General features: G+C 36.5%; 1 protein-coding gene and 2 long non-coding RNA genes across 20 annotated transcripts in view; 2 read left to right on the top strand and 1 right to left on the bottom strand.

The window, feature by feature from the left end:
• The window catches only part of LOC100853517 (uncharacterized), a 5,346-nt gene extending 3,306 nt beyond the window's left edge, over nucleotides 1-2,040 (top strand). For all 15 annotated transcript variants that reach the window (XR_009465009.1, XR_009465024.1, XR_788352.3 and 12 more), the window contains 2 exons: nucleotides 1-20; nucleotides 1,769-2,040. The exon at nucleotides 1-20 is cut by the window's left edge and continues 156 nt beyond it. This is a non-coding gene — a long non-coding RNA (uncharacterized LOC100853517). The remainder of the gene's footprint in view (nucleotides 21-1,768) is intronic.
• Nucleotides 2,041-43,295: 41,255 nt separating this feature from the next.
• LOC109123945 (uncharacterized) lies at nucleotides 43,296-52,245 on the top strand. Its single transcript, XR_002031819.2, has 2 exons — nucleotides 43,296-43,476; nucleotides 43,569-52,245. It is a non-coding gene; the product is annotated as an uncharacterized LOC109123945 (long non-coding RNA).
• Nucleotides 52,246-53,356: 1,111 nt separating this feature from the next.
• LOC100246578 (disease resistance protein At4g27190) lies at nucleotides 53,357-61,953 on the bottom strand. Of its 4 annotated transcripts, none has more exons than XM_059734812.1 (4): nucleotides 61,705-61,952; nucleotides 55,504-56,903; nucleotides 54,046-54,681; nucleotides 53,357-53,745 (listed from the first exon to the last, which is right to left on the bottom strand). In XM_059734812.1, the coding sequence occupies exons 1-4, from the start codon at nucleotides 61,851-61,853 to the stop codon at nucleotides 53,612-53,614; spliced, it is 2,319 nt and encodes a 772-aa protein (XP_059590795.1). In that variant the 5' UTR covers nucleotides 61,854-61,952; the 3' UTR covers nucleotides 53,357-53,611. The 4 variants fall into 4 exon arrangements, with proteins under 4 accessions (XP_059590795.1, XP_019080751.1, XP_010664965.1 ...); XM_019225206.2 differs by lacking the exon at nucleotides 61,705-61,952 and having other exon boundaries at nucleotides 54,046-56,480; nucleotides 56,548-56,655; nucleotides 56,738-56,849; XM_010666663.3 differs by having other exon boundaries at nucleotides 54,046-56,903; nucleotides 61,705-61,953.
• Between the last annotated feature and the right edge of the window lie 10,136 nt (nucleotides 61,954-72,089).

Here is a 72,089-nt window from a genome sequence, read left to right as displayed (position 1 = left end):
CACTGGTGAGGGTGTTCATGGTATGTGTTCTGTCCTAACTTGTTTGAAATGTGGTTGTTGCTTTTATGTGTGCAAATGAATGAAACGATCATGCATAGTTTTTCTTCAATGGCATCGAAATGGTGCTAGTAGAATGATTCAAATGTAAGCAAGGCAATTGAATTGCTTGTATTGATTTGTGGAAAACATCCATGAGTACAAGAATCAGGATAGGCGTCTCAATAATTATATTTTCTGGGATCTCCTGCTGGGCTTCAGTTGGTTAGTTGGAATATGTCTCCTGACAGAAAGTTAATGTTAAAATTTGTCTTATTTAAAGAGTGATAGGACTAGGGGTGGCATTAAAGCTGGTTTTGGAGGCTTCTTTGTCACAAATGTGCAATGGGGAATCTCTCTTTGGAAAATAGGCACATGACAACTATGGATTCAAATGTTAGCAACTATAACAATAAACATACTTAACTTTACGAAAAATAAATGGATAGATGTTAGATTAGTGCCCATTGGTCCATCTGTGCACTAGGTAAGTGGCCCATCAATCCATTTTGTATGAACAAATTTCATAGCTTGCAAATCAAAAGGAAAGACAAAGAGCGAATAAAATAAATTTCTATTGATTCAAAATAAATGATTGTACAAGTCCAATGTATATTCTGTACAAAATGAGGCATGAACCTTGATGGTTCTATTAAACTCAGCTCTATGAAAGTGGGATTAGCATTGATAATCAACAACTTGGAATAAACATCTTGTTCTATCTGCCTGTCTGATCAAAAATGAATTTGTTTGTTTTAGAATTAGCTCTGATCATACTTCAACACTTTCTCCCTAACCTGTGTTCATGGAGTTATGCAAGACTGGCTATGCTCTTGACATTCAATGGGTTTGAAAACTAGGGAAAATAAATTACATTGAGAGTTGAGATTAATTGAATTTTTATTTTTGGATTCATTATATTTGCATATACCTGCAATCTCAAATTTAGGACAGCATAACCCAGCAGATTTGTTGGATGGAAAGAAATTGAAAGCAAATGTCATTTCCCATGTATGATATTAATATGAACAAGTTAGGGAAATGTTTTATGATGTGTGCACTGTCCTAGGATCTAGACCTGTGAGTAATGTAATATTTGCATGTTTGTGAGCTTACTCTACTGGACATTTGTATTATTTTAGCCTCGAATTTTATTTTCATGAGAGGATTACAAATAGAAACTAACAATGCATACCAACCCTTTGTTTGATGCACGATTGTTTTATAAATTAAATTATGGTATTCTTGTGTAAATGCTTAAACTGGTGTTGGGCAAGGTTGGAAATCAGTGTTGGTGGAACTGTTAGTAAGAGAAGGAAGTGTTTTGTAATACCGTATGAAGTTTGATAAATCAAACACTATGCGTAGACCTTTGTTGTATAAAGAATTGTGAATAGAAAGCTATGCACTGTGCATTGCATCTTGTGTAATTTTTCTTAATGGAAACCTATGCAAAGAACCACTGATTCTATGTATTTGTTCCCATATACAGTATGTGCCAAGTGGGTAGTGGGTGCTATGATAAACCATATTCCATTCCAGCTTGCATGCTTGTAATATGTTCTATGTGTTTGTCTCAAAGTGTCAAACAGAAATTGGTGATATGTATTTTTTGCAAAGTGTTAAACATAAATTGGTGTCGTTAATGACTATATTTATTTGAAATGTTTGAGTTTTCTTAGTTTATTTTCTTCTGCATGTACTTGAGTCAATTTCTGTTTTTCTTTTTCAGGATGATATGCCAAAGCCTGGTCAAGCCCCTCGTCCTGCTGGAGGAACTCCTGTTCGCACCTGATAAAAAGAAGTTGATTTCCTCTGTCATTCTGCTTTCAAACAGTTACCTGAAATTTTCAGAACTTTTGAGGCCATTTGTTTTTGTTTTTCTTGGTTTGGGAGATTTTGATTATGATGGAAGGTTTAACTTTTGCTGTTTAATGCTTGAGTATTAATGTAGTATCAGGAAAATGAAAATTGAGACACGAGAATGAATTTCATTTTTTTTAACTATCTTTGAATCAAATCCTATAATTTTGAGTTGAAATTTGCTCCCCTATGGGACCTCAGTCATTGGGTTCTGGCAGCTTAGGTGAAACCCTGAATTCAAATACGATGCCTGCATTTCTACTAAAAGGGTATTTATTACCTTAGAGCTGCATTGGATTAGCAGTGTAAACTCTATTATCATTTTCCCCTCATTTCTTTCAATATGGCGTTGATGCCCTTAGAACCTAAAGAGTGGTGATTAACTTCCTCAAAATTCATAGCTCTGTTGGGAAATTTTCTTCTTTTTGCTTAATAGGGTGTAGATTGGAAGATGGAGGATGATTATTTCCCTGGCAGCATTTCAAAGTTAGGTTCAGTGCTTTTTTGGTACTTGAATGCTCATACATTAGCTGTCATCTTCAAGGTCCATTTGGTTTTAATGCATCTGGATCACGCAGCTGAGCAGAGGAAAGAGGAAATGAATCTGTTACTGGTTTGATATTTTTGGGGCTTAGGTGCTTACGAGCTGTACGGTGTAAGCAAAATCCTCGTTAAAAGTCTAACTTAAGACAACTGGCTCCAGATAGCATATGGCCCGGCGTTGAAAGTGGATGTAGCCTACAATCTCAAATCAAGGGGTGAGTCCCGTACCATTTAAAAGAATTGTGACCTTCAGTGTCGGAAAATTTCAGTTAAATACAAATGAATTGCATCTTCTTCACTGAATTTTCAGCCTCCGGTTTCATCTTTGCGAGGTGAGATTCACATTCATTTTCCATTGATCGAATTCCCCCTCCTCTGCCACAGCCTGGCTAGGGACTCGGTTAAGTTAAGATGCTAACACTGAATGAAAATTGATTCCAACAATTTTCATCAATCAATTCCTCAAGTACAAAAGCAGATGGTGTATGGTGGATTGCAGTAATAGATGAAGTTGGTTTAGTTTATCCCTCCTTTGATGGGCACAAGGATAAAACCATCTATTGCTGGGCAAGGTAGCTAGATGCAGCTTTCCCCAGAAGGCTCGAGGTAGCAGAATGTCCATTTTGCTCTCAAATCGCTCAACATTGCTGAAGTTCCTTTGCAATCCTAATGCAGACTGCCATTGGGCAGTTTGTCTTAATTGCGTTGGAGGCAATGTGTGACCTGCTAACAGCATATCCCTCCTGCAACAACCAAATCCAACAGATGAACTGCATCGGTTTCTGTAAACCATTTGTTGGAGCTCCAGACCATAGCAAACCTCTCCAACTTCAATTGGGAGTGATCAGCTTCTATAGAACAATAAAATGCCATACCATATTATAATTTCCCCTTATATTTTTCCCATTCTCCTAAGCTGGGGCTTGATGAGTTTTTAGACAAAAAGACTTGTGCAAGTAAACATCATCTGGATCAGGCAACAAAAAAAAAAAATACCTGACTCTGTTTCTTGGCTAATGACAATTGAAAAGCCTCTAAAAGAGAACACTAGGAGGATACCTTGTTCAGGGCGCTCATCATGGTCCTGAGGGGAGGAGAGTTTATTTTTGCATGTCTTGCTACCTAGGAACATAAGAGGAAAATCAATAATGAAATTGCATTCAATTTCCAAGCCATGCAACAGAGCCTGAGAATTAATTCACAACCAAATCGAGAATCTAAAACACAAAATGATGTTATTTGCAAGTAAACCTCATCCAATTTGATGTATCCAAATGGTAATTTAGGGTCACTCTCATCAATCATCTGCTTCAGAAGTTTTCCCAGATGAGTTTCAGTGTCATTGCCAGTCCATCCCCATTGTTTAGCTAAATTTAGCATTTCTGTAAGGTAGGAAGCATTATGGCAGAGATTATCAAATACAGTGGTTTTGCTTTTAAGTTGCTTAGATTAGTTTTGCATCAAGATTGTCCAAATTAGATTGATTTGAAGTAAATAACAATTGACAGTTGAGACCTAAGTAGAAGTCAACCGATTGATAATGTCAAAATCATATCCAAACCTCCAAAGCAACAAGTTTAAACAGACCTGAGCTGCAAGAGTATGGACAAAAGTCCAAGTAGCCCTTCCAAGCTCTACTTTAGTCACAGGATTAGCTGATTTTCCCTGAACAAAGAATTAATGAAAAAATATAGCAAGAAAGCCAAGTCTTACATAATACCATATGATAGAATAAATTCACCAAGTAGATGCAAATATGAATAGATATCGGTATTACAACACAAATCAGCCACTAAGAATCCTATATCTGGTATGTGTAGATGGTTTCACTGAATCATCAATTTTTACATGGCAAGTTCAATGTAGCATGATAGAAGTACCAAACAGAGAGAGATGCCATAAAATGGGGAAAACCCACTTGAACCAACAAGCCAGTCACAAAAAACTAAACATTAGACAAGGTAGTAGCTAAGGACCCTTAAGGTAGTACCTAAGGAATACTAAGGTAATACCTAAGGGCTCTTAAGGTAGTACCTAAGCTACAGTCCCAAAAAACCAAAGGTAAACCACTTGAACACATATGAGAACCACATAATAGCATGGTATAAGGGTCACAAATGAAGACCCGAGGCTTGAGAGAGGTTGAGTTGAAGTTTTGGTAAGGTAGTACTTAGGGGCCCTTAAGGTAGTACCTGAAGGCCACTTAGGTAGTACCTAAAGGCCAGTAAGGTAGTATGTAAGGAACAGTAGCAAAAAACCATTGGTGGACCACTTGAGGACTCAAGAGAAGCATATAATGGCATGGTTTAAGGGTGACAAAGGAAGACCCGAGGCTTGGGAGAGGTTGAGTTGAAGTTTAACTAAGGTAGTACCTAGGGGCCCTTAAGGTAGTACCTGAAGGCCACTAAGGTAATACCTGAAGGCCACTAAGGTAATACCTGAAAACCACTAAGGTAGTACCGAAAGGCCATTAAGGTAGTACCTAAGCAACAGTAGCAAAAAACCATTGGTGGACCACTTGAGGACTAAAGAGAAGCATATAATGGCATGGTCTAAGGGTGACAAAGGAAGACCCGAGGCTTGGGAGAGGTTGAGTTGAAGTGTTGGTAAGGTAGTACCTAGGGGCCCTTAAGGTAGTACCTGAAGGCCACTAAGGTAGTACCTAAAGGCCATTAAGGTAGTACCTAAGGAACAGTAGCAAAAAAGCATTGGTGGACCACTTGAGGACTGAAGAGAAACATATAATGGCATGGTCTAAGGGTGACAAAGGAAGACCCGAGGCTTGGGAGAGGTTGAGTTGAAGTTTTGGTAAGGTAGTACCTAGGGGCCCTTAAGGTAGTACCTGAAGGCCACTAAGGTAGTACCTAAAGGCCATTAAGATAGTACCTAAGCAACAGTAGCAAAAAACCATTGGTGGACCACTTGAGGGCTGAAGAGAAGCATATAATGGCATGGTCTAAGGGTGACAAAGGAAGACCCGAGGCTTGGGAGAGGTTGAGTTGAAGTGTTGGTAAGGTAGTACCTAGGGGCCCTTAAGGTAGTACCTGAAGGCCACTAAGGTAGTACCTAAAGGCCATTAAGGTAGTACCTAAGCAACATTAGCAAAACCCATTGGTGGACCACTTGAGGACTGAAGAGAAGAATATAATGGCATGGTCTAAGGGTGACAAAGGAAGACCCGAGGCTTGGGAGAGGTTGAGTTGAAGTTTTGGTAAGGTAGTACCTAGGGGCCCTTAAGGTAGTACCTGAAGGCCACTAAGGTAGTACCTAAAGGCCATTAAGATAGTACCTAAGCAACAGTAGCAAAAAACCATTGGTGGACCACTTGAGGACTGAAGAGAAGCATAAAATGGCATGGTCTAAGGGTCACAAAGGAAGACCCGAGGCCTGGGAGAGGTTGAGTTGAAGTTTTGGTAAAGTAGTACCTAGGGGCCCTTAAAGTAGTACCTAGGGTCCCTTAAGGTAGTACCTGAAGGCCACTAAGGTAGTACCTAAAGGCCATTAAGGTGGTACCTAAGCAATAGTAGCAAAAAACCATTGGTGGACCACTTGAGGACTCAAAAGAAGCATATAATGGCATGGTCTAAGGGTGACAAAGGAAGACCCGAAGCTTGGGAAAGGTTGAGTTGAAGTTTAGCTACTGTAGTAGGGTCCCTTAAGGTAGTACCTGAAGGCCACTAAGGTAGTACCTAAAGGCCATTAAGGTAGTACCTAAGGAACAGTAGCAAAACACCATTGGTGGACCACTTGAGGACTCAAGAGATGCATATAATGGCATGGTCTAAGGGTGGCAAAGGAAGACCCGAGCATTAGGAGAGGTTGAGTTGAAGTTTAGCTAAGGTAGTACCTAGGGTCCCTTAAGGTAGTACCTGAAGGCCACTAAGGTAGTATGTAAAGGCCATTAAGGTAGTACCTAAGGAATAGTAGCAGAAAACTATTGGTGGACCACTTGAGGACTCAAGAGAAGCATATAATGGCATGATTTAAGGGTGACAAAGGAAGACCTAAGGCTTGGGAGAGGTTACCTAGGGGCCCTTAAGGTAGTACCTGATGGCCACTAAGGTAGTACCTAAAGGCCATTAAGGTAGTACCTAAACAACAGTAGCAAAAAACCATTGGTGGACCACTTGAGGACTCAAAAGAAGCATATAATGGCATGGTCTAAGGGTGACAAAGGAAGACCCGAGGCTTGGAAGAGGTTGAGTTGAAGTTTAGCTAAGGTAGTACCTAGGGTCTCTTAAGGTAGTACCTGAAGGCCATTAAGGTAGTACCTAAAGGCCATTAAAGTAGCAAAAAACCATTGGTGGACCACTTGATGACTCAAGAGAGGCATATAATGGCATGGTCTAAGGGTGACAAAGGAAGACCCGAGGCTTGGGAGAGGTTGAGTTGAAGTTTAGCTAAGGTAGTACCTAGGGGACCTTAAGGTAGTACCTGAAGGCCACTAAGGTAGTACCTAAAGGCCATTAAGATAGTACCTAAGCAACAGTAGAAAAAAACCATTGGTGGACCACTTGAGGACTGAAGAGAAGCATATAATGACATGGTCTAAGGGTGACAAAGGAAGACCCGAGGCTTGGGAGAGGTTGAGTTGAAGTTTTGGTAAGGTAGTACCTAGGGGCCCTTAAGGTAGTACCTAGGGTCCCTTAAGGTAGTACCTGAAGGCCACTAAGGTAGTACCTAAAGGCCATTAAGGTAGTACTTAAGCAACAGTAGCAAAAAACCATTGGTGGACCACTTGAGGAGTCAAAAGAAGCATATAATGGCATGGTCTAAGGGTGACAAAGGAAGACCCGAAGCTTGGGAGAGGTTGAGTTGAAGTTTAGCTACGGTAGTACCTAGGGTCCCTTAAGGTAGTACCTGAAGGCCACTAAGGTAGTAGCTAAAGGCCATTAAGGTAGTACCTAAGGAACAGCAGCAAAAAACCATTGGTGGACCACTTGAGGACTCAAGATATGCATATAATGGCATGGTCTAAGGGTGGCAAAGGAAGACCCGAGGATTGGGAGAGGTTGAGTTGAAGTTTAGCTAAGGTAGTACCTAGGGTCCCTTAAGGTAATACCTGAAGGCCACTAGGGTAGTACCTAAAGGCCATTAAGGTAGTACCTAAGGAATAGTAGCAAAAAACAATTGGTGGACCACTTGAGGACTCAAGAGAAGCATATAATGGCATGATCTAAGGGTGACAAAGGAAGACCCGAGGCTTGGGAGAGGTTGAGTTGAAGTTTAGCTAAGGTAGTACCTAGGGTCCCTTAAAGTAGTACCTGAAGGCCACTAAGGTAGTACCTAAAGGCCATTAAGGTAGTACCTAAGCAACAATAGCAAAAAATCATTGGTGGACCACTTGAGGAATCAAAAGAAGCATATAATGGCATGGTCTAAGGGTGACAAAGGAAGACCCGAGGCTTGGGAGAGGTTGAGTTGAAGTTTAGCTATGGTAGTACCTAGGGGCCCTTAAGGTAGTACCTGAAGGCCACTAAGGCAGTACCTAAAGGCCATTAAGGTAGTACCTAAGCAACAGTAGCAAAAAACCATTGGTGGACCACTTGAGGAGTCAAAAGAAGCATATAATGGCATGGTCTAAGGGTGACAAAGGAAGACCCGAGGCTTGGGAGAGGTTGAGTTGAAATTTAGCTAAGATAGTACCTAGGGGCCCTTAAGGTAGTACCTGAAGGCCACTAAGGTAGTACCTAAAGGCCATTAAGGTAGTACCTAAGCAACAGTAGCAAAAAACCATTGGTGGACCACTTGAGGACTCAAGAGAAGCATATAATGGCATGGTCTAAGGGTGACAAAGGAAGACCCGAGGCTTGGGAGAGGTTGAGTTGAAATTTAGCTAAGATAGTACCTAGGGGCCCTTAAGGTAGTACTTGAAGGCCACTAAGGTAGTACCTAAAGGCCATTAAGGTAGTACCTAAGGAACAGTAGCAAAAAACCATTGGTGGACCAATTGAGAACTCAAGAGAAACATATAATGGCATGGTCTAAGGATGACAAAGGAAGACCCGAGGCTTGGGAGAGGTTGAGTTGAAGTTTAGCTAAGGTAGTACCTAAGGTCCCTTAAGGTAGTACCTGAAGGCCACTAAGGTAGTACCTAAAGGCCATTAAGGTAGTACCTAAGGAATAGTAGCAAAAAACCATTGGTGGACCACTTGAGGACTCAAGAGAAGCATATAATGACATGGTATAAGGGTCACAAATGAAGACCCAAGCCTTGGGAGAGGTTGAGTTGAAGTTTAGCTAAGGTGGCACCTAGGGTCCCTGAAGGTAGTACCTAAAGGCCACTAAGGTAGTACCTTAAGGCCACTGAGGTAATACCTAAGGTACAGTCCATAAAAAGCACTCGTGGACCACTTGAGCACTGGAGAGAAGCACATAAAGGGATGGTGTAAGGATAGGAGAGGAAGGTCCGAGGCTTTTGAGAGGTTGAGTTGAGGTTTAGCTAAGGTAGTACCTAGGGGCCCTTAAGGTAGTACCTAAAGGCCACTAAGGTAGTACCTGAAGGCCACTAAGGTAGTACCTAAGGTACAGTCCCTAAAAAACGAGACTACTTCCCAAAATTACCTTCTAAAATATTATTATTGAGCCTTAACTTGAGGTGGGTCATTGGATGAATGGTTCTATAAGTGAGAAGTGATGACCAAAATCATCAAATCAATATCGACCCCATATGTAAAAGAGAGTTTTTTTTTTTATCTACTTTCCCAAAAATACACTGAAATGTGTAATTTAAATTGTTTTCTGTTGGTTTGATTTGGGGATGAAGTGTTGAATGTAAATGGTTTTCTGCTGGTACCATTATTATTAATTTTTCCTCAGAAAATGTGAAGAAGAAGACAAGATTACTCCTTGAAGGTGGAAATTTGTACCAGTAGAAATGGTCTTCTTCTTCACCTTTTCTGAGGAAAAATTACAGGATTACTCCTTGAAGGTGGAAACCCACTGAACGGAGACACACATAGCTCATGTTATGTTTCCTCTGATCGGCTTCTTCTCGGTTCAGATTTGAGTGCTTATTACATGGAATATTTTGGAGACCAGTGGCTGCTTACATGGAATCGTGGTGGCTGCTGACAAGGAAAACAAAAGGGCTATTTTGGAATAACTTTTTGAAACAGTATTTAGTGCATAAAACCCATATTCCACTTTCCATGGGTTTCATTCCCATATAACCTTCAAATGGGCCTCCCGAAACACAAGTTACCCTAAAAAATAACCAATTTCAGACAAAAAAAAAAAAAACCCTTTTAGCCCATTTTCCCTTCAACCCACCCCTTATTCTGCGCACCCATTTCTTATCCTTCAACCTGATTTATTACCCTTTAGGAAAGAAAACACACAGCATGTCTCTATCCATTCCAAGAAAATGGGAAGCCAACATGAGAGCGAGAAATCAACATGGGGGAAAATGTAGAGTAAGTTTCATTTTGTCCTTCCATTTCAATTTCTCCGAACTCTGAAAATGAACTTTCTTGCAGTTCAGGATATTAGAATGAAAAGAAACCCTAAGTGCCTTATATCAATTCCCTTTATTTTTCAAAAATCAAACCCTATTTTTTTATCTTATTAATATTATGAGTTGATTCAATTTATGAAAATGGAGGAAGAAGAAGATTCATTGATGAAGAATACCAAACTGAAGAAGTATAAAAGCCTAGCAAAAAAAGGAAGTGAGAGAAAATGATGTTATGAAAACCCTTCATTCTCAATAGAAAATGAGAATGAATTATCTGAATTGATAAACATTAATTTTCTACTTGAAATTTTTGATTTTTAATTTTTTTTATGAATTTATTTTTCATGAATTGATAATGTAATTGAATAAAACATTTATAGAATTAAAGTTGTAATTTTTCATTGTAAGTTCATACTCCAAGGTTTGAAGCAATATTTCAATGATAAGAAAAAATTGAACTTAACTACTATTAAGTTCATTATCAATAGGTTTTAAATTGCTTTGGTTTTGTTTGAAATTTTTTAATGAATTTATTTATTATGAATTAATAATGTAATCGAATAAAATTTATGGAATTATTTAATCTAAATATTTAAAATTTTAGTTTAAATATGTTAAATATTTGATGTTTTATAATTGGAGATGTTTTAAAAGTCACGTTTTAGTCACTTTTTACTCCTACCCAAACTCAAATTTTCAACCCAAATTATCCACAAATTGTTGTTACATCAATGCGAAACCAAAAAGGACAATGAAATGTGGATTTTATTAAAGTCAAAGAGCTTAAGATTTAGTAAAAATGAGTTTGTATTAATTATAGGCTTGAGTTTTGGTCTTATTCTAGAATGTGACAAAAAATCATTATGAATAAGGGATACATACTTTAAGGAAGAAAATGAGATGTGTAATGATAAGTTGGAGAAAGTTTTCCTTTTTTTAAGAGAGTTGAAAAAAAAATGAATGAATCTGAAGATGAAGATGCGGTAATGTGAACACTTTTGTACTTTCTAGACCATGTTTTATTCGGGCAAGAAAGGAAAAATTGGAGACTTCAACAAATAATCCATGAAGGGAGATCTATTATGAGAGGATGGTTTTTGGGTTGCAAAGGGCTGTGGAGAACTGGGTATCCAAATACCAAAATGAGAAGAAAGCAAAGGGAAAAGCTATAGAGAGGCATATAGTCTTGTTCAATTTGCATATGCCTTCTAGGTTTGGGCATATGAGGTTATTCTACTCATTTAATTGAAATGTACTACTCAAATCTCTGAGAGCTACCCTCAAATATTAAATTGGAGTGTAACTAGTTGATTCGTTCCCAATTGGTGTATCAGTTGATTCATGTCCAGTTGGTGCTCCTTGATTGAGGGAGTAATCAACAAAATTTATAACCTATTACACCATGAACTAAGGTAGCAAAGACAAAGCTACTATAGCATAGTGGCTCTAGGATCGTTCACTGGGATGGGTTTTCACTTCACAATTGATATTAATTCAAAGATGAATTGGTGCCTTTTCATTTCAAGGTTAGCTTTAAAAGAAAACATAATCTTTGGTGGAAAAGGTTGGTTTTAAGCTAATAAAAAATAATAACTGATTTTAATTACAAAGAAAAGTGTTTCTTGGAGTTTAGATCACTAGGCTCAGGTTCCTCATACAAAAAGGAGAGTTCCGGTCACTTGTTTCTTTTCCTCGCATTAGAGAATTAACATATAGTTAATTCTCTAACCGGTGTGGTACAGATGCTTCCCTTTAATGGGTTCAAACACTAAATCCCTCTCACTGATGCATCTTGCAATGGCTCATACCTCTCACTTAGCACTTGCCATTCAAGGTGATCCTTAACCTTGGATTTCCCTTCACAAGCTCACAAGAGATAACTAATGGATGTCTCCTTAGAGTCCAAAAGCTTACCAAGTGTTGGCTATTCTAGAAAATCCTACCTTCAAACCACCTCCCAAAGGCTCGCAAGAGATAAACTAGTGCATCTCAATGGATGGAGACCACTTGCCTTATCAAGTGTTGGCCCAGGTGATTTAAAGGCGTTTTAAGTTAACTAAAAAAATAAAAACCATTAACGGGTCACACTTTCTCTTCATTAAGAACCAAAACAACAAAACTTCCAATTTATGCATGTGGAAACTTACCTAGCTTTCTTCACTCCAAGAGACGAAGAGCCTAGCCTCTCATCCTCTGAGGAAAAATCCTCAGAGTTTGGTTGGCTAGAAAGAAAAAGAATGAGAAAACAAAAATATATATGAAAAGCAGAGCAAGTGCTCTGTATTTTACTTCCTTCCAAAACTGTACAAAGGATTGATCTCTGAGAACAAGCTCCCAAGATTCATTATCCAAAGAAAATTACAAACTATATATAAGAGGTTATTCACCCTTTTTCCTAACTTAATAACTAAGGAATCCTATAATTGGTGGGTTACAAGGAGAGTTTGGGGATTTATACATCAAATATCTAAAGCAAAATATCTCAAAATTTCGGTCGCAAATATCGGGAAGCTTCAGGAGAACACCGCGGCACTGTGTAGAAAATATCTCAAAATGTCGGTTGGACATATTGGGAAGCTTCAGGAGAACACCGTGGCACTATGCAAAATGGTTGCGAAACTCTCCGGGTAAGCGCTATCAGAGGATCCGGATACGTCTGACCGGGGAAGTTGAAACGCCCTCCTCTCCCATCCGGCGTCAAGCGCCGGATGCGAAATATCCGGATGGAATGTCGGCGGAGAAGAATTCCGAATGTGAGACATCCGGGTGGAATGTGCGATGCCACTCGTCCCGCCGCCCTCCGATGGTGTGTCCAGACGCCTTGTCCGGACATCTTTTGCTATGGATTCCAAAGAACTCTCCTCAATCTCGGATTGCTTTGGTGATAAAAAAGTTATCAAAACACCAAAATTTAACACAATTTGATTAGAATTGATTGCAAGGGTCCTTAATATGTTAATTGGGTTAAAAGGTGATAACTACTACTCAAAAGTGTTTAAAAGAGTTAATTACAAGCTATGAAATAACACTTTTTGAGTAGTAATCACTAGTGCTTCAAGGTTTACTGAGGTTGAAAAGATATTTTTAGGGTTTAATTTAAGTAATTCTTTACCTTTAAATTTTAGTAATGCAATTACATACATTGTTACTGATAATTAAAGTTTATTTGAATTTTGTATCTATCTTTTCATTCACTCTTAATACCCACTTTAGAGGAGCATCAACAAGGTTATTGTAAGCATTTGGATACATGAGCATTAATCGATAGGTTGTACTAATCAATTGTCTCATAATATGCCAAGAAGATGACTTAGGACATGAAAAAGACTCATATAAAACTACAACATATGTTGTCATTATTGCTAGTGTAATGGTAGTAGAAGCAACAAATAATGCATGTGCGCCATCAATGGGCGTAACTTAACCTAAACTTAGCTATCATAAATAATGCATGTTTGTTTTTTTATGGACTTTATTATAATACAAGATGTTCACTCCATAATTAACATGTGGAACTTGAACTTAAACAGTGTTAAGTTCATTATAAATAAACTTATAGGAAGTTAAGTCCACGGGTATCATAAAAAACCTAAATTTAACAAGTGTCTTATTTGAAAGTGAACAAATTTGTCATAGTATTTAGGTTTTTTTAATGTTGTAAGTGTTAAATTCTTATTTTATTTATGTGTATTATGTCTAGAAATTATGAATGAAGTTTGTGAAATTAACACAAAGCTGAAAGTTAAATTTTAGTTATCTAAAGAAGGAAATTGAGGGACTCAACTTGAAGATGAATGAATTGAAACAACATTTCTTAAATGTTAGTGACAGATTTATTATATTTGTATTTTCTAATACTTCAATGTTTTGATATTAATGTGTTTTCTCCTATTATTATTATTAGATGATGTATGCAACTTTAGTTAAGAGTTCAAATGAGATATATGTTATGCATGAATCTAGATTCACAAAATCTAGTACAAAGGAAAATGATAGTAATGTGGGCTTTGATTTTCAAAATGAAAAATTTGAGGATGTTACAACTGATGAAGTGGATAGGAACAACTTTCTAATGGGTGTGAACGTTGACATAGAAGATTGTGGACACCTTCAACTTACACAAAAACCCATGATGAAGAGTTGAAGGATGACTACTCCCATGATGATCCAATTATTGATATTGCCAAGCTATTTGGACCCCAACTATGCCAAGTGAGTTTTTAGTATATGTCATACCTTACGATCTATCTCCTACAATTTTTAAGTGGAGACATAGGATTAAAAAATCTTGTGTCTTAAGCAAATTTTTATAGATCCCATAAAAAGAAAGAAAGTACTAAAAGAGATTGCAGAACCATTATCTTTAGGGATAACCGATTAAAAGGGATAAAATTATCTCAATATTGCAAAACTAACCCCCCACTTATTAAGTCTCAAAAATGACCCAAGTTGGATAAAAATACCCCTCAGCTATCTTTTTAGCCCATTTTCCCTCCAACTCCAATTTTCTCCTGTGTTGTGTCCCTTTCTTACCCTGCAAACCCATTTGTTCCATTTGTTAACTTGCAAGAAAGAAATCATGAAGGATTTTTCCATTCATTGCAAGAGGACAAAAAGACAACACAACACAAGGAAAAAACAGAAAGTAAGTTTCATTGTTTCTTTATTTGATTTCAGTTTTTCGAACTGTACAATAAACCTTCATCCATGAAATGAGAAGAAACCCTAAGTGTCTTATTTTGGTTCCTTTTTATTTATTTTTAAATCAAACCCTATTTTTCATCTTTTTGATATTGTGTGTTGATTTAGTTTATGAAAATGGCGGAAGAAGAAAATTCGCTGATGAAAAATACGAAATGGAAGAGGTATAAAATTTTGGGAAAAAAGGGAAGTGAAATAAAGCAAGGTTTTGAAACCTCGTCATCATCATCAGAAAATGAAAAGAAATCAACTGATTTAGTAAGCATTAATTTTCTACTTGAAATTTTGGGTTTTTTTTTTTTTATAAATTTTATCCCTTGTAATCGATTATTTTTTTTTTATTTTTTTATTTTATGAATTTATACTTCATGAATTGATAATCTAATTGAATAAAACTTTTATGGAATTGAAGTTGAAAATTTTCTCAGTGAGGTTATAGTCCAAGGTTTAAAGCAATATTTGAATGATTAGAAAAAACTAAACTTTAACTACTATCAAATTCACCATTAAAAGATTTTGAAAATTTGTGGAGTGAAGTTATTTGTTATGAATTTATAACGTATTTGAATATAATTTTTATGAAATCATTTTATCAAAATATTTAGAATTTTGATTTAAATATATATGTTAAGAAAAAACTGAACTTAACTGCTATCAAGTTCATTATCAACAGGTTCCATTTCAAAATGGTTTGGTTTTGTTTCAAATTTCAATAAACATTAGAATAATGTTTGCTTTTTTTTTTTTGCTGCAACTTAGTAAAATATAACTGCTTCAAATGCATTAATAAAATAATATCTTTAGAATATTAGCATTTGACATGACATCCTTAAATAATATGAAAATAAAGTCTATGTTAAGAAGTAATACGAAATGATGGATTTAACATAGTTGGATAAGTTTTATACTATAATTTTACTCAATTTATATTGATATTTTTACAATTTGTTATTATCTTGCAGATTAACATTCCTCTTCTTTTCCTATCTTTTATATCTAAAATACCTAAAGATGAGTACTTTCTTGGAAAAATTGCATGTTTGTCTCACTTGGTAGCCATTGAAAATATTAAGAAGAAATTGACTAAACCACAATTGGAGATGTTTAGAAAATCATGTTTTGGTCATTTTTTACTCTTTCCCAAACTTAGATTTTCAACCTAAATTGTTCATCAATTGTTGTTACGTCATTGTGAAACCAAAAAAGACAATGAAATATGAATTTTATTAAAGTCAAACGACTTAAGATTTAGTAAAGAAGAGTTTGCATTAATTACAGGCTTGAGTTTTTGTCCTATTTCAAAATGTGACCAAAAATCATTACGAATAAGGGACACACACTTTAAACGAGAAAACAAGGTGCGCAATGATGCATTGGAGAAAGTTTTTCTTTCTTTAGGAGAGGTAAAAACAAAAGAAAAAGAATAAGAAAAATAAAAAAAAAGGAATATGAAGATGAAGAGGTGATAAAGTTGGCACTTTTGTATTTTTTAGAGCATGTTTTATTTGGAAAAGAAAGGAAAAATTTAATGGATATGAAATGGGTTGCTTTAGTTGATAATTTGGAGGCTTTTAACAAGTATCCATGTGGGGGGAGGGGTGGGGGGATTTGTTATGAGAGGACACTATTTGGTTTTCAAAGAGCTATGGAGAACCGGGTATCCCAATACCAAGATAAGAATAAAGCAAAGAGAGAAGCTATAGTTGAAGCATATAGTCTTGTTGGATTTCCATATGCCTTCCAAGTTTGGGCATATGAAGCTATTCCACTTATTGGATTGAAATATGTCACTCGTGTATACGAGAGCTATCCTCCAATATTAAATTGGAGTGGAACTAGTGTTCCAAAGTCTATTGAGGTTGAAAAGGTCTTTCTAAAGCCTAATTGTGGACCCTCACCCGATCCACCGGACCGGCGCGACTCGCTTTTAAAAGAAAAGAAAGAATGAAAAAGTTGAGTTTTCTAGTTTTGAAAAACCCGCCCCCGGTGAGGAACAGTGTTGTATGGAGTCGCCACTTACTTTTTATTTTTTATTTTTAAAATGGGAAAAATTAAGTAAGAACAAAAACCCCTAATGACCCTAGTAAAAGCGGTTTGCGAAAACTAGATTCTGGGTCCGGGGATCAGGTTACCCATTGGGAAGGTACCTCATGCGAGGTAGCACCCCTCTAGGCCCGGAACTCGGTCTCTACTAATGAATTGGGTATGTGGGAGCATATGGGTCAAAAATGAAACCCTAGCCTAAATAGATGTCATGAATCACACAATCCTAATTGGTATTTGGCATGCATATGAATTCAACCAACCAAAACAATGGGTGCGTACCTGTGGTCCCTAGCCATGCGCTGTATAAAAGGTCAGCCAAACATAGATAAACACATAACAAACATTCAGGATTAAGCACCATGCATGCATATGATTCAACAATCAAAACCAACGATGCATACCTGTGGTCCCTAGCCATGTGCTACAACAGAGGGTGAGTCAGCCACGCAACATGTTGATTACTACTCAAAAAGTGCTATTTGATAGCCTTTAATTAATCCTTTTTAACACTTTTGAGTAGGAGTTTAGGCCTTTTAACTCAATTGGCATGTTAAGGATCCTTTAAAGCAATTTTGATCACTTTGTGTAAGTTTTGGTGTTTTTGTTAGTATTTTGATCACCAAAGCAAGTCAAGACTGAGGAGAGCTATGAGGAATCTTGGGCAAAGCTTAGAATTCAATTGCCAAGAGTGAATCCGGATTGCAAGGAGAAAAGTAAAGAGAATCTGCCATGAAGCCTATTCTTGATGACAGTCGTAGCAGCCACTTTTGGAGCACTTTCTGAAGTCCAAATGATGCATGCTATATACCATTTCAAAGCTCAGGAAGTCAACAATCCAATGCTTCAAACGGTGCACGATTCGGAGTTGAAACGAAGAAGTTGCAGCCATTACAAGTCAATCACTCTAAGGTGTTACGGAATCAACCATTTGTTGCGAGAATTTCGCAGCACTTTTGTACAGTAAGGTGTTTCTCCTTCTGACGATGCACGAACCATGCCGCGAGAAGGGAGCTGGAAACCTCAAGATGGAAGCCAACTTTGCAGCCTGGTGAAGATAGCTTGGTGTTGTGAAAATATTTCGCAGCCCTCTCGGGTGTCTGCGAAATTTCGCAGACACCATTTTACTCCTGCGAAATGGTTCCTGAAGCCTCCCGAAGCTTGCTACCGACATTGGGAGATATTTTCCATTAGATTTTTGTTGTCTAAATCCCAAAATACTCCTTGTAAACCACCAATTACATGATTCCTTAGTTTTTAAGTTAGTAAAAAGACCAAATATCTTTGTAACAATTAGTTTTATATTGGTTTGATATATATACCTCTCGGGAGCCTGTTCTCAGAGAGGAGTTCCTTCTGTAAACGTTTGGTAAGCAAGTAAAGGTCTTTTCTTTCTACTGCCTTACCTTCTCACTTTGTATTTTCATTTTATTTTTAAGTTATGAATTCTCTGAGGAGTTTTCCCCAGAGAATGAGTAACTAAACCTCCAATTCCTTGGAGCTAAGGTTGCCGGGGAAGGTTCCAAGTGCAAAAAATGCAAAGCTCTGTGGTTTTAGCTAGTAATGAAGAGGAAGTGAAATCCTTTAGTGATTTCAATGTTTTTAGTTAACTTAAAACACCTTGGAGTCACCTGGGCCAACACTTGGTAAGGCAAGTGATTTCCAACCGTGGAAATGCACTAGTTTACCCCTTGCGAGCCTCTGGTAGGTGACTTCAAGGTAGGATTTTCTGGAATTACCAACACTTGGTAAGCTTTTGGACTCCTAGGAGACATCCATTAGTTATCTCTTGCGAGTTTGTGAAGGGAAGTCCAAGGTTAAAGATCACCTTGAATGGTAAGTGCTCGTGAGAGGCATGAACCATTGCAAGTTGTATCAGTGAGAGAATTAAAGTGAAATCTAATTGAAGGAGTCTCTGTACATCACCGGTTAGAGAATTGACTATAAGTTGAATCTCTAATGCGAGGAAATGAACCATCTGACCAGAGCCGTGTCTTTTGCATGAGGAACCACCCCAGTGAACCTAGATCTCCAAGGAATGTTTTTCTTCCTAAATTATTCCAAACTTCTGTTAAGTTAGTTAGTTTAAGTCTCAACCTTTACAAATCAAAGTTTGTGTTTTATTTCTTAAGCTAACCGTGAAATGAAACAAGACCAATTCACTTGGAATTGGTATCCTTGATTGCTTGTTAGTCATTCCCAGTGAACGACCCTAGAGCCACTATACTATAATAGCTTTGTATTTGCTACCCTAGTGTATGGTGTTATAGGTATAAATTTTGTTGATCACTTCCTCAATCAAGGAGCACCAGCTGAACACAAATCAGCTGAGACACCAATTGGGCATGAGTCAAATGGCGCCGTTGCCGGGGAATGAGTGTCAAGTTCATTGTGATACCATTTTTGAGCACTTGTGATTTTCATCACAAGTTGGTAAAGTTTCTTTCACTTTACTAATTTTCATTTTTCTTTGTTTATTTACAATCTAAGTTTATCTTTTTAAATTTAGCCTAGTTTAATTTTGTTGTTGTAGCTCTGTTTTTTTTTTTTTTTTCTTGTTGTCCTCTGTTTTTATTTAATTTGCAGATAGATACTAGTTGTGTATGCCCAAGTGGATACGAGACATTGGAGGTAGGCTTGTTAAGTGTGATACACCTCAGAAAGGAGAATTTGAAGTAATCTTGAACATCATGGAGGCTGCACCTGAAGATCAGCATAGTCACCAAGGTCGTCAAGACAATCTCAATGAATTCAGATCAATGAGGGACCGTATGCATCCACCTCGTATGAGTGCACCATCATGTATAGTGCCCCCTACAGAGCAGCTAGTGATCAGACCGTATCTTGTTCCACTTCTACCAACTTTCCATGGGATGGAAAGTGAAAATCCGTATGCACACATCAAGGAATTTGAAGATGTTTGTAATACATTCCAAGAGGGAGGAGCTTCAATTGACTTGATGAGGCTTAAGTTATTTCCTTTTACTTTAAAGGATAAGGCCAAAATTTGGCTTAATTCTTTAAGGCCAAGGAGTATCCGCTCTTGGACTGATCTACAAGCTGAATTCCTAAAGAAATTTTTTCCTACTCATAGAACAAATGGCTTGAAAAGGCAAATTTCAAACTTCTCAGCTAAAGAGAATGAGAAATTCTATGAGTGTTGGGAGAGATACATGGAAGCTATAAATGCTTGTCCTCACCATGGCTTTGATACTTGGCTATTGGTGAGTTATTTTTATGATGGTATGTCCTCCTCAATGAAGCAACTCCTCGAGACAATGTGTGGAGGAGATTTCATGAGCAAAAATCCAGAGGAAGCTATGGATTTCTTGAACTATGTAGCTGATGTTTCAAGGGGATGGGATGAACCAACCAAAGGAGAAGTGGGAAAGATGAAGTCTCAGTTGAATGCTTACAATGCAAAGGCTGGGATGTATAATTTGAAAGAAGATGATGACATGAAGGCAAAGTTGGCAGCTATGATAAGAAGATTGGAGGAGCTGGAGTTGAAAAGAATGCATGAAGTGCAAGCTGTTGTTGAAGCACCAGTGCAAGTGAAGTTGTGTCCCAATTGTCAGTCATATGAACATTTGGTGGAGGAGTGCCCTGCAATTTCAGTTGAAAGGGAAATGTATAGAGATCAAGCAAATGTTGTTGGACAATTCAGGCCCAATAACAATGCTCCTTATGGAAATACCTACAATTCAAGTTGGAGGAATCATCCAAATTTCTCATGGAAGGCCAGAGCAACTCAATACCAATAGCCGGATCCACCATCTCAGCAATCTTCAAGTATTGAACAAATAATAGCCAATCTCAGCAAGGTAGTGGGAGATTTTGTGGGAAAGCAAGAAGCCACCAATGCTCGAGTTGATCAAAGAATGGATAGAATGGAGAGTGTGTTGAACAAAAGAATGGATGGAATGCAAAATGATATGAACCAAAAGTTTGATAACATCCAATATTCAATTTCAAGGCTTACAAATTTGAATACACTGCAAGAAAAAGGAAGATTTCCTTCTCAACCTCACCAAAATCCCAAAGGTGTCCATGAAGTGGAAAGCCATGAGGGAGAATCATCACAGGTGAAAGATGTGAAGGCTTTAATCACTCTAAGGAGTGGTAAGAAAATTGAGCAGCCAACACCCAAGCCACATGTTGAAAAAGAAGAAGAGATGAAGAAAGGGAAGGAAATGGAAGATAAAGAGAGTGAGATCAGTGAAGAAAAGAAGGACTCTGATGCAACAAGGAAAACAATTCCAGAGAAGGAGCTTCTGAAGGAAGAAATGCTGAAGAAACCAACTTCTCCACCTTTTCCTCAAGCATTACAGGGGAAAAAGGGGGTTAGAAATGCAGCTGAAATCCTAGAAGTCTTGAGGCAAATGAAAGTTAATATTCCACTGCTGGATATGATCAAACAAGTTCCAACGTATGCAAAATTCTTAAAGGACTTGTGTACTATCAAAAGAGGGTTGACTGTAAACAAGAAAGCCTTCTTGACTGAGCAAGTAAGTGCAATCTTACAATGTAAGTCTCCTTTGAAGTACAAAGACCCTGGAAGTCCTACCATTTCAGTCATGATTGGAGGAAAGGTAGTAGAGAAAGCCTTGTTAGATTTGGGAGCAAGTGTGAATTTTCTTCCATACTCTGTCTACAAGCAATTGGGACTTGGAGAGTTAAAGCCAACAACAATCACTTTATCTTTGGCAGATAGATCAGTGAAAATTCCAAGAGGGGTAATTGAGGATGTATTGGTTCAAGTAGATAATTTCTACTATCCAGTAGATTTTATTGTTCTTGATACAGATCCTACTGTAAAGGAAGCTAATTTAGTTCCTATCATCCTTGGAAGGCCATTTCTTGCTACTTCAAATGCAATCATCAACTGTAGAAATGGGCTTATGCAACTCACTTTTGGTAATATGACACTGGATCTAAATATTTTCTACATGTCTAAAAAGCAAATGACTCCGGAAGAAGAAGAAGGTCCAGAAGAGCTATGTATAATTGATACTTTGGTGGAGGAGCACTGCAATCAACATATGCAAGACAAGTTGAATGAAAGTCTTGTGGATATTGAGGAAGGTTTTTCTGAATCTCCTATTGGGCTTGCTACTCTACAAAGTTGGAGAAAGATAGAAGGAATTCTACCTTTGTTCAATGAAGAAGAGGAGGCAGCTGTTGAAGAAGAAATTCCAAAACTAAATCTGAAGCCTTTACCTGTGGAGCTGAAATATACATATCTTGAAGAAAATAATCAATGTCCTGTTGTGATATCTTCATCTTTGACCCATCATCAAGAGAATTGTTTAATGGAAGTTCTCAGGAGGTGTAAGAAGGCAATAGGATGACAAATATCTGACTTGAAAGGCATTAGTCCTTTAGTTTGTACTCATCATATATATATGGAGGAGGAAGCAAAGCCAATTCGTCAATTTCAAAGAAGGTTGAATCCTCATCTACAAGAGGTGGTGCGAGCTGAGGTGCTGAAGCTACTTCAAGCAGGAATCATTTACCCTATTTCTGATAGCCCTTGGGTGAGTCCTACTCAAGTGGTACCAAAGAAGTCAGGGATCACAGTGATTCAAAATGAAAAAGGGGAAGAAATTACTACACGCCTCACTTCAGGTTGGAGGGTGTGTATTGATTATAGAAAGCTGAATGCTGTCACTAGGAAAGATCATTTTCCATTGCCATTTATTGATCAAGTGCTGGAGAGAGTCTCTGGACATCCATTCTATTGTTTCTTGGATGGGTATTCAGGGTATTTTCAAATTGAAATTGATTTGGCAGATCAGGAAAAGACCACTTTTACATGTCCATTTGGAACATTTGCTTATAGAAGAATGCCTTTTGGTTTATGCAATGCACCTGCTACATTTCAAAGATGTATGTTGAGTATTTTCAGTGATATGGTGGAAAGAATTATGGAGGTTTTCATGGATGACATCACCGTATATGGAGGTACATTTGAGGAGTGCTTGGTTAATTTGGAAGCAGTTCTTCATAGATGCATTGAAAAAGATCTTGTGCTGAATTGGGAAAAATGCCATTTTATGGTACGTCAAGGAATTGTCCTTGGCCATATCATCTCTGAAAAAGGCATTGAAGTTGATAAAGCAAAGGTGGAGCTTATTGCCAAATTACCATCTCCAACAACTGTAAAAGGAGTAAGGCAGTTCCTTGGCCATGCAGGGTTCTATAGGAGGTTTATAAAAGGTTTTTCAAGTCTTTCAAAACCTCTTTGTGAGCTGTTAGCTAAGGATACTAAGTTTATATGGGATGAAAGGTGTCAAAATAGCTTTGATCAACTGAAGAAATTTTTAACAACAACTCCAATAGTGAGAGCCCCTAACTGGCAATTACCTTTTGAATTGATGTGTGATGCCAGTGACTTTGCTATAGGAGCTGTGCTTGGCCAAAGAGAAGATGGGAAGCCCTATGTGATTTACTATGCAAGTAAAACACTAAACGAAGCTCAGAGGAACTACACAACTACAGAGAAAGAATTGTTAGTTGTGGTATTTGCTTTGGACAAATTTCGAGCTTATTTAGTGGGGTCTTTCATCATTGTCTTTACTGACCATTCAGCCTTGAAGTATTTATTGACAAAGCAAGATGCAAAAGCAAGGTTGATTAGATGGATTCTTTTGTTATAAGAGTTCGATCTTCAAATCAAAGATAAGAAAGGAGTGGAGAATGTAGTAGCTGACCACTTGTCAAGGTTAGTTATAGCACATAATTCCCATCCCTTGCCTATCAATGATGATTTTCCTGAAGAATCACTCATGTTCCTAGTGAAAACTCCTTGGTATGCTCATATTGCTAATTATTTAGTAACTGGTGAAATTCCAAGTGAGTGGAATGCACAGGACAGGAAGCACTTCTTTGCCAAAATTCATTCTTATTATTGGGAAGAGCCCTTTCTCTTTAAGTATTGTGCAGATCAGATTATTAGGAAATGTGTCCCTGAAGATGAGCAGCAAGGGATTCTATCTCATTGTCATGAGAATGCATGTGGAGGCCACTTTGCCTCTCAGAAAACAGCCATGAAGGTATTGCAATCAGGGTTTACTTGGCCATCTCTTTTTAAAGATGCCCACATCATGTGTAGGAGTTGTGATAGATGCCAAAGGCTTGGAAAGCTAACAAAAAGAAATCAAATGCCTATGAACCCCATTCTAATAGTAGAGTTATTTGATGTTTGGGGCATTGACTTCATGGGACCTTTCCCAATGTCTTTTGGTAATTCTTACATCTTGGTGGGGGTGGATTATGTTTCTAAATGGGTTGAGGCAATCCCCTATAAACAAAATGATCACAGGGTGGTTCTCAAGTTTCTTAAGGAGAACATATTCTCAAGATTTGGGGTGCCCAAAGCTATAATCAGTGATGGAGGAGCTCATTTTTGCAACAAACCTTTTGAAGCTTTGTTATCCAAGTATGGAGTGAAGCATAAGGTGGCTACACCTTATCATCCTCAGACTTCCGAGCAAGTTGAGCTAGCTAATAGGGAAATAAAGAACATCTTGATGAAAGTGGTGAATTCCAACAGAAAGGATTGGTCTATTAGGCTTCATGATTCATTGTGGGCATATAGAACAGCTTATAAGACTATTCTTGGGATGTCTCCCTATCGTCTTGTCTATGGCAAAGCATGCCATCTCCCTGTGGAAGTTGAATACAAGGGTTGGTGGGCAATAAAGAAGCTGAATATGGATTTGATCAAGGCCGGAGAAAAGAGATTTCTAGACCTTAATGAGATGGAGGAATTAAGAAATAATGCTTATATCAATTCCAAAGTTGCAAAGCAGAGGATGAAGAAGTGGCATGATCAACTCATCTCCAACAAGGAATTTCAGGAAGGGCAAAAAGTTTTGATGTATGACACAAGACTCCATATCTTTCCTGGGAAGCTCAAATCAAGGTGGATTGGTCCATTTATTATTCACCGAGTATATTCCAATGGAGTGGTGGACTTATTGAATTCCAATGGCAAGGACAGCTTTAGAGTCAATGGATATCGTCTTAAGCCGTTCATGGAGCCATTCAAACCAGAAAAGAAGGCAATCAACCTCCTTGAACCTCAAAAAGCTTAAGTGAAAAGGGTTTGCTGGACGTGGTTTTACCACAGTCCAAAATTTTTGTAAATTTTGTAAATTTTCAAGTTGTTTCTATGCTTTTGATCTTAGTTTTTGATCTTAAATCATGTTTTTAGGTGTGTTTTAATCGTTTTATATGATCCCAGGTGGAAGAAATTTCAAGGGGATTGAAAAGAAAAAAATCGGGTCGAAATTGGAGCCGAAACAGAGCAAAAACAGGGGAAAAACAGAGCTCTGCGAAATTTCGCAGGGTGAAGGAAACCTCTGCGAAATGAGCATTTTACTGCCAAACCATTCCGCAGCACTGTAAAAGTCTCTGCGAGTGTATTTCGCAGTTGCGAAAGTGGTTTTGGCACACGAGTGCCACTTCGCAGTACAGTAGCACCCATTTCGCAGCTGCGAAACTCATTGCGAAATGGAAAAGCGTGATTTCACACCAAAAGTCCCATTCCGCAGGGCATTTCGCAATTGGGAAAGTGGATTTGGCACACGAGTGCCACTTCGCAGCACAGTGACATCAATTTCGCAGCTGCGAAACTCACTGCGAAGTTGCTGCGAAAATGGCAAGTTGCTGCGAAATTGGCGTTTTGTTGCGAAACTTAAACTGATCCTTGGGCTTCTGTTTTTCCTATTTATACCGGTCAAAAGTGCTGCGAAAAGGGTTTCAAAAATCAGAGCACCATTCTCGTAGCCCCTTCGTCTTCTTCACCAAGCCACGCCGTCCGAACCTCCGGTCACCTTCTCCGTTCAGCAGCACCAGCCAAAGTTTCGGTATTCCAAAATGGCATGAACGCGAGGGGCAAAGTCTTCATCCCCTTCGAACCGCAAAAGGAGTCTGCGAAAGGAGCCAAGTCCAGGTTCTGTTCCAGAACCTGCTCTAAAGCCTTCGCCGTCGAGACCAAATCCTCCTCCAGTGAAGCCGGCGCCACCAAAACCGCCGGCAAGGCGATATTTAACAAGGTCAAGCGGTCGGCCATTGAAGAAGAAACCCAGGGTTGAGAGCTCAGAACCAATTGATTTGACTGAGCAATCCCCTGAGCAATCCCCAAATCCATCACCGGTTCAATCTCCGGTATCTTCACCAAATCCTTCACCGGTTCAAACTCCAGTGTCGTCGCCGGTTCCCTCGCTGAGTCCCCTGCCAATTCCATCGCCGGTACCATCTCCGGCACCCCAAGAAAAAGCTCAGGAGCCTCAAGCGCCAATTCCAGAGCCCCAAATTGCAGCTGAAGCACCTCTAGAAGAAGTGATTAGGAGGCCAATGCTGCCTCAGCCCCCAATCGAAGGGAACTTGGATTGTCGAACTCGGGCATTCCATTCTGAGCTTTGCTTCGACTTAGCAGCATTTAGAGAGAGGCCAGAGCTTGCCCAATCATTCCAGCTGCTGAGGAGGTACCATATGGAGCATCTTCTAGCTCCAAGGGATTTTTTCTATCCTCGGATAGCCACAGATTTCTACCAGTCCATGACAACCAAAGAGGTAAGAAATCCAACTCTAATCCATTTCACAATTGATGGGAGACATGGTATTTTGGGAGCAAGACATATTGTTGAAGCCTTGCAAATTCCTTTTGAGCCAACCCAATTCGACAATATTAAAGCTTGGGCAAATCCTACTGAGCTAGAGATGGTTCGCACCCTAACCAGAGGAGCTGCAAATCGATCGCATCTGCTGAGGGGGGAGCTACCTCCAGTTATGTTTTTGATTGATGCCTTTTTGAGGCATAATATATATCCCCTGCAGCATTGGACCCAAAGAAGGGGAATTCTCTTGGAAGCCCTGTACAAGATGTCAGAAGGATTCTTCTTTGGGCCTCATCATCTTATCATGGCAGCCCTTCTCTACTTTGAGGAGAAGGTTCACAAGAAGAAACTTCAAAGAGCAGATTGCATTCCACTCCTCTTCCCACGGCTGCTATGCCAAATTTTGGAACATCTAGGATACCCGGCTGAGCCTCAGCAGGAGAAAAAGAGAATATGCCGTGAGCCATTTACTCTTGATAAATGGAATAATATGACGACCTACAAAGTTGATCAGCCTGGGCAGCCTCAGCCAGCAGCAAGGAGAGCCTCCCCAAGACATGCACCTGAAGGTATAACACTTGCTACTCCTGCCATCCCTCGAGCTCCACCAGCTGCACCTGCTCCATCACAGCCATCCACATCAGCTGAGCCGAGGATGGCCATCCCTATATCTGAATATCGAGAGCTGTACCGTGCATTGGAGACTCTTACAGCTTCTCAGAGCAATTTTGCTCAGGAATTGGCAGCCATTAAAGCATGCCAGGAGCAGATGTTAGCCTCTCAGGCTCAACAAGCTGCCATCCTAAGGCAGCTTCAAGTCCATTTCGATCTGCCACAAGCTGTAGAGCCCTCCATTTCTACTCCTCCAGAGCCATACTCTCAGCCTTCAGAGTCTCATCCTCCAGAGCCCGAAGCCCCAGCTGATCCACCTACAGAGGAGGCAGATCCTTCTGCCTAGCACCATCACCCCACTCATCAGACATTATATATATTTGCTATTTATGTTTTTATGCATGTTTGTTTTGTTTTAGTTGAAATGAAGTCCCAGTATTTTGGTATTATATATGGGATTCCTTGTGATTACTTGTCTTTTGCATTGTAATCAAATGAACTCAAAGTAATACAAGTTGAATATTTCTTGTTAAAAGTTAGCATTAAGTTATTCTTATTTCCTTTTCTCACATATTCTATTCTTTTTGAAACATGTGGTTTTCCCCAATCAATATTCGAATTTGATATCAGCATGGAGGTACCACTTCCTCCCTTTTATTGCAGTCACTCAAATCACATTGAGGACAATGCTCAGTTCGGTTGGGGGGTATGAGGAAGGAAGTATTCTAAGTCTTTTTGGTATTGCAATTATATTGGTTAATTAGTTGTAGATTTTACGTTTTACTAGTGTTACATACTCCATGAATTTTGAGGAAAAATTTTCAAATTAAACCAAGAGAAATTGAACTGTTGTTTTTCACTTGACTTAGAGTATGGATTATGCTTACTAAAGTGGTTTAATTGTTGAAACTTCTACTGAAATTGAATTTAGTTATTCCACTTTAAGCTATCCACACACTGTGCACATTAGTTTCCGATTATAAGATGAAAAGCTATTTCCCTCTTGACTTAGGATAATTTTGAGACTTGGTATATTTGACCTCATTTGATAAAAATTGAAACACCCTGCAAAAGGCCAATGAGCCTTTGAAATAAAGAAAGTTGTTTGCTTGCCTTGAAACCCGAGCAAGGTTTGAGGGGCATATGGTGAAAGCCTTTAAAGCCTGGTGCCCTAAGCCTTAATTGGTTGGGAGTCACCGACCTCAATGCTCGTTACAAGGGTGAATAGGTAGAGTTAGCATATGGTAGATGTTTGGGTATTAGAATCTCATTCTTAAAAGTCCGGGGAAAAATCCGAGGAGTTAGTGGTTGAAAGATCCTTAAAACTTGGTGCCCTAAACCTTAATTGGTTGGGAGTCATCGATGAACCCCCATTACATGGACAAGTCAGAAAGAGTACCCCATAAAGCTACCTTGAAAAAAAAAAAAAAAAAAATGATGAAAGTGTGTTCTTTTCTTATTGATTTTGGTCAGTTTGCTAAAGTGTTGAAAAGAGATAGGTTGGGGGGTGAGATTAGTAGCATATTATTCTCGGAACCTAAGGAACCAATACAAATAGATTTTTGTGGAAGATTGAAGTTTAGTTCTTAGAAAGTGAAATGATTTTAAAACTTCAGTTTGCATAATGCATTCCCTTGATTGACAGTGTTTAGCATAGTTGTTATGACTCTTGTTGAGATTTGGGTTCGTATTTCTTCAATGCTTCATGTGAGAATTAGATCATCATGCCACTTGAGAATTATTTCCTTTCAGCATGATGTTGTAAATTTTAGATTAGTTTGTTATTTATTTTTAATTTTCTCTCCTATATTGCTAAGGGACTAGCAATATGTCGGTTGGGGGGAGTGATTACTACTCAAAAAGTGCTATTTGATAGCCTTTAATTAATCCTTTTTAACACTTTTGAGTAGTAGTTTAGGCCTTTTAACTCAATTGGCATGTTAAGGATCCTTTAAAGCAATTTTGATCACTTTGTGTAAGTTTTGGTGTTTTTGTTAGTATTTTGATCACCAAAGCAAGTCAAGACTGAGGAGAGCTATGAGGAATCTTGGGCAAAGCTTAGAATTCAATTGCCAAGAGTGAATCCGGATTGCAAGGAGAAAAAGCAAAGAGAATCTGCCATGAAGCCTATTCTTGATGACAGTCGTAGCAGCCACTTTTGGAGCACTTTCTGAAGTCCAAATGATGCATGCTATATACCATTTCAAAGCTCAGGAAGTCAACAATCCAATGCTTCAAACGGTGCGCGATTCGGAGTTGAAACGAAGAAGTTGCAGCCATTACAAGTCAATCACTCTAAGGTGTTGCGGAATCAACCATTTGTTGCGAGAATTTCGCAGCACTTTTGTACAGTAAGGTGTTTCTCCTTCTGACGATGCACGAACCATGCCGCGAGAAGGGAGCTGGAAAACTCAAGATGGAAGCCAACTTTGCAGCCTGGTGAAGATAGCTTGGTGTTGCGAAAATATTTCGCAGCCCTCTCGGGTGTCTGCGAAATTTCGCAGACACCATTTTACTCCTGCGAAATGGTTCCTGAAGCCTCCCGAAGCTTGCTACCGACATTGGGAGATATTTTCCATTAGATTTTTGTTGTCTAAATCCCAAAATACTCCTTGTAAACCACCAATTACATGATTCCTTAGTTTTTAAGTTAGTAAAAAGACCAAATATCTTTGTAACAATTAGTTTTATATTGGTTTGATATATATACCTCTCGGGAGCCTGTTCTCAGAGAGGAGTTCCTTCTGTAAACGTTTGGTAAGCAAGTAAAGGTCTTTTCTTTCTACTGCCTTACCTTCTCACTTTTTATTTTCATTTTATTTTTAAGTTATGAATTCTCTGAGGAGTTTTCCCCAGAGAATGAGTAACTAAACCTCCAATTCCTTGGAGCTAGGGTTGCCGGGGAAGGTTCCAAGTGCAAAAAATGCAAAGCTCTGTGGTTTTAGCTAGTAATGAAGAGGAAGTGAAATCCTTTAGTGATTTCAATGTTTTTAGTTAACTTAAAACACCTTGGAGTCACCTGGGCCAACACTTGGTAAGGCAAGTGATTTCCAACCGTGGAAATGCACTAGTTTACCCCTTGCGAGCCTCTGGTAGGTGACTTCAAGGTAGGATTTTCTGGAATTACCAACACTTGGTAAGCTTTTGGACTCCTAGGAGACATCCATTAGTTATCTCTTGCGAGTTTGTGAAGGGAAGTCCAAGGTTAAAGATCACCTTGAATGGTAAGTGCTCGTGAGAGGCATGAACCATTGCAAGTTGTATCAGTGAGAGAATTAAAGTGAAATCTAATTGAAGGAGTCTCTGTACATCACCGGTTAGAGAATTGACTATAAGTTGAATCTCTAATGCGAGGAAATGAACCATCTGACCAGAGCCGTGTCTTTTGCATGAGGAACCACCCCAGTGAACCTAGATCTCCAAGGAATGTTTTTCTTCCTAAATTATTCCAAACTTCTGTTAAGTTAGTTAGTTTAAGTCTCAACCTTTACAAATCAAAGTTTGTGTTTTATTTCTTAAGCTAACCGTGAAATGAAACAAGACCAATTCACTTGGAATTGGTATCCTTGATTGCTTGTTAGTCATTCCCAGTGAACGACCCTAGAGCCACTATACTATAGTAGCTTTGTATTTGCTACCCTAGTGTATGGTGTTATAGGTATAAATTTTGTTGATCACTTCCTCAATCAAGGAGCACCAGCTGAACACAAATCAGCTGAGACACCAATTGGGCATGAGTCACATGTATTCAAAATCAAGCATCAAAGCTTGTGCCAAAAAGGAAGATAGCTGGTTGAAATGAGGTAAGGGACTCCCCAAATGTCATACAAATAGAACTAGACTCATCTAAACCACACCACCCATAACTTCAAAATTGCCCATACTAACTGAAATCAAACACTGACTTAAACCTTCAAGATGGCTTACAAGTGCCCTATAGCAAATGGGTTTGAGCCTCAATGGATAAGGGCTCGAAAAATGCCAAAATCGAGGGCTACCTAAAGTCCTCCCGTATAATAGGTTGAACTAGTTCTCAACTGGTACAACCTATTGATAAGAATTCCCAAATTTTTTTAGAAAACTCCTAAATGAGTGATGATTCAAACAGAAGAAACGGTTCTCAATTCCAAGCCCGGATGAGTGAGAACCAGACAAAGAAAGGTCAGGGGTTCCTCATGGCTAACAGAGGCAGCCAACTATGGTGTTGAACCGGTTGAACCGGTTCCCAACTGGTTTAGACGGTTGATAAAAAATCCCAAATTTGGCCAAGAAGTTTCTAACTGAATAAGGAAATAAACAAAAGAAATGGTTCTCAATTCTGAGCCCGGATGAGTGAGAACCGGACAAAGAAAGGTCAGGGGTTCCTCATGGCTGACAGAGGCAGCCAGCTATGGTGCTGAACCGGTTGAACCGGTTCCCAACCGATTCAGACGGTTGATAAAAAATCCCAAATTTGGCCAAGAAGTTTCTAACTGAATAAGGAAATAAAAAAAAAGAAACGGTTCTCAATTCTGAGCCCGGATGAGTGAGAACCGGACAAAGAAAGGTCAGGGGTTCCTCATGGCTGACAGAGGCAGCCAGCTATGGTGCTGAACCGGTTGAACCGGTTCCTAACTGGTTCAGACGGTTGATAAAAAATCCCAAATTTATCCAGGAAGTTTCTAGCTGAATAAGGAAATAAACAAAAGAAACGGTTCTCAATTCCGAGCCCGGATGAGTGAGAACCGGACAAAGAAAGGTTAGGGGTTCCTCATGGCTGACAGAGGTAGCCAGCTATGGCGCTGAACCGGTTGAACCGGTTTAGCCGGTTGATGAAAAATCTTAAATTTGGTCAAAAAGTTTCTAAACCATTCATAACCAATCAACAACAATCATGTGTGGCCTTTATTACCCACACCCAAGCAATACAATCTTCATATCAAAGGAAATAAAAGATGATGCGGAAGGAGAAAATGCATATGAAGAAGATGAAGATATACTGCAGGTAAAAAAAAAAAATTCAGCCCACTTACCTCAGAATCTCCACCAGATATGATCTGTGTATGCCGATGATGACCTCCAAAAAATGAGATGTTGTAGCCCTCCTCTTCGAAATAACCACAGTGCTGAATCTTTCCCCCACGCTCTTAACTCAAAAGGTGCCCTGACCTTCTATTTTTCTCACCAGCAAAATATCCCCTCTCCCTAGTGCCCTCCTTCTCCTTGCCCTCCTATCTTCTCGCCTTTTATACTCATACCCCTCTCAGCATTTGAGCCTCTTGGGTTCCTTCCCCTTCAACACCGAAATCCCCTCCATCAGCATGGAAAACACTCCCCCCATTATTTCTCTTGCACTTACGAGGCCGACTCACTCCCTTCAGTTTTCAGCTTGCTTCACCACCAAGAATCCATATGGATTCGTGGTGGGCTGCAAGGAACCCAAACCAAGGCCCAAAATGGGCCCACAACATTGCCCAAAACCGATCTGGAGTTTATGGGCCTGAGCCATGTAGAATTTGGGTCCCAAAATTACCCAAAATCAGTGTTTTACACCAACTGACTTGATGAACCGGCTGAACTGGCTGAACCGGCTGAACCGGCTGAACTGGCTGAACCAGCTGAACTGGATGCCAACCGGTCGAACAGGTTGCAAAAAAAATTTGAAAATTTGACAGAATGTTCCTGGAAGAGTGAGGAATCCATGAAAAAAAATGGTACGCAATTCCGAGTTCGGAAAAGGGAGATATGATCAAAATAATTACCAAAAATCAGTGTTCTACACCGGCTAACTCGATGAACCGGCTGAACCGGATGCCAACCGGTCGAACCGGTTGCAAAAAATCTTGAAAATTTGACAGAATGTTCCTGGAAGAGTGAGGAATCCATGAAAAAAAAAACGGTATGCAATTCCGAGTTTGAATGAGAGAGCTATGATCAAAACAAGCCCGAGTGCTCCGAACCTCAACATGCCCCTATAAACTCCAACTAAGCTAAAACATCGGGATGACCCCACTTCCTTCCTATAGGGTGATGTGAACGACTAGGAAAATGGCCACGATGACCCTCCAAAATGAACCACATACGCACCACAATGGACCACAGACAAACCCACACGAGGCTCGGACACCGACTAAGCCCAAAAGGGGCCCTAGTGGTGCCATATGAGAACGATGGGTGCAAGTGACACCCAAAGGATAAATGTCAGTGTCGAGGGACAAAATTGAGGGTCTACACTAATGTAAGTAATTCTTTACCTTTAAATTTTAAAAATGCAATTATAAATATTATTGTATTATTGTTTGTTAATAATTATATTTGATTTGGATTTTGTAGTTAACTTTTGATTCGCTCCTAACACCCACTTTAGAGGAGCAACAACAAGACTATTGTAAGCATGTAGATAAATAAGGAGCTTCAGCATAAATGTTGCACCAATCAAATGCCTCACAAGAAGCCAAGAAGGATGACTTAAGGCATGAAAAAAACTCATTTGACATTGCTACATATGTTGTTGCTGCTACTGCTGCAATGACAGAAGAAACAACAAATGATGCAGTTGCTTCATCAATAGAAATAACTTAACCTAAACTTAGTCATCATAAATAATGCATGCATGTTCCTTTTTTTTTTGTACTTTATTTAATACAAGATGTTCACTCCATAATTAACATGTGGAACCTGACCTTAACTAGTGTTAAGTTCATTATAAATAAACTTATAGGAAGTCAAGTCTGCAGGGTTCATGAAAAAACCTAAATTTAACAAGTGTGTTATTTCAAAGTGAACAAACTTGTCATTATATATATATATATAAGTTGTAAGTGTTAAGTTTTTATTTCATTTATGTGCAATATGTGCAGAAATTATGGATGGAGTTTGTGAAATTCAGACAAAGCTCAAAGTTAAATTTCAGTCATCTAAAGAAAGAAATTGAAGGACTCAACTTGAAGATAGATGAATTGAAACAAATTTTATTAGAAGTTAGTGACATATTTACTATGTTTATATTTTCTAATACTTCAATGTTTTGACATTTGTCTTTTCTCATATTTATTATTATTGGGTGATGTATGCAATTTCAGGTTAAGAGTTCAAATGAGGAACATGTTATGCATAGCACTAGATTTACAAAATCTAGTACAAAGAAGAAGGACAACAATATGGGCTTTGATTTCCAGACTGAAATTTTTGAGGATGTTATAAATGATGAAGTGGAGAGGAATGACATTCCCATGAATGTGACCATTGGCATGGAAGCTTCTAGAAACCTTCAGCTTGTAGAAAAACATATGACTAAAAAGTTGAAAGATGATTACTTTAATGATGATCCAATTATTGATATTGCCAAGTTGTTTGGTACCCCAACCATGTCGGGTGAGTTTTCAGTATATGTCATACCTCACCATCTATCTTAAACTATTTTTAAGCGAAGATGTGAGATTAAAAAATCTCGTATCTTGTAGCACTCTTTTATAGATCCCACTAAGAGAAAGAAACTAAGAAAAGAGATTGAGGAACCATTAACTTTATTTGATCCTTTGCGTCCAACCTCTAAAGAACTTTCAAAAGTGGATGAGTGATGACCAAGGGTGAGTTGTATACATTCATACTTGTAAATTTGTGTTCTTCACAAGTTATAAAATTACTAATGTTTTTTTCTACTTTGATGTCAAAGGTCCACAATTGACATTGACTACATGCATATAGATAAAAAATGGTTTCAATCATTGTCTAATCATGGTTCATGGCTTGTTGACACGGTTTGTAAATGATGCATTTTGTTTTTGTTTTTATTTATTATTATGTTCAATTTACAACCAAATAATATAACTAATTTACTTTATTGTAATTGTTAGCACATTGATGTTGCCTTCTTCTTTTTCTGGAAGCGGTGAATAGAAAATCCTCATATTTTTTCCCAAAAGTTTACCACAATGGATACTATGTTTTGCGTATGTGTAGTTTGAATTTTAGCTATTATTTTTAATTTTTTGTAATAATGAATCTTATGATCTTGGTTATTTATTTATGCATGTTAAATTTATTCTATGTAGCAAAATGCTCAAGCAAGATGGATTAAGCATGACAAGAAATGAAACCAATTCAAATTAGCAGAGAATGACATTCTTATTGATTATGCCAATGGTTTGCAACCTCTTTATTCTGTCAAATGGCTTGATGTTGACATTGTGTTTGTATATGACTCATTGATGGGCATCAATAATAATACAAGACTACAAGTTGCCATTAAACCATTAGCCAAATTGTTGCCATAACATATTATGGGTTTCATGGTGACACCAAAGTTAACTATCAGAAATGGGAAATTGAACGACTACAAGATATTCTTCAACAGGAACATGAGTAAGTGATCTAAAATTTACTTTCGTATCTTATACACTTAATCCTTAATAATAGATCTAACATTGATTATTTGTGTACCATGTAGTGGTGACTGTGGCATGTTTGTTATCAAATATGTTGAATACTTAATACACAACCATCCATTGAAGCCATTAACAAGTGCTCGAATGGACTGGTTACAGGAAAATATGGCAACAAAGTTATTTTATGTGAAATACCTGCTTATGTACTGAATTCATGTTGATATTTCACATTTTGATAATGTAGTTGGATGGTTTGTTATATGTAATTAGATAGCTTGATATATGTAGTTAAACAATTTGATAAATGTAGTTGGACAACTTGATATATATACTTGGATATTTTGATGAATGTAGTTTGATAGTTATGTATACAATTGACCTTTTAAACTAAACTTGACCATTGTCAAGTTATTTTGTGTACAAACTTGAAGGTAGTTAAGTCCATAGTTTTAAAGAACACCTGAACTTAACTACTATAAAGTTAAATGTGAACAAACTTGAAATATATTAAGTTGAAGTCTATTCCAAAATAACATATTTAATTTGGACTTAATAGGTATTAAGTTGATCTTGTATAGACTCATAGGAAGTTGTGTCTACAGTTGCCATTTTAACCTGAACTTAACTATTGTCAAGTTATTTTATGAACAAACTTGAAGGTAGTTAAGTCCACAGTCTTTAGACAAAACTTGAACTTAACTATTGTCAAGTTGTTTTATATACAAACTTGAAGGTAGTTAAGTCCATAGTCTTCAGACAAAACCTGAACTTAACTATTGTCAAATTCCTTATCAATAAACGTGAAGACAGTTGAGTCTATAGTTTGAGAATAAACATGCAATTTTCATTCATACTTTATACATAACTCATCATAATATATATGTACAAAAGTAAAAAATATATCAATTTCTATGGGTATGCAAAAAAGGGGGATTGTTATTACAATATTCATCTATGTGCTTATCCTATCACCTTATACAAAAAAAGTAACTAACATTTCCATTCACATGGGTACCAAAAAAACAAAAAAGCTCACTATTACAATTTTCATTCCATGTAAGTTCATAGAGTGCCAAAGCTATCATGATATCAAGGGATTGGTCGTTTGCATGTTTTTCGATTATGCCCATATTGACCACATTGACTACAATGAGATGTGCGCTTACCCTCTCCACCAGAAGGAATTCTTACTTTCCTTGGTCTTCCTATTGGACGTCTTGTTTTAGGTGGTAACATAACTTTGTTATGAATGTGATCAGGTATTACCCAATCTATTTCATTTCCAGTTGGATAAATACACTCTGAATATGAAGATAACAATGCTTTAGTAGTAAAATACTAGTATCCTATGCAATCTCACAATCTCTTGTATATACAACTTAGCCAAAGAGTTCATGGAATCAGTAGTCTTCATGGCTAGAAAATGAGTTGACTTAGTAAGACGATCCACAATCATCCAAACTCCATTTTTCTTGCTTCTAGTTCTTGGAAACCCTATCACAAAGTCCATAGTGATATGATCCCACTTCCACTCAGGTATAGGTAAAGGTTGCAACAACCCTGCAGGCCTCTGGTGTTCAACCTTCACTTGTTGACAAATTGGAAAGTTGGCTACAAACTGAGCAATATCTCTTTTCATCCCACTCCACCAGAACTCTCTCTTTAAGTCTTGATACATCTTAGTATTCCCAAGATGGATGGTATACTTTGCCCTATGAGCATCTGCTAGAAGTTCATTCCTCAACTCCACATCTCTTGGCACACACAATCTCCCTTTAAACCTCACACTCCCATTTACATGCATAAACCAATTTTCATCTACTTCACCTTCTACCAATTGGGCTTTAACCTTTTCTAAAAACTCATCATGAACTTGGGCCCTCCACTATTCTTTGGATAAACATTGGTCTAGTCGATATACTATACAAGCATGGACCCTGTCCTTCCCAACTAAGACATAGCTCAAAATCCTCAATAACTGCATGCATCTCAAACCCTCTCAACTCTAAGCTAGACAACTGACCATAACTCTTCCTACTCAAGGCATCTGCTACAACATTCGCCTTTCCAGGATGGTAATGAAGAGCAAAATCATAATCTTCTAATGTCTCCATCCATCTCCTTTTCCTAGAGTTCAGATCATTTTGAGTGAAAATGTATTTCAAACTCTTATGATCAGAGTACACTTCAAACTTCTCTCCATACAAATAGTACCTCCAAGTCTTAAGGGCAAACACCACTACTGCAAGCTCCAAATCATGTGCTGGATAATTCCGCTCATGCTGCTTTAATTGTCTTAAGGCATAAGCTACCACCTTGCCTTGCTGCATTAGCACACACCCTAGCCCCACTATAGAAGCATCACAATAAACCTTAAACAACTCTCCATTAATAGGAGCAGTTAACACTAGGGCAGTGGTCAATTTCCTCTTCAACTCTTGGAAAGCATTCTCACACTCCTCCTTCCATTCAAACTTCACTCATTTTCTAGTCAACCGAGTCATTGGTGCTGCAATCCCAAAGAAGTCTTCCACAAACCTCCTATAATATCTAGCCAACCCCAAGAAACTTTTAACCTCAAATACATTAGTAGGCCTTTGCCACTCTTGCACAACTTCCACCTTGGAATGGTCCACTGCTATTTCTGTCTCAAAAACCACATGGCCTAAGAAATTCACTTCAGTAAGCCAAAACTCACTTTTGTCCAACTTCCCATATAATGATGCCTTCTTAAAGTTCTAAGGGTGGTCACCAAATGCTGTTTATGCTCCTCCAAATTCCTTGAGTGAATCAAGATGTCATCCACAAAGACAATCACAAACTAATCCAAGTAAGCACGAAATATTTTGTTCATCAAATCCATGAAAGCAGCGGGGACATTAGTTAACCCAAAAGGCATGACTAAGAATTCATAATGCCCATATCTCATTTTAAAAGCAGTTTTAGGAACATCTTCTTCTATAACCCTTAATTGATGATACCCAATTCTCAAGTCAATCTTACTAAAATACTTCACACCCTTCAACTGATCAAACAAGTCATCTATCCTTGGAAAATGATACTTATTCTTCACAGTAACTCTATTCAACTTCCTATAGTCAATACACAACCTTAAGGTGACATCCTTCTTCTTCACAAACAACACTGGGGCTCCCCATGGCGATGTATTCGGACGAATAAAACCCTTACTAACAATTCCTCCAACCGAGATTTCAATTCCTTCAACTCAAGAGGGGCCATTCTATAGGGGGATACTGAAATAGAATCAGTTCCTGGGTATACTTCAATAGAGAAATCAAACTCTCTATCTGGTGGTAAACCTGGTATCTCATTTGGGAATAAATCCTGAAACTTTTTCACCATGGGAATTTTTGTAATGTTTTTTTGAGTTTTCTCCTTACTACGAAGGCAAGCTAGGAAATTTATTGATCCCTTCCTTAACACAAACTGATAACACGGATCGGACTGTGAAAAAGGAAAACTAACACGCTTCCCTCCAACAAAGCAAACCTCAAATCCATTTGGCAGACAAAATATTATCTTACGGCAATGACAATCAATAAGCACTCTATATATCGTCAACCAATCCATTCCCAATATAACATCATACCCAGTCATATCCAAAATCCTCAAATCCACATTAAGTGCTCTATCCGCCAAGGTAATAACGCATCCCTTGCATATTCTATCAACTCTAGAATTCGTACCCATAGGGGACTCGATAAGTAACAGATTTTCTACTCTTTTCGTTTTCAACCCCAATGCATTAGCACAAGATGCAGAAATGAAAGAATGAGTTGCACCAGTATCAAACAAAACACACATCCAAGTACTATATACCTAAATCATACCTTCCATCAAAAGGGCGTTCTCCTCTAGCTCTATTGGGGTTAAAGCAAAAACTCTTCCTGCTGCTTGCCTCCCCCTACCTCTAGCATTTGACCCTTGAGAAGAACGAATCTGACTACTCATGGTAGTTGTCATGGCTCCCTATGCTACTGGGGGTAAATGTGACATTTGATAGTAAGACAATTGAAACTGAGGGGGCTGGAAAGGCACTACCGGCTGCTATTAGGAACCTCCCTGAGACTGAGGTCGAGTCTACTATGCACCTCGCAATGGGCAAGCCCTCCATAAGTGGTCTCCTGCTTCATACCATAACATACTCTAGTAGTAGTCATCCTCTGAGCACTCTGCTCACCTCTTGCATAGAACGAAGAATGCCCATCAAACTACTGACTCCTTTGCCTCTACTGCGGGCCCTGGGATCTCATTTGGGAACTTTCTCCTATTCTTTGTTTCCCTTTTCTATCACTCCTTTACTCCCAAATTTGGTTGGTTTCCTCAATGTCCTGCTCTACCAACAAAGCCCTCTTGACCAACTCAGAATAGTCCTTTATTGTCACTAGGACTAATCTATTCTTAATAGCAGGCCTCAACCCCTGCTGGAACCTCCTAACCTTTTCTCCTTCCTCATTGATCATCCCCAAGGCGAATCTAGACAACTCTGAAAATCGTGACTCATACTCCAATATTGACATGGTTCATTGGATGAGGTGCTCAAACTCCATCCTATTGGCATGCTTAGCCACCTCTCCAAAATACTTGCCTAGGAAGATTCTCTCAAATTCCTCCCAGGTCATAACCTCAGTATCATACACTCTTTTCATTGATTTCCACCAGAAGTCAGCTTTGTCAACAAGCATGTATGCCACTAGACTTACCCTTTTTTCCTCAGGTATGTTCAGTCCCACCAGAATTCTTTTCATCCTTCTCAACCAATGCTCAGCTGCTTCCGCATTGGGCTCTCCATTAAAAGATGGAGGTTGCATCACCATGAATCTCTTCATCGCCTCCATTTGGCTCGTTACTAACCTCTCAGAGCAACTCCTCCTGTGGGAGATATCAGAATCCTCTTGGCCCTGGGTACTTCCTGATCTCTTGGAACCCTGGCCTCTCATCAACTAGGTAGTCTCTCTCAACTCCTTTCTTACTTCTCGGAGTTCTTCTCTTATTGACTCCAACTCCTCATCTCTCTCAGATCTTCCTTTTCTGGTCCTTCCTGCCATTTCAAATTGAACAAGCCCTAATTGAACCACACTTCCAAGATGAGCAAAACAAATTCACATGTAACCATTTAGCAACTTCAACAACTATCAAAACTTTCACTTTCACACAATCTCAAACAAGGTTTTTCAAACATCAAGAATCAATAATTAAGTAATTCAATTAATAATCAGCTCGTTAGCTAACACATACAAAAAATCATAACATAACAAAATATAACAATACACACAAACACCGACCCTGAGGTATTATTGCAACCATGGCTCTGATACCACGCTATCACAACCTAAATTCTGAGCGACCCAAAATTTGGCTCATGACCCTAGGTCAAAGGTTTGACCCTAAGGGTTCCTCCTAATCCACACTGGCAGTCAACCAAAACGCACTAATTTTTTTTTTCTACACATACATCACACTAGAGTTATCCCTAACCAACAATATCCCAAACACTACTCAAAAGCAACAAGATATAATAATTATCATTACAATCCAAAAATAAAAGTTCACAGTTAAACAACTTAATCAAAATAGGGTCTTATTACAAGTCAATAGTTCACTGTTTACTAAAATAAGTTCCAAAAACCACAAACACAATAAATACAACACGCTCCCCTAGGCCGCTCCAGGGGCATCCTGAAGTCCTCCCTACCCCACCTGTGAATCCTCAAGAGTGATATCTGCATCTAAAAAAGATGTAAAAAGGAAGGGGTGAATATTCAACATTGCTTAGTAGGGTGCCTAACACCCGAGGGGTTAATGGGGATTACTAAGTTCCAAATAACACAAAAGAAGCATCTCAACAGTATTGATCAAGCCACATAATTTAATCTATAATATTATACACAATTCCACAATATGTAACAATTAAATGAAATGCATATGAACGTGTGACACACAGTCATGCACTATCGTTCTTGGGCTTTCACCGAAGGATACACGTCCACACCCAAATACACTCCCCATTCGGAGTCTTCCCGGAGTAAACTTTTGGGTCTTTCACCCTAGGGATTTCTCTTTTTTCTTAATTCGTCTCACACGGGCCTTTACTTTTTCATCACTTTTTTTTTTTTTTCCATTTCATACACTTTTCAGAAAGTTGTTTTTAGGAAAATCTAAAAAAAAAAAAGTGTTTTTAATAAAATTTAAAAAAATGTTTTTAATTATAATTGTTTGAAAAATTATATTGTAAATAAAATTGTCCCAAAAATTATTTTTAATAAATTTGTCCAAAAAATGTTTTTTAAAATAAATTATTTTTTCTTAATTATAATGAGATTAAAAGTAATTTTTAGAAATAGAGGATTTCAAGAATGTTTTTTTTTTGTTTAATGAAAATAGGATGAGAGTTATTTTTGCAAATTAAAGTTGTAGAAATCATTTTCTTAATAAAATTGGATTGAATTTTAACATTTTTATAAATATAGTTACAAAAGTCTTTTTTTTTTAAATTAATAATTCTTTTGCAAATAAAATTATATTTTTTTTAAAAATAATTTGTACAAATAATTTTTCTTAAATGAAAATAAATCGAAATACTTTTGTAAATAAAATTATAAAATTCATTCATTTCTAGTAAAAGTAAGCAAAATAATTTTTGTTGTCAAATTAAAATTTTGTAATAAATAAGTGTAAATAACTTTCTTGAAAATTGAATGCAATTAAAATTGAATCAAGTCATTTATTGAAAATAAATTGAAACATTTTTGTAAATAAATAAATTGAAATCATTAATTTGAAATTGTTTTTAATAAAATCCTTTAAAATTTCTTGAAAACAATTTTATAAATGTCTTTTTTATTTTATTTAGTTTAATAAATTATTTTGCATAACTCTCATATCATTTATCTTGTATATTATTGTAATTTGATTTCATCATTATTTTCGTATGTATTTATTTGTATCATTCAGTTTTTGGTATTCATAATTAATTAATTAATTGTCATAATTTCCTTAATTCGTTTAGTAAAGATCGTATGTATATGAGCTTAGAGGGGTGTTATGACTCATAATCATACCTTCCCAATATGTAACTTGAACCCCGAATTTAGATTCGACTTTTGTATATATGCATTTTCTAAATAAGGAGTCATACACGATTTTATTTTCCCTTAAAAAAATTAAAATAAGTGATAACTTTAAGTCTTTTTAAAATAATTAAATTTTCACTAAATAAAAATCGAATCTCGTGATGGAGTGGAGAAACGTGTGAAAAACACGACTCCACAATAAGCCATTAATTACTTTTCCTTTTTAAAAAATTACTCTTTTTCCGTCATTTTGAGAACCAATCAATGAAGTATTGAGGATTGTATCAATTATTTCAGGAGAAAACAAAAGAAAAAAACTTAAATTTGAATTAATTGCGTCACGGTTCTAAGTGGGTAGAGAACTTATGATAAAAAATCATCTTCTGAACAGAAATCCAAGTCAATCTCATGATGTTCATCAGAGCTGTGGCTGTACTTCGGCTCCATCACCCACCCACTACTTGGAAGGATTACAGGAGGTTATGGATTCAAAGAAAGAAGTGGAAATTTAGAGATATTTGAAATAGGTCTAGCAGTGTTCAAACCTTATGTATTCTCATATTCTAATCACTTATGTTTTCTTAAAGAATTTATTTTTAATGTAAAGTTTGACAATATTTTTGAAATAGGTCTCAAACATTTCAAGTAAAATTCTATTTAAAAACATAAAAAATAATTTTATTCTTATGAAATTAATGTGTACAAAGGAAAAGTTTTGAAAATGTTTCTATATGTTTAATTATTCTCAAGAACAATTTATAAAAGGCAAAACAAAACAGTACAAATCCATTCTGAAAAGTAACCTAGCGTTTGAATAAATTTTACAGGGAGCTGTTTTTACTAGACAAATTAATCTGAAAATTGATTTTTAATTTCAAAAGGAGTTTCTGAAAGGAAAAGGGTGTGAATGGAAAAAGGGAGGGTATATATAAAACCCACTTTCCCAAAATTTCATTGGGTCTCCGGGCTGAGATGGTCCAATTCCCCTGTCCACTCTTCAGAGAGTGAAAAACAAAAAGGGAAGAGAGAGAGGTGTGGGTAGACTTCTGCACGTTGGGTTTTACCGTCCTACCATCAGCAGGAACACTATATTTGGATTTCTCATCACCATCTCTCTGCTCCATTTCTTCAATCAGGTTCACTTTGTTCTTTCACTATGAATATTCCTTTTTTTTTTTTTTTTTTCCCAAATGCAATATGAAGTAATAATACTTTGCTCTGATTTTAGTGAAGTTTGGTTGATTTCATGGACTCTTGTTTAAGTAGCTGCTTTGGAAATAGCTGATCCAAGAGCCACTCATCTCTTATCAACTGAAAATTGAACCCATTATTGGAGAAAGCTGAGTGTTGGCTTTGGGTGGGTTCTTGCCCCTTTTTTGGTCTTTAATCTGAAATGCTTATTAGAGCTCCTTATCTAAGCAAAATTTGGTTTTAGGAACTAAATTTGTTGATATCATTGTTGATAAAATAGAGTTATTTATCTATTTGGGTGGTTAATTTCTCAATTCAAGTAGTATTTGGTTTGCATACTACTATTCCTTATTTAATTTTTTGTTGTTTTATATTTAGCATGAGAAGAATTGAGTTTCAAAATAGGCTTATATATGATTAATCAAAATGCATGACTATTATTGCTGTTGTTGTTGTGGTGATGGTGGTGGAGGAGGATATATTTAATGGGTTTTTCTATGGTATAAAAAAAAACTACTACCTAATCAAAAGTAGACACATGGTTTTCTTTCTACTTTGTAATGATCTCATTTCTTCACACACGTCATATTTCTTCATCTTAAATTACATTTCTTATATTTGTTTGGCCATAGGTTTCATTTCTTTATATCTTTGTTAACAATCTAGATTTAGCCATCATCAGGGACTCAAATTTCAAGTTCAATATGATACCCTATTGATACTCTAGAAATTTCAAAACCTAGTATATGATTAGGAAGAAATGCGAGTCTCATTATGTACATGAGAAAGTGTGTTAAAATTTTGATTTATTTCAAGTTCCATGAGATCCCTTATCGGTAGGGGTTATTTTGTAGATTTTGATGTTGATGTTTTCTTGGTTCCTTTGTTGAATAGAAAATGCTTTAGGGATGTCTTTGAATATTTTTATGTCTCTGAAATAGAGGTGGGAAACATGCAGTAGATCAAGGAAATATGAGACTATTTCAAAACTCATGTTTCCCAAGCAAAAGTTTTTTTTTTTTTTTGTGCTCTCTCTTTCTCTCTATTTTTTTGTTATTCCTTATAATAGTGGATTGATTTATCTCATATAAGAATGTAGGCATTACTTATTTATTTATTTTTTGATAAGCAAGCAAAAAACATGTTAGTAGCACCCATCAAAAAGAGCACACTGGAATACATAGGCAATTTCATAAATATGGGACAACCAGAGACAAAAGTACATAAAGGAAACCAATATACAAAAAGTAATAACCCTTGCCTTAGATAACACCTAATCAATCAATTAAGTCTATGGTAGACATACATGCATCCTTTAAGCCCATCCTTACCCACTCCAAAAACAATCATAAAAAGGAGTTTTGTTATTTGACCCATTTATTCCATATCCTTGAAACACTTATTATTATTATTTTTAAACAGTCCAAAAATACCTAAGGGAATGACCTCCTAAGCTTTCTTTCTTTTCTTCCTCACAAAGGATCCCTGCTAACTTTTAGAAGACCATTTTAATTGAAGTTGACATCACCTAATCTAATAGGATCAAGGAGAAAACTAGTTGCCACACAATTTTTGTTTTTATATAATGAAGCAAAATGTGGTTTGTCAATTCTTTTTCATCTTTGTAGGAAAAAAAAAAAACATCCATTCACCATGGTCCAACTTTTCTTGTTTCATCTGATCTATGATGACGATCCTAGCATAGAGAATCTCACTTTTGTTGAAGCCCACAAATTCAAAATAGCATTTTTTGGAATGGAATCTTATCTCCCCGACATAAAAAATGAGTACAAAGATTTTACTGAGGGAACTAAGAACATTTCCCTCCACATTTCTAACCAATTTATCCTATCCTCACCATTCTTGCTTATAGCTTCATTTGCAACCTTGAAAGAAAATTGTCCATTCTTTGAAGCTTCCAGTTATGCAGCTATCTTACAAACTAGGGGCTCCAACATCCCCTCTCCCCTAATTGCTCTCACATATGCATTACCTATGAGTCCTTTGAAGTGGCTATAGTAAAAAGAGAGGAAAAAGAATCACTTAGAGTTGATTCACCATACCATATATGCTTTCAAAACTTTATCCTATTTTAGCCTCCCACTTTGAAACTAGTTCTTCTTTTAATGATATCCCATCCTTTCTTGATTGCCTTCCATAAGCCTACTTCATAACCTTCCTTGCTCTTCTACCCTAAATTTCTTTACTATTACCCTTTTCCACAAAGCTGCCCTTTCTATTGTGAACTTCGAACTCCATTTGCCGAGTAGGACCTTATTGAACATAGACTCCTTATACCAAGACCCTCACTTTTCTTCTCCATGTAGATAATTGACCTATTTACTAGATGAGGTTTACTCTCTAATGATCCCCCTCATTGAAAATCTTTTTGAATCTTCATGAGCTTCGAGTTCACTCTTCTTGGAATTAATGAACAAGGATATTTTATAAATTTGTAGACTTGACAAAGCACACTCAATTGTAGTGAGTCTCCTCCCTTTAGAAAGATATTGTCTCTTCCCAATCACAAGTTGTCTTAGGAGTCTCTCTTCCACCACATCCCACATCAAAGTTGATTTATAAGAAACACTTAAGGGGAGTCCAAAATATGTGGCGGGAACATTACTCCCTCTAGGCCAACACCAAACTAGTTATTCCCCATTCCTTACCCCTCCTATTAGCATGTTTTTTTTTTTCTAAATTAGTTTTTCTCCCTCCCACCTTGAAACCTAAGATGAAATCCCTTTAACCAAAAACCTCCATGACCAAGATGAACAAATTAGGGGAAAAAGGATCTCTCTACCAACACATTTAACTTCAAAAGAAGCCAAAGAGAATCCAATTTACAAGGACTAAGAATCTATTAAGACAATTATTTGGAAAGAATTATAACTAGTTGGATATGATTCTAGCATTTATCATAATGACACAAGAAATTAGCCTGGAAGTCACTAATTTAGATTACATATATAACAAAATTTACTATCTTTTTTTTGGGTTTCTACTTTTTGAGCATACAAATGTTTTTGCTTTAACAACTCATTTATGGAGTTCACCAAGTTGAGTCTTTTACCACTTGTAAGAATCCTCATTGTTCATTTAAATTTTTTTCCTTTTTAATTATTGTTAATATTCTAATCATACGTTGTTGGTGATAGAGGAATGATTGATGTAGTATCAACTACAGTAGGCGCAACAACAGTTGAGGTTTACAAAAATGGAAGAAGCTTATTAACTTCTGCCAATTCAAAAAATGCCTATGTAAAAGATTTGAAAAAAAACTATAAAAAGTTAATACAAGAAGCAAGAAAGCTCTGGGAACTAAGGGATGCTATAGAGAATGAAATAAGTAGACATAAGATAAGCCCAGTCACAAGAGAATGGATTGTTAAGGTTGAGATGATCAAAAGTGAAGTGGGAGAACTAGAAACTAAATACAATGATGAAAGGAAGCATCTGTGGAGGTTGGTTTGCATTAGGACACATTTAAATCTTAGCAAAGACATGGCAGAGAAGTGTAAGCATAACATGGGTGCTTTGTGAAAAGCCTCAATACAACGTTTCTAGTGTTGGTTCCAAAGAGAGGATGAGCTAAAGAATTGAAAGATTTTAGGCTGATAAGTTTGGTGGGCAACCTATATAAGTTTTGGCTAAGGTGTTAGCTAATAGGCTGAAGAAAATGATGGAAAAAGTGGTCTCAAAATATCAGAATGCGTTTGTGGAAGGGAAAAAAATTCTTAATGCGGTACTTATAGCTAATGAGGTAATTGACTCGATGTTAAGAAGTAATAGAGTAGGGGTGCTTTGTAAACTTGATATTGAAAAAGCTTATGATCATGTAAGCTGGAATTTTTGCTTGAGATGTTAGGAGAAATAGGTTTTGGACAAAGGAGGATCAATTGGATTAGTTAATGCATCTCAACTCCAAGGTTCTTAGTGTTAGTGAACGGTACTCCCTTAAGGTTTTTTCAGAGCTCTAGGGGCTTAAGGCAAGGGGATCTGGTATCCCCATACTTGTTTGTTCTAGCTATAGAGATGCTCAGTTGTCTTCTTGGAAGGGCAAGAGAGGGTGGCTTCTTGTCTGACTTCAAAGTGTTAGGGAGAAATGGGGAGGGCTTGGAGATTTCCTATTTGTTGTTCAGAGAGGATACTTTAGTTTTTTGTGAGGCCACGTCTTCCCAAGTGACTTATTTGAGTTGGTTACTCATGTGGTTTAAGACTATTTCAGGTTTGAAAATCAATTTAGATAAAAGTGAGCTTATTCCGATTGGGAGGGTGTCGAATGTAATGGAGTTGACTTCTATATTTGGTTGTAAAGTGGGTGTGCTCCCAACCACTTATTTTGGGCTCCCTCTAGGAGCTGCCCATAACTCGGTAGTGGTTTGGGATGGGGTTGAAGAAAGGTTCAGAAAGAGATTAGCAATATGGAAAAAGCAATATATTTCTAAAGGGAGAAGACTAACACTAATCAAGAGCACACTAGCTAGCCTTCCAATCTATTTTATGTCTCTTTTTTGGATGCCGAGGAGGGTTCGCTTAAGGTTGGAGAAGATTCAAAGGGACTTTTGGTGGGGAGGTGGGGCTCTAGAGAAAAAGCCTCATTTAGTGAAATGGGATATTGTTTGTTTAAACAAAAGAAAATGAGGCCTTGGAGTTAGACGTCTTAACTCTCTTAATAAGGCTCTCTGCAAATGGATTTGGCGCTTTGCTAAGGAAAGGGATGCCTTTTGGAGAGAAGTTATTTGTGGTAAATTTGGGGAATTGGAAGGAAGTTGGTGCTCTAAGGAAGTGAGGGGCAGCTATGGTGTTGGTCTATGGAAGGCTATAAGGCTTTATGGGAGTTAGTCTCTTCCATAACTCTCTTTGTAATGGGCAATGGAAGAAGGGTCAAGTTTTGGAGAGACAGATGGTACGGGGATGAACCTTTATATGTGTCGTTTCCCTCCTTGTTCACTTTAACTAGTTCAAAAAAGGCTTGGGTGGTGGATTTGTGGGTGCACTCTTCTGAAGGGGGTGGATGGAACCCAAGCTTCTCTAGACTTCTCAATGATTGGGAGATTGAGACGGTGGAATGCTTCTTGTCAAGGATTCAAGACAATGTGGTGGTTGAGGAGAGGGAGGATGAGGTGTTTTGAGCGGTTACAAAGAGTGGATCCTTTTCTGTTAAGTCCCTTATTTCTATCCTTGAGGAAGTAAGGGTAAGCCCTTTCCCTACTAGTATTGTGTGGAATGATTGGGTCCCTCCTAAGGTTAGTTTTTTTTGCTTGGGAGGCAACATGGGGGAAAGTTTTGACTTTAGACCAATTGCAAAGGAGAGGATGGTCTTTAGCCAATAAATGCTCCCTTTGTTATGCTCATGAGGAGTCAATTGACCATATGCTCTTGCATTGTGGGAAAGCAAGGCTGTGGGAGGTCTTGTTCTCTTTGTTCAGGGTGTGTTGGGTGATTCAAGCTTCCGTTAGAGAGACCCTTTTAGGGTGGCAAGGCTCGTTCATTGGAAGAAAGAGAAAGAAAGTGTGGAGTGCAACGCCTTTATGCCTCTTTTAGACAATTTGGAAGGAGAGAAATAGAAGATCTTTTGAGAATATGGAGCTTTATGTTCAAAGGCTGAAGTTCTTGTTTTTGTGCAGTTTATTATCTTGGACAAACATGTTTATAGAACATACTTCTATGTCCTTTGTTGATTTTATTGATTGGTTGGGGACAGATTGAGGAAGGGAGTATTTTTGTTTTTCCTTTCCTTTTTAGCGCTTTTAGGCAGCCGTTGTATACACCGTGTGTACTTTGGTGCACCCCTTTTGACGTTCTTATACAAATTGCTCTTATAATAATAAAAAAAAATAAAAAAATAAAAAGGTCTATTGGAAGAGGGGAATCTTAAAGGAGGAGTCCTGATCGCGGAATTTCCAGAACCTATTAGGAAAAATACATGTGCTGAAACTAGAACGCAACTCATCTCTACACTAAGTTGTAGAAGATGTAGTGAGTTTTCTAGACGATAAGCAAATAAGAATAATAGGAATCTGGGGAACAGTGGGAACAGGAAAAACCACCATAATGCAAAACTTGAACAATCACAAAGATGTTGCTACAATGTTTGATATTGTCATCTGGGTAACTGTCTCAAAGGAGTGGAGCTTAAAAGAGTTGCAAGGTGCAATCATGCAGCAACTAAAATTGAATATGGAGAGCACTATTGGCATTGAGGAATATGCTTGGAGAATTTCTGAAGAGTTGAAGGGAAAGAAGTGTTTGACTCTTATGGATGAAGTCTGTGACTTTATAGATCTACATAAAGTAATGGGTATGACCACCAAGAAAGCAAGGTAGTGTTGGCGAGTAGGCTTCGTGATATCTGCAAGGACATGGATGCTGATGAGCTAATCAATGTGAAACCATTGTCAGATTATGAAGCTTTCAACATGTTCAAGCAAAAAGTGGGCCAGTTCATTCATTGCCCAGGGATTAAACCAGTAGCTGAGTTGGTGGTTAGAGTGTGGGGGATTGCCGCTGCTGATAGACAGAGTAGCAAGGACCTTTAGAAAGAAGGAGAAAAATGTTTCCCTTTGGAGGGATGGATTGAATAATTTGCAAAGATGGGAGAATACCCAGGGCATGGATGAAGTGCTTGAATTTTTGAGGTTTTGTTATGATAACTTAGATAGTGACACAAAGAAAGTTTGGTTTTTTGTATGGTGCGTTATATCCTGAAGAGTATGAGATTTATATAGATTACTTGTTGGAATGTTGGAGAGCTGAAGGTTTTATTCTAGATGCAGATGAGTTTGTTCATGATAAAAATGTGTTTAGAGATGCACGTGACAAAGGGCATGCGATGTTGGATGATCTTATCAACGTATCATTGTTAGAGAGTAGTGAGAAGAGGAAATGCGTTAAGATGAACAAAGTTCTTCGTGACATGGCCCTTAAAATATCATCACTAATTGGAGATTCCAAATTTCTGGCAAAGCCATGTGAGGGATTATAAGAGCCTCCAAATCATGAAGAATGGAAACAGGCAAGGCGCATCTCTTTGATGGACAATGAATTGTGCTGCTTACCAGAAACTCTAGATTGTTGTGATCTGATCTTTTAACATTGTTGCTTCAAATGAATAAGAACTTGAGTACTATTCCTGAGTTCTTTAAATCTATGAGCAGTTTTCAAGTTTTAGATTTGCATGGTACTGGTATTGAATCATTGCCTTCATCTTTATCCAACTTGATTTGTCTATGAGGGCTCTATCTGAATTCTTGCATCCATTTGGTAGAACTCCCAACAGAGATAGACGCACTTGTGCAGCTTGAGGTGCTTGATATTCGGGGGACTAATATCAGTTTACTTCAGATTAGAAGTTTAGTATGGTTGAAGTGCTTACGAATATCATTATCTAATTTTGGCATGGGAGGCCATACTCAAAACCAATTTGGAAATGTTTCGAGGTTTGTTTCATTGGAAGAGTTCAGTGTTGTCTTTGATTCATCTAAGAAATGGTGAGACAAGATTGTAGAGGCTACCTACCTCAACGGAGGTGGCTACCTTGAAAAGATTGACTTCTCTTCAATATTGCTTCCCTAAAGTTGACTGGCTTGAGGTTTTTGTTACGACAAGCCCGGTGTGGAAGAAGGGTTCATGTTTGACATTTCAATTTGCTGTTGGTGACCATGACTCAACCTGCTTTCAAATTCTTGAGTCCTTCGATTATCCAAGCTACAATTTCCTGACATTGGTGAATAGTGAAGGAGTGAATCTGGTAACCTCAAAAGTGCTGATGGAAACTCATGCATTTGGATTAATTAACCACAAGGGAGTTTCAAGACTATCAGATTTTGGCATTGAGAACATGGATAATATGTTGGGTTGTTTGATTGAGAGATGCAATGAAATTGAAACCATCATCAATGGTAATGGAATAACAAAGGGCGTGCTAGAATGGTTGGAAGATTTAAGCATAAACAATGTCTTAAAATTGGAAAGCATTTGGCAGGGGCCTATTCATGCTAGGAGTTTGACTCAATTAACGACCCTGACTTTAGTTAACTGTCCAGAATTGAAGAAAATATTCTCTAATGACATGATTCAGCAGCTTTCTAAACTACAACACTTGAGAGTTGAAGAATGCGATCAAATTGAGGAGATAATTATGGGATCTAAGAACATTGTACTAGAATTCTATTCACTTCCAAGGCTGAAGACACTAGTGCTCCTTGATCTCCCAAAACTCAGAAGCATTTGGGTTGATGAATCATTGGAGTGGCCATCTTTGCAGAGTATTAAAATTTCTATGTGCGACATGTTGAAGAGATTGCCTTTCAACATTGCCAATGCAACCAAATTGAGGCTCATTGAAGGGCAACAGTCATGGTAGGGAGCATTGGTATGGGAAGATGATGCCATTAAACGACTGCAACCTCTTTGCATTCTCAACTAGCTCGTGATATTCCATTTTTTGTGCAGCTTCTCATGTTGACTGGGGTGGTTGCTGCCTCAACCACTGGTTTGTTGTGTGTTGGACTCAAAAACTTTGGCATGTACTTGTTTAAGACATGCTAGTCTATATTGTATTTCTATAAGCTTTTCTAATATGGATTGTACCTTTTTTTGGAAAATATTATCTGCTTTGGATTCGCTTTGCTTATGGCTTACGACTTTGGATTGTAATGGTGTAAAAGGTGATTGCAATATGGATGCTGTATTTTCATGTATTCTTGGAAGCTACTTGACTGAAATCTTTCTATGGGCAAAAGTGTTTGCTTTCTGAAATTTCTGGATATAGGTTGTTCATTCCTTTGATATTCATGAGTTCTTGGTCTTGGTAATTACTTTTATCATTTGAACTGGATTTTGTCTACAGAGTGTAGACTATGCCACGACTCTATTTTTTCCTTGAAAAAAAGTTTTGGAATATGGTAAATGAAGTAGGTGTTTTATTAGCGTCTAATTCTCTTTGGAGGGAAAAATCAAATTCAAGAAACCCTTAAGAAACTATAGTACCATTTGGCATACAGAAACTAAAAAACCTGTCCATTCCTCTCAAAAAAATTAAATCCGATAGCATCATGATTCATAGGTAAATGCATGCAGGAAAAATTCACCACAGACTGAATCATAGGGACTCCTCATTCCAGCATATTTTTGCCAGGAAACTTCTTTGAAATCAACAGGTAGAGCATTGTGACCAGCCATGTTGCCTGGAAAAAGAGGGTGGATTGTGTAGAACTACTTGAACAATAGTATATGACATAAAACTGGTTGCTACTTTTGAATTTAAGACAAATTCCTGGTTGAGGGTTGATTTGTTCACTGTGATCAAGATTGAATGAGCAGGTCGAAGTCCTGAGAGTGGCCATTTCAGCGTTGACTTCTTTGAGCTTATTCCAGCATGGACAACAGCTTGAAGCTTGAAGTTGGTCATCAACTTCTGCCAACTGAGTCTTCAAATTTGTCACTTTTAATGGGAAAAAAAGATGAATCAAGATTAGGTGTCCTAGTCGATTCTGAATTACTCCACTTCAATGAACTCCACCAGTCTGCCTCTCCGATGACCTACAAATTCTGATCAATTTAAACAATAGAGTGATATCTTAATCAACTTTGGCAGATGACTTGTACAGATGGTTTGTGTGTAGGATCCAGAAACCTTGTACTGCTTTGGCATACATGAGTATGAATAAAATGTCAGTGTGTGCAGCTGCTTGATGTTTATCAGATCAAAGGCCAAGTTGCCCACAACCACCACAGATTCTGGCAAGGGAACTTTTCAAATCAACAGCATACTCGCTGTGATGAGCTGCATTCCTTGCAAAATTTATTGGAGGGTAACACTGCTTAAACAAGGGTGCATTATATAAAACTGATTGCTACTTCAATACAAACTGAAGCATGTTGCTTTTGAATACTGGATTCAAAAAGCATAAACAAGTCCACATCACAATTTATTCAAAGAGATTAAAGTAAGGTCCTAAGTTTCATTTTCCCCACAATCAATCACAACATGAAATAACTAAACAAACAACAATCAATAAGACAATCAGCAGCTATCCGGAAAATACCAAACTAGATGCCTTTGTTTGTTCACATTCAGGGAACTTGAATGAGAAAAGGATGGAGTTCTGAGAGTGGCCACTTCATGAAAAGATGCCCGAGCTTCATTTGCTTCTGCTTTGCACTTGTTCCAGCCTCAACTGCAGGGGCCTTCAGAGAGTCACCAGAACCTGTTCCTCATACACAAATTAATAGCCAACAAAAATACCGTTAAGGAGACAGTGGAATAAAAAGTCTACATAGAGTAAAAAATTTGGACACATAAGATATATATATTACAAATGTTATTGGGACAATCCAAACAGTGCCTCCCCACCCATGTTTTGGAGCATGAGTGTGTAGGAGAACATAAACGTACACAAGCTTGTTCGGATTCTAAGTTCAACTCTATAATGAATCATTTACCATTAGGGAGAGATAAAATGGAGATCACCCTTATCTTTGAAAAGAAAGAGAAATGGAAAAACAACCTGACTGTTGAGAGGGCTCTGTTTTTTGCATCTGAGCTTGAAGCTGATCATTAATTTCTGCTAACTGTGTCCTCAAATCTATGTCCCTTTCAATTGGCACAAAGATAGCATCCAGATTTGGTGGTTGAAACCGTTCTGATTTTTTCCACTCCAATGCACTCCACCAGTCTGCCTCTCCTATTATGACCTTTAATTTACAACTGCTAACTTCCTCTGGGGAGAGAATTTTGAGGCTCGGGCAATCATAGAGGCTTAGCCATTCTAAGTTTGGTGCAATCAGTACACCTTGGGAAATGCTGACCAATTTAGGCATGTAATGAATGGACATCTTCTTCAACTTTGGCAGATACCATGCCCATGGCCCTACATCTTTAGCAAGAACTTTATGATTCACTATGCTGTTGATTTCAGGGCAGTCTTCAACCACAAGCTCCTCTAAGTTGCAGCACTGTTGAAGAATATTGAAAGTAAAAATGGTAGCCAATTCGGGGCAGGTATGCAATGCCAAAACTTTTAGATTGGATAGCAAACCCATCCAAATAGGTGGCCCTTTCCAGATGCTCCTTAGATTCTTCATATAATGAAGATACAAGTACTCTAGTGATTGAAGCACACCATATCTGTCATCACCTGCATCTACAATGGTTTGAATCTCATTACATTCCACTAATGCACAAAATTTAAGATTCTTCATATTTTTAATCCCAAATTCAGATAAGCTGGTAACAGTTAAATGGCGATCCAGGAACAATGCAGAAGCATGCTTAAGAACCTTCTCAACTTCAATTGGGACACCTTCACCATTCAAATACTTCAGGCAGCTTTCTTGTTCTTCAAATTTAATTGCAAATTCATGTGACAACCGAGATATCATGCGCTTCTGATGTCTGCCAACAAGAAATCTAAAGCACATGCATGATAGGTTTATTGATGATGATCCATTTGTGAAGTCATTCAAAAGAAAAACTTTTGGCAAGTGAAGTTTAAGAGAATGTAACCGGTTTAAGCTGCAAATTTCCTTCACAATATCTTTCATTGTTTCATTCCATCTCTCATCCTCTAGATCCACATCTAGGCTTAACTCTTCCAATTGAAGCAGATTGGATATGACATTCTGGGGTATGATTGTATTTGAATGATTGTTTCTTCTATTGTGATTAATCTGAGGATTAAATGATACTTTCAAGCATGTCAAATTTGTCAATTTCCCAATAGCAATTGGTAAATTTATGATTTCAGTCCCTTCAAGATCAAGTACCTCAAGATGACAAAGTTCTCCAACTTCGATTGGCAACTCTTTGAATAGTTCACAACTTCTTAAAATGAATTTTTGAAGTTGAACCAACTTAAAAAAGGATTGTGGTAAAGACTTTATTTTAGTTTGGGACAAGTCTAGGATTTGAAGGATAGGCATGCATTGGAAAAAAGATGTAGAAATAACTCTCAGATGATGGTTACCTTGTAAGAACAATACGCTGAGTTTAGGGCTATTTGGATTATCTGGTAGCTTGGATATTTTATTATTCATCAAATGCATCTCATTAGCTTCCTCCCATACCCCATTTTTTGGTGCCTCCATGAGTCCTCTTCCATCTAGTTCAACAAGTAGTATTGGATTCGTTTCGGCTTTATAAAAATTCATTAACTCCTTACGGATTTCATCTCGCATTCGAATTGACTGTCCATTCTGAAAGCTTTCCAACAAGAGGGCATTGACAAGATGTTGAACAATCTGTTCTCCTTCATCGAGTGTTCCGATTAAGTCTTCATTCATCCACCTTTCAAGCAAATCCACTTTGTATGTTCCTTCTATCTCTAGATAAGATGCACAATATTTTACATATTTATTTGCAGAACCTAAATGCCCCAGAACAAATGATAATGCATTAAGCAAAATTCTATCTTCGGTGTGTGATGTTGGTAGAAAGCTTATTACCCGAGATGCATGCTGCCAGATACGAACATCCTTGACCTCTTTTAAGGCTCTTGCCATTAGAACAGTGGCTAGTAAATGGCCAGAGCATTGTTTCAACACATGTACAGCTAGTTTCTGGATAGTTGAAGAATGCACAACTTCACCAACATTCATACTAAATAATTCCCATGATAATAGATGATGGTTCCTCTTAATCTCCAGATCCACTGGCACCTCTGGATGAACTAGAAAGCTTATCAAAGCTATCTTTTGAGTGTTGTCTGAGTTCCACCAGCCATTCCCCAGGTCATGCAAATTTATTCTCCGTGTATCGAAGTCATCAAGAAGGATTAAGAAATTTTGGCTTCTCAATAATTGCTCTGCTTCCCCTCTGCTGGATGTTGAGAAACCCAATTCTTCTATGATTCTATCCTCTATATCTTTAATTTTCAGACAAAACTTGACATTAACTTGAATGACGAGATCAAACATTTGCCTTATTGGTGGAAGATTCTTCAGTCTGCACAGAAAGGTTTCATCATTTACTTCTGAAATCAAAATCCTCCGGATTTCGGGAATTTGTATACCTTGTAAAAATTGGCGAATCATAAAATCATCAATACACAAATCCAGCATTGCCTTCTTAGGTGTTGTATGCCTTGGAGACCACCACTCACACATCTTCCCAATGATGTCTGATGGAACATGAGCTTCGATATCATGGATTGAATGATGAAGCAATCTAGTGATTTCAGAAGAGAGCTCTGAAATACTCACTTCTTTCTCCGTGTGAAGTTCTTCTCTTACTTTGTGATTAATCTCCAGAACATGTCGAATCCAGCCTCCGTGTGTTTCATTGTTCCGGGAGTTGAAAGGAGGATATGATAAAATAAAGCACACAACGTCCTTCTTCTTGTTCAATTCCCAAACTTCGTACATAATTCTGTTTATGTTGAAATGCAAGAAAACAAAACTATTAGAGTCGAGAATGCAGTTCTGGAAGACTAATTGTAGCTGAGAGATTCTTAGCCAGAACTCAATGACATCTCTCACCCCCATATTGTGCTAAAATAAATTTTATGATAAAGAGGACAATGGTGATTGGGGATGTTGAAACAAAGCTATTCATTTTTAAATCATGGAGGATTTTTATTTTTCTTTTAATTTTAATCAGAAACCAGTCTTAGGCTACTAAAATTTAATTTTATGGACCCTAAAATTATAATAATTTCTTGAAAATGTTTTTCAATTTTTTTTTATTAAATAGATTTTGAAATATGATCTACTTCTCAACTCTGAAAAATGAATCTCATTTTCCAAGGATTTCAAAGATGATGTCACTAAATCATGTTTGAAATTTCTAAAAAATGGGAGTTATTTTTCTTATATACAAATTATTTTATCACTTTTAATTAAATAATCTACATTGCTTTATAAAGGCTTTTTTTAAAAATAAAAAATAAAAAATAAAAATTAGAGTATATAAATAATTTAGTTTTATAATAAATTTGTTAACTTAAAATTTTAATTAAAACTATTAAGACTTTTTCGGAAAAAAAAAAAAGGAACTCTATTTCATAATTATAATATCTTAAATTTAGCTTTGCTATTCATTACTTATGAAGCATAGATAACAAGACTAAAGGATTAATCAATTGCTTAGAAATTGTTTCATATATTTGGTACTAACTAATTAATCTTACCTTTATAATAAAAATAGAGTGTATATATTTGATCTATCAAATATCTCTGCTTATCCACGTCGATTAAGATTTATTATTTATTATTTTATTTTTTAACAACAATAAAAATACCTTTAAAGTTAGCATTATCTAAAATTATCCTTTTGGACATACTTTTAGAGTCCGACCTTACAGGTCTAACCATTACGAAATGTTTTTTGTTTTTCATTTTTCATTTCTCTTTCACTTTTTCAAAATTTCTTACTCTAAAACACTTCCAAATTATTCCTACCTATTTTTTAATTATCTTTATAACAATTTTTTTTTGTCAAAATTTACATAAATCATAAGCCTTAAGATATTCATGTGATACAAACATCATGTGATACAAACATAATATTTGTGTGTGAATTAAAAAAAAATGTATAAAAAAATATTGGAATTAGCTTTGAAATTATCTTAAATATTTATTTGTCAACAAACAAGTTTTAGAGAAATTATTTTGCCTTGGGGTTTGTTATTGAAAATAAAACAATGGAGAGAAGGAAGATAAGGTAGGCATGGAAGAAAATAATGAAAAGGGTATTTTAGGTATATTACAAAATTTGTAAATGGATGTATTAATAGAATTTTCTTAATGTAAATGTATATATAGTATGAAAGGGTAAAGTGACTAGATGTACGTAAATATAATTTCACATAAAAATGAGACAAAATTTATTTGAGAATTTAAAAATAAGGTTTTTTAGTAGTTATATTTAGTTTTAATGTGATTCAACTAATGAAGAAAAGCGAAAACACATATCACCCTTAATTTCGAAAAAATTCCATATTTTCCTACTCTTCGTATTTAGACCATGTATTTTGAGCTCCATTTTATCAAGTGTCTCATACTCTTCTACACATTTTTACATATTTCATTTGGTCTTTACAAACATATCTTATCACATTTATCTCCTAATGACATTAAATTTATACAAATATTTCTCCCATGATATTTTCTTTTCCTATAGAAAACTATTTTTACAAGGAAATATAATATTGTTTATCAAAAGATGTATTAAATAGGAATTTGATACCTTTTACAACAGTACTCCTCACCATGATTAATATTAATATTAATATTCACATATTATTCATATGTTTTAATCATCGGAAGTTCTTATGAACCTATCTACATTTATTATTTTACTTTTGCTTGATAGTTGAGCATGTTGTATTTTGTGTTTGAGCTACTAGATTAAGAAGGTTATTTATTAATTTGGTTTTTCTTTTGGATTGGTAATTAGAGATGATGTGGAATTTGTGCTAAGAAAAGTTTAATGGCCTATCTAAAATAATTATAGGTTACTCCATTTGAGGGAAAAAAATTAGGAATTATTTGGTTGGTTAATTTGATTTGTTGGAATTGATTAGTTTTAAAGCTTTGCTTGGCTTGAGAGAAAAAAAAAAAAAAGAGTAAACAAATGAAAATTATAATTTATTATTTGAGCTTGGGTTGGTCACTTTGCATGCAAGAGCATTTATGTAATTTTAAACCTTTCGAAAGACTTTTTAGTAATTTAACATGGTATGCTCATACATGTTGTATCATTTCCATGATAGAACTCAAGGTGTTATGAGTCTTTTAGGATGTAAACAGTGTAGGATAGGGGTGGGGAGAGCTCTCCTATCTTGTTGCTTTTTGTAAATTTATTTCTCATTTCGTCTCATTCCCCATATGAGATTGGGTAACAAAGAGGATGAAGAATCCTCGTTAAAGGGATACATTCCTCGTCCCTAACGAGAAATCACCATTGGGGAATATATTTAATTTTTCAAATATACTTCTAGTCTATGTATATATATGCATGGAGGGGTTCGGGGCGGTGAAGAGGTCCCCATTTTGAGTTTATGAAATTTTCTCCATCCTTGGTATCACTCATTATTGTAGGGAATCGACCAGATAAACTTTTTTTTTTTTTTTTTATTGTCATCCCCACAAGTCTTATATTTGTGAATTGTGTCTTTCATTCAAACATATAAGTATTTTCAAGACTTTTATAATTTTTTTAATCATCTTAAACTATATTAATGTGCATTTTCTCATATAAATTGTCATATTATATGGTATGCTTTGTCAATGATTTTTTTTGGCCTATTTGTATGATTAGAAAATATGCTTTATAATTCCATGATTTAGGAATATTTTATTACACGAGTCAAATATTCTTACAATTGTTTAAAGATGTTCATGCAATTATTTAACATGATTATAATTTATATATTTGTCATTTAAAATTCAGGATAATAGCTTAGACAAGGTCAAAAGTTTGAAAATGCACATCAAATGAGTTGTGTCACATAAATTATTTTTAAGGTACTAATTTCCATATGTCACGCCATGATGAGGGACCAATTACCATCAATGATATTTTCTCCCCAATGCCATTTGTTGATTTCAACACTATTTCCATAAATCATACAAGATCAACAATGAATAAATATATGATATTATTCCCTACAAGTTCAAGCATTTCAAGATGATGGAGTTCTCTAACTTTGCTTGACAACTCCTTTAGTAGCCCATAATCCCTTAAAAATGAATTTTTAGAGTTGGAGCAATATAAAAAGAGATAATGGTAAAAATTTTATTCTAGTTTAGGATAAGTCTAGGATTTGGAGGATATGCAGAAGTTAAGGGAAGAAAAAAATAAAAAGAGGAATAGCTAGTTATAGAGCAAAAAAAAAAAAAAATGATTTGGAGGGGCAAAGTAGCTAGAAAAATCATGTATTATAATTAACATTTAAGAGCAGTAGTCTCACTTTTTGTTAACAAGTCTCACTTTCCCTTAATATGAATGATCAAAATAGCCCATGAATAATTTTTATGTTGACATCATGATTTAAAGTCCTACCTCTATCTTAATAAGCCTAAGATCATTAATAGCTATTCTAGATGTTTGATAATTTTTTCTTTATTTTCATTAAAATTTAGGGATGCAACTTGACGTATGACCCAATTCCCAACCAAAATCGATGTTTGGGTGAGTTTAAACAATCATTTTTAATACTCGAGTTGAGTTTTGATTAAATTTTTTCAACTCGAACTCAAGTTGGGTAAAGTTCAGGTTAGGTTTTGGACAACCTGAGCTTAACCCCGAATCTGATTTAATATTTTTATAATATCTATAATGTACATTATCCTAAAGTTAGCATTATCTGGAATTATCCTTTTGGACATACCTTTGGAGTTTAGCCTTATAGGTCCGACCATTACAAAATATATATATATTTCTGTTTCATTTCTCTCACTTTTTCAAAATTTCCTACTTTTAAAACACTTCCAAATTATTGCTACCTCTTTTTTAATTATGAATATAACAATTTTTTGTCAAAATTTACATAAATCATAAGCCTTAAAATATATTCATGTGATACGAACATAATATTCATTCAAGTTAGGGTTTGGACAACCCGAGCTTAACTTGAATCTGATTTAATATTTTTATAATATCTATAATGTATATTATCCAATATAAATATTATCCATTTTCTTTTGGATTTTAACACAAATATCAAAATATAATTATATTATCAACTTTTTCAATTTTTTATAAAGATATATAAATTTATTTTTATTTATCGATCACCATCTTGAAAACCTTTCTTAGAAAACATTATGGATGAATTTTTAATCATACAACTCGATCAACTTTATCTAACTTGAGAAATCTAAGCTTAAAAAAATTATCTTGGATTGGGTTGAGGTTGAGAACCTCTGGTTTAATTGTTCTTAGTTCGGGTTACGTTTGGGCCAGCCATTAACTCAATCAATCCAATCCATTTGCCCAAATTATAATCCTGTCCAAACCTTTTAAGCTTCTCAGAACTTGAGCTACATAATTTTTATTTTCTTCTTGATTGCCCTAACGTCCTCTTCTTACTTATCATGGTTAAAATTAACATGAAATCCAATTCAAAGATGTTGCCAACCGCCATAAACATCACCTTCTTCTATGTGTATCCATGCTAATAATTAAAATTAAAAGTTGCATGCGTACAAGCCAAAGGAAAACTTACATAGCCCGTGACTGCATCCTCTGAGAAGGCTTCTTTCCCAAATCACTCTTTGCATCCAAATCCGAATATACAGGCTGTTTTGAACCAAACCCACTCAGATCCTCCTCCGCTGCCGAGTCTGGAGAGGTTCTGCTCCGGCTTGGCTCCATCGGCGCCCCCTCCTTTTTTTGTTGTCTCTTTCTCTCGCAGTCTACCTTACCTTCTTTCTTCCAACTCTCACTCTACCTTATCTTTTTTCTTCCAGCGTGTGTACGTCTTAAATTCATTTTATGTATTTTATTTGATTTTATCTATTTTATCTTATAAATGCAAAAGTAAAATTTTATCATCTATAATTAATTGTAGCTTGCTACGGTACCGAAAAGCAGTTTTCGGTACCATATCCACTTTTTTTGGGCTAATAGGGTAGAGACACATGGCATTTAAAAAAAAAAAAAAAAAAAACCTGTTCTTCAAGTCACCCAACCGGTTGCCATGGGAAATAATCCCATGCAACACACATTGTTACATTTATTACATTAACCAATTATAAATTTGTTTAATGTAATTATTTTGTTTAGAAATTTTTTTTTATGAAACAGAAAAATAAAGAAAATTTTGAAAAAATAAATTACATATTATTTATTTTTGTACTACATAGTGATTAAACCCCACATAAAAATTTAATTTAAAATAAATAAAAAAATTATAAAAAATTTGGTGATATAATTTAGAAATTAATGAAAAGTAAATTTAATTTATTTTAAGATCAAATAATAAATAATGAAAATTTTAAAAAATAAATTACAGTTTATTTATTTTTGTACTATAAAGTGATTAAACCCCACATAAAAATTAAATTTAAAATAAAAAAAAATTAGAAAGAATTTGGTGATATAATTTAGAAATTAAGGAAAAGTAAATTTAATTTATTTTAACATCAAATAATTTGTTGACAAAAATTTGACGAATATTTGAAGTGTGAAAAGCAATATAATTGGTTTATGAACTTAAAAAAATAGGAAAACTAGAACTAAATTTTATAAAATATATATTAAATTAAAATTAAATTAGTTATGTACTAATTATTAATTGAAAATATATGATTAAATTATTTCTTAGCTTTTCAAAAAAATTGGTTGAAATATTGAAAATACAAAAAAGGTATATTTACTAACAATATGGAAATCCAAACCCCTCACATATTTTTTCGGTAAACTTCCATTTTGAATTTTTCGATCCATTTCACACCCTCAAAATGTATTGAATTTTTGAGTATTTTTAGATTTGGATTTTTCTGGAAATCATTTGACCACCTCCTAAGTATAATGAACTTATTTAAACAATATCCAATCCATATTAAGATCCAAAAAAGTTTAAAAACTTCAAAGAAGTGGAGAATCTGGAGGGTACGAAGCATATGAGGATTCCTCACATTCTTCGTACCCTTGAGAATTTTTTAGTATTTTTGGATTTCGATTTTTTCGGATATCATTTGACCATCTTCTAAGTTTAACGAACCTACTTAAACAACATCCAAGCCATATGATGCCTCAAAAAATTTTAAAAAGTCCAAACAAGTGGAGAATTGGGAGGGTAGAAGAATGTGAGGATTCCTCACATTCTTCGTACCGTTGTGAATTTTTTAGTATTTTTCGATTACGATTTTTCCGGAGGTCATTTGACCACCTTCTAAGTGTAACGAACCTACTTAAACAACATCCAAGCCATATGATGCCCCAAAAAATTTTAAAAAGCCCAAAGAAGTGGAGAATTTGGAGGGTACGAAGAATATGAGGATTCCTCACATTCTTCGTACCCTTGTGAATTTTTTAGTATTTTTGGATTTCGATTTTTCCGGATGTCCTTTGACCACCTTCTAAGTGTAATGAACCTACTAAAACAACATCCAAGCCATATGATGCCCCAAAATTTTTTCAAAACCCCAAAGAAGTGGAGATTTGGAATCCTCACATTCTTCGTACCCTTGTGAATTTTTTAGTATTTTTGGATTTCGATTTTTCCGGATTTCATTTGACCACCTTCTAAGTGTAATGAACCTACTTAAACCACATCAAAGCCATATGATGCCCCAAAAATTTTTCAAAAGACCAAAGAAGTGGAGATTTGGGAGGGTACGAAGAATGTGAGGATTCCTCACATTCTGCGTACCCTTGTGAATTTTTTAGTATTTTTGGATTTCGATTTTTCCGGATTTCATTTGACCACCTTCTAAGTGTAATGAACCTACTTAAACAACATCCAAGCCATATGATGCCCCAAAAATTTTTCAAAAACCAAAAGAAGTGGAGATTTGGGAGGGTAAGAAGAATGTGAGGATTCCTCACATTCTTCGTACCCTTGTAAATTTTTTAGTATTTTTGGATTTCGATTTTTCCGGATGTCATTTGACCACCTTCTAAGTGTAATGAACCTACTTAAACAACATCCAAGCCATATGATGCCCCAAAATTTTTAAAAAGCCAAACGAAGTGGAGAATTTGGAGGGTACGAAGAATGTGAGGATTCCTCACATTCTTCGTACCCTTGTGAATTTTTAAAAAAATTTTCGATTTCGATTTTTACGGATGTCATTTGACCACGTTCTAAGTGTAACGAACCAACTTAAACAACATCCAAGTCATATGATGCCCCAAAAAATTTTAAAAAGCCCAAAGAAGTGGAGAATTTGGAGGGTACGAAGAATGTGAGGATTCCTCACATTCTTCGTACCCTTGTGAATTTTTTAGTATTTTTGGATTTCGATTTTTACGGATTTCATTTGACCACGTTCTAAGTGTAATGAACCTACTTAAACAACATCCAAGCCATATGATACCCCAAAAAATTTTAAAAAGCCCAACGAAGTGGAGAATTTGGAGGGTACGAAGAATGTGAGGATTCCTCAAATTCTTCGTACCCTTGTGAATTTTTTAAAAAATTTTCGATTTCGATTTTTCCGGATGTCATTTGACCACATTCTAAATGTAACGAACCTACTTAAACAACATCCAAGCCATATGATGCCCCAAAAAATTTTAAAAAGCCCAAAGAAGTGGAGAATTTGGAGGGTACGAAGAATGTGAGGAATCCTCACATTCTTCCTATCCTTGTGAATTTTTTAAAAAAATTTCGATTTCGATTTTTCGGATGTCATTTGACCACGTTCTACGTGTAACTAACCTACTTAAACAACATCCAAGCCATATGATGCCCCAAAAAATTTTAAAAAGCCCAAAGAAGTGGAGAATTTGGAGGGTACAAAGAATGTGAGGATTCCTCACATTCTTCGTACCCTTGTAAATTTTTTAGTATTTTTGGATTTCGATTTTTCCGGATGTCATTTGACCACCTTCTAAGTGTAATGAACCTACTTAAACAACATCAAAGCCATATGATGCCCCAAAAATTTTTAAAAAGCCCAACGAAGTGGAGAATTTGGAGGGTACGAAGAATGTGAGGAATCCTCACATTCTTCGTATCCTCGTGAATTTTTTAAAAAAATTTCGATTTCGATTTTTCCGGATGTCATTTGACCACGTTCTAAGTGTAACGAACCTACTTAAACAACATCAAAGCCATATGATGCCCCAAAAAATTTTAAAAAGCCCAAAGAAGTGGAGAATTCGGAGGGTACAAAGAATGTGAGGATTCCTCACATTCTTCGTACCCTTGTAAATTTTTTAGTATTTTTGGATTTCGATTTTTCCGGATGTCCTTTGACCACCTTCTAAGTGTAACGAACCTACTAACACAACATCCAAGCCATATGATGCCCCAAAAAATTTTAAAAAGCCCAAAGAAGTGGAGAATTTGGAGGGTACGAAGAATGTGAGGATTCCTCACATTCTTCGTACCCTTGTGAATTTTTTAGTAGTTTTGGATTTCGATTTTTTCGGATGTCATTTGACCACGTTCTAAGTGTAACGAACCTACTTAAACAACATCCAACCCATATGATGCCCAAAAAATTTTAAAAAGCCCAAAGAAGTGGAGAATTTGGAGGGTACGAAGAATGTGAGGAATCCTCACATTCTTCGTATCCTTGTGAATTTTTTAAAAAAATTTCGATTTCGATTTTTCCGGATGTCATTTGACCACGTTCTAAGTGTAACGAACCTACTTAAACAACATCCAAGTCATATGATGCCCCAAAAAATTTTAAAAAGCCCAAAGAAGTGGAGAATTTGGAGGGTACGAAGAATGTGAGGAATCCTCACATTCTTCGTATCCTTGTGAATTTTTTAAAAAAATATCGATTTCGATTTTTCCGGATGTCATTTGACCACGTTCTACGTGTAACGAACCTACTTAAACAACATCCAAGCCATATGATGCCCCAAAAAATTTTAAAAAGCCCAAAGAAGTGGAGAATTTGGAGGGTACGAAGAATGTGAGGATTTCTCACATTCTTCATACCTTTGTGAATTTCTTAGTATTTTTGGATTTTGATTTTTTCGGAAGTCATTTGACCACCTTCTAAGTGTAATGAACCTACTTAAACAACATCCAAGCCATATGATACCCCAAAAAATTTTAAAAAGCCCAACGAAGTGGAGAATTTGGAGAGTACGAAGAATGTGAGGATTCCTCAAATTCTTCGTACCCTTGTGAATTTTTTAAAAAATTTTCGATTTCGATTTTTCCGGATGTCATTTGACCACGTTCTAAGTGTAACGAACCCACTTAAACAACATCAAAGCCATATGATGCCCCAAAAAATTTTAAAAAGCCCAAAGAAGTGGAGAATTTGGAGGGTACGAAGAATGTGAGGAATCCTCACATTCTTCGTATCCTCGTGAATTGTTAAAAAAAATTTCGATTTCGATTTTTCCGGATGTCATTTGACCACGTTCTAAGTGTAACGAACCTACTTAAACAACATCCAAGCCATATGATGCCCCAAAAAATTTTAAAAAGCCGAAAGAAGTGGAGAATTTGGAGGGTACAAAGAATGTGAGGATTCCTCACATTCTTCGTACCCTTGTAAATTTTTTAGTATTTTTGGATTTCGATTCTTCCGGATGTCCTTTGACCACCTTCTAAGTGTAACGAACCTACTAACACAACATCCAAGCCATATGATAGCCCAAAAAATTTTAAAAAGCCCAACGAAGTGGAGAATTTGGAGGGTACGAAGAATGTGAGGATTCCTCAAATTCTTCGTACCCTTGTGAATTTTTTAAAAAATTTTCGATTTTGATTTTTCCGGATGTCATTTGACCACGTTCTAAGTGTAACGAACCTACTTAAACAACATCCAAGCCATATGATGCCCCAAAAAATTTTAAAAAGACCAAAGAAGTTGAGAATTTGGAGGGTACAAAGAATGTGAGGATTCCTCACATTCTTCGTACCCTTGTAAATTTTTTAGTATTTTTGGATTTCGATTTTTCCGGATGTCATTTGACCACCTTCTAAGTGTAATGAACCTACTTAAACAAAATCCAAGCCATATGATGCCCCAAAAATTTTTAAAAAGCCCAACGAAGTGGAGAATTTGGAGGGTACGAAGAATGTGAGGAATCCTCACATTCTTCGTATCCTCGGGAATTTTTAAAAAAAATTTCGATTTCGATTTTTTCGGATGTCATTTGACCACGTTCTAAGTGTAACGAACCTACTTAAACAACATCCATGCCATATGATGCCCCAAAAAATTTTAAAAAGCCCAAAGAAGTAGAGAATTTGGAGGGTACGAAGAATGTGACGAATCCTCACATTCTTCGTATCCTCGTGAATTTTTTAAAAAAATTTCAATTTCGATTTTTCCGGATGTCATTTGACCACGTTCTAAGTGTAACGAACCTACTTAAACAACATCCAAGCCATTTGATGCCCCAAAAAATTTTAAAAAGCCCAAAGAAGTGGAGAATTTGGAGGGTACAAAGAATGTGAGGATTCCTCACATTCTTCGTACCCTTGTAAATTTTTTAGTATTTTTGGATTTTGATTTTTCCGGATGTCCTTTGACCACCTTCTAAGTGTAACGAACCTACTAAAACAACATCCAAGCCATATGATGCCCCAAAAATTTTTAAAAAGCCCAACGAAGTGGAGAATTTTGAGGGTACGAAGAATGTGAGGAATCCTCACATTCTTCGTATCCTCGGGAATTTTAAAAAAAAATTTCGATTTCGATTTTTTCGGATGTCATTTGACCACGTTCTAAGTGTAACGAACCTACTTAAACAACATCCAAGCCATATGATGCCCCAAAAAATTTTAAAAAGCCCAAAGAAGTAGAGAATTTGGAGGGTACGAAGAATGTGACGAATCCTCACATTCTTCGTATCCTCGTGAATTTTTTAAAAAAATTTCAATTTCGATTTTTCCGGATGTCATTTGACCACGTTCTAAGTGTAACGAACCTACTTAAACAACATCCAAGCCATTTGATGCCCCAAAAAATTTTAAAAAGCCCAAAGAAGTGGAGAATTTGGAGGGTACAAAGAATGTGAGGATTCCTCACATTCTTCGTACCCTTGTAAATTTTTTAGTATTTTTGGATTTTGATTTTTCCGGATGTCCTTTGACCACCTTCTAAGTGTAACGAACCTACTAAAACAACATCCAAGCCATATGATGCCCCAAAAAATTTTAAAAAGCCCAAAGAAGTGGAGAATTTGGAGGGTACGAAGAATGTGAGGAATCCTCACATTCTTCGTATCCTTGTGAATTTTTTAAAAAAATTTCGATTTCGATTTTTCCGGATGTTATTTGACCACGTTCTAAGTGTAACGAACCTACTAAGACAACATCCAAGCCATATGATGCCCCAAAAAATTTTAAAAAGCCCAAAGAAGTGGAGAATTTGGAGGGTACGAAGAATGTGAGGAATCCTCACATTCTTCCTATCCTTGTGAATTTTTTTAAAAAATTTCGAATTCGATTTTTTCGGATGTCATTTGACCACGTTCTAAGTGTAACGAACCTACTAAATCAACATCCAAGCCATATGATGCCCCAAAAAGTTTTAAAAAGCCCAAAGAAGTGGAGAATTTGGAGGGTACGAAGAATGTGAGAATTCCTCACATTCTTCGTACCCTTGTGAATTTTTTAGTATTTTTGGATTTCGATTTTTCCGGATTTCATTTGACCACCTTCTAAGTGTAATGAACCTACTTAAACAACATCCAAGCCATATGATGCCCCAAAAATATTTCAAAAGCCCAAAGAAGTGGAGATTTGGGAGGGTACGAAGAAGAATGTAAGGAATCCTCACATTCTTCGTACCCTTGTGAATTTTTTAGTATTTTTGGATTTTGATTTTTCCGGATGTCATTTCACCACCTTCTAAGTGTAATCAACCTACTTAAACAACATCCAAGCCATATGATACCCCAAAAAATTTTAAAAAGCCCAACGAAGTGGAGAATTTGGAGGGTACGAAGAATGTGAGGATTCCTCAAATTCTTCGTACCCTTGTGAATTTTTTTAAAAATTTTCGATTTTGATTTTTCCGGATGTCATTTGACCACGTTCTAAGTGTAACGAACCTACTTAAACAACATCCAAGCCATATGATGCCCCAAAAAATTTTAAAAAGCCCAAAGAAGTGGAGAATTTGGAGGGTACGAAGAATGTGAGGAATCCTCAAATTCTTCGTATCCTTGTGAATTTTTTTAAAAAATTTCGATTTCAATTTTTCCGGATGTCATTTGACCACGTTCTACGTGTAACGAACTTACTTAAACAACATCCAAGCCATATGATGCGTCAAAAAATTTTAAAAAGCCCAACGAAGTGGAGAATTTGGAGGGTACGAAGAATGTGAGGATTCCTCACATTCTTCGTACCCTTGTGAATTTTTTAGTATTTTTGGATTTCGATTTTTCCGGATTTCATTTGACCACCTTCTAAGTGTAATGAACCTACATAAACAACATCCAAGCCATATGATGCCCCAAAAATTTTTCAAAAGCCCAAAGAAGTGGAGATTTGGGAGGGTACGAAGAATGTGAGGAATCCTCACATTCTTCGTACCCTTGTGAATTTTTTAGTATTTTTGGATTTTGATTTTTCCGGAAGTCATTTGACCACCTTCTAAGTGTAATGAACCTACTTAAACAACATCCAAGCCATATGATACCCCAAAAAATTTTAAAAAGCCCAAGGAAGTGGAGAATTTGGAGGGTACGAAGAATGTGAGGATTCCTCAAATTCTTCGTACCCTTGTGAATTTTTTAAAAAATTTTCGATTTCAATTTTTCCGGATGTCATTTGACCATGTTCTAAGTGTAACGAACCTACTTAAACAACATCCAAGCCATATGATGCCGCAAAAAATTTTAGAAAGCCCAAAGAAATGGAGAATTTGGAGGGTACGAAGAATGTGAGGAATCTTCACATTCTTCGTATCCTCGTGAATTTTAAAAAAAAATTTCGATTTCGATTTTTCCGGATGTCATTTGACCACGTTCTAAGTGTAACGAACCTACTTAAACAACATCCAAGCCATATGATGCCCCAAAAAATTTTAAAAAGCCCAAAGAAGTGGAGAATTTGGAGGGTACAAAGAATGTGAGGATTCCTCTCATTCTTCCTACCCTTATAAATTTTTTAGTATTTTTGGATTTCGATTTTTCTGGATGTCCTTTGACCACCTTCTAAGTGTAAAGAACCTACTAAAACAACATCCAAGCCATATGATGCCCCAAAAAATTTTAAAAAGCCCAAAGAAGTGGAGAATTTGGAGGGTACGAAGAATGTGAGGAATCCTCACATTCTTCGTATCCTTGTGAATTTTTTAAAAAAATTTCGATTTCGATTTTTCCGGATGTCATTTGACGACGTTCTAAGTGTAACGAACCTACTTAAACAGCATCCAAGCCATATGATGCCCCAAAAAATTTTAAAAAGCCCAAAGAAGTGGAGAATTTGGAGGGTACGAAGAATGTGAGGAATCCTCACATTCTTCGTATCCTTGTGAATTTTTAAAAAAAATTTCGATTTCGATTTTTCCGGATGTCATTTGACCTCGTTCTAAGTGTAAAGAACCTACTTAAACAACATCCAAGCCATATGATGCCCCAAAAAATTTTAAAAAGCCCAAAGAAGTGGAGAATTTGGAGGGTATGAAGAATGTGAGGATTCCTCACATTCTTCGTACCCTTGTGAATTTTTTAGTATTTTTGGATTTCGATTTTTCCGGAAGTCATTTGACCACCTTCTAAGCGTAATGAACCTACTTAAAATACATCCAAGCCATATGATGCCCCAAATTTTTTTAAAAAGGCCAACGAAGTGGAGAATTTGGAGGGTACGAAGAATGTGAGGAATCCTCACATTCTTCGTACCCTTGTGAATTTTTAAAAAAATTTTCGATTTCGATTTTTACGGATGTCATTTGACCACGTTCAAAGTGTAACGAACCTACTTAAACAACATCCAAGTCATATGATGCCCTAAAAAATTTTAAAAAGCCCAAAGAAGTGGAGATTTTGGAGGGTACGAAGAATGTGAGGATTCCTCACATTCTTCGTACCCTTGTGAATTTTTTAGTATTTTTGGATTTCGATTTTTCCGGATGTCATTTGACCACCTTCTAAGTGTAACGAACCTACTTAAACAACATCCAAGCCATATGATGCCCCAAAAAATTTTAAAAAGCCCAAAGAAGTGGAGAATTTGGAGGGTACGAAGAATATGAGGAATCCTCACATTCTTCGTACCCTTGTGAATTTTTTAGTATTTTTGGATTTCGATTTTTCCGGAAGTCATTTGACCACCTTCTAAGTGTAATGAACCTACTTAAAATACATCCAAGCCATATGATGCCCCAAATTTTTTTAAAAAGGCCAACGAAGTGGAGAATTTGGAGGGTACGAAGAATGTGAGGAATCCTCACATTCTTCGTACCCTTGTGAATTTTTAAAAAAATTTTCGATTTCGATTTTTACAGATGTCATTTGACCACGTTCAAAGTGTAACGAACCTACTTAAACAACATCCAAGTCATATGATGCCCTAAAAAATTTTAAAAAGCCCAAAGAAGTGGAGATTTTGGAGGGTACGAAGAATGTGAGGATTCCTCACATTCTTCGTACCCTTCTGAATTTTTTAGTATTTTTGGATTTCGATTTTTACGGATTTCATTTGACCACCTTCTAAGTGTAATGAACCTACTTAAACAACATCCAAGCCATATGATGCCCCAAAAATTTTTCAAAAGCCCAAAGAAGTGGAGATTTGGGAGGGTACGAAGAATGTGAGGATTCCTCACATTCTTCGTACCCTTGTGAATTTTTTAGTATTTTTGGATTTCGATTTTTCCGGATGTCATTTGACCACCTTCTAAGTGTAATGAACCTACTTAAACAACATCCAAGCCATATGATGCCCCAAAAAATTTTAAAAAGCCCAAAGAAGTGGAGAATTTGGAGGGTACGAAGAATGTGAGGAAT

The sequence above is a fragment of the Vitis vinifera genome, chromosome 2, assembly GCF_030704535.1.
Source record: "Vitis vinifera cultivar Pinot Noir 40024 chromosome 2, ASM3070453v1".
Lineage (NCBI taxonomy): Eukaryota > Viridiplantae > Streptophyta > Magnoliopsida > Vitales > Vitaceae > Vitis > Vitis vinifera.
This window is presented reverse-complemented; position numbering and strand designations above follow the sequence as displayed.

Excerpts from the sequence above, each read along its gene's own strand:
- LOC100246578 (XM_010666663.3), bottom strand. The coding sequence starts at position 61,853 with ATGGAGCCAAGCCGGAGCAGAACCTCTCCAGACTCGGCAGCGGAGGAG. Across the intron at positions 56,904-61,704 it reads AGGATGCAGTCACGGGCTAT|AATTATGTACGAAGTTTGGG; the intron begins GTAAGTTTTCCT and ends CAACATAAACAG. Across the intron at positions 53,746-54,045 it reads AGAGCCCTCTCAACAGTCAG|GTTCTGGTGACTCTCTGAAG; the intron begins GTTGTTTTTCCA and ends TATGAGGAACAG.